This window comes from Miniopterus natalensis, chromosome 17 (genome assembly GCF_054644295.1).
Source record: "Miniopterus natalensis isolate mMinNat1 chromosome 17, mMinNat1.hap1, whole genome shotgun sequence".
Classification (NCBI taxonomy): domain Eukaryota; kingdom Metazoa; phylum Chordata; class Mammalia; order Chiroptera; family Miniopteridae; genus Miniopterus; species Miniopterus natalensis.
Window position 1 is genome coordinate 41,909,855 of NC_142097.1, and position 66,934 is coordinate 41,976,788.

The 66,934-nt window shown below is 56.3% G+C and overlaps 5 protein-coding genes across 5 annotated transcripts; 2 read left to right on the forward strand and 3 right to left on the reverse strand.

The window, feature by feature from the left end:
• Positions 1–828: 828 nt before the first annotated feature.
• On the forward strand, positions 829–14,210 carry GPRC5C (G protein-coupled receptor class C group 5 member C). Its single transcript, XM_016216675.2, has 5 exons — positions 829–887; positions 6,159–7,241; positions 9,765–9,859; positions 12,131–12,280; positions 13,917–14,210. The coding sequence occupies exons 2-5, from the start codon at positions 6,191–6,193 to the stop codon at positions 13,947–13,949; spliced, it is 1,329 nt and encodes a 442-aa protein (XP_016072161.2). The 5' UTR covers positions 829–887; positions 6,159–6,190; the 3' UTR covers positions 13,950–14,210.
• Positions 14,211–24,721: 10,511 nt separating this feature from the next.
• On the forward strand, positions 24,722–33,994 carry CD300A (CD300a molecule). Its single transcript, XM_087825753.1, has 7 exons — positions 24,722–24,782; positions 27,212–27,553; positions 28,238–28,334; positions 30,463–30,602; positions 32,424–32,470; positions 32,899–32,997; positions 33,863–33,994. The coding sequence occupies exons 1-7, from the start codon at positions 24,722–24,724 to the stop codon at positions 33,992–33,994; spliced, it is 918 nt and encodes a 305-aa protein (XP_087681879.1).
• A 3,664-nt stretch (positions 33,995–37,658) lies between these two features.
• On the reverse strand, positions 37,659–44,369 carry CD300LB (CD300 molecule like family member b). The gene is made up of 5 exons (XM_087825755.1): positions 44,330–44,369; positions 40,442–40,771; positions 39,338–39,401; positions 38,501–38,718; positions 37,659–37,822 (listed from the first exon to the last, which is right to left on the reverse strand). Exons 1-5 carry the CDS (start codon positions 44,367–44,369, stop codon positions 37,659–37,661), a joined length of 816 nt encoding a protein of 271 aa, XP_087681881.1.
• A 2,740-nt stretch (positions 44,370–47,109) lies between these two features.
• On the reverse strand, positions 47,110–51,987 carry LOC107540001 (CMRF35-like molecule 6). The gene is made up of 4 exons (XM_016216662.2): positions 51,868–51,987; positions 51,262–51,603; positions 48,343–48,454; positions 47,110–47,254 (listed from the first exon to the last, which is right to left on the reverse strand). The coding sequence occupies exons 1-4, from the start codon at positions 51,926–51,928 to the stop codon at positions 47,110–47,112; spliced, it is 660 nt and encodes a 219-aa protein (XP_016072148.2). The 5' UTR covers positions 51,929–51,987.
• A 5,175-nt stretch (positions 51,988–57,162) lies between these two features.
• On the reverse strand, positions 57,163–63,680 carry LOC148091303 (protein CD300H-like). The gene is made up of 4 exons (XM_087825756.1): positions 63,641–63,680; positions 60,717–61,073; positions 58,885–58,939; positions 57,163–57,295 (listed from the first exon to the last, which is right to left on the reverse strand). Exons 1-4 carry the CDS (start codon positions 63,678–63,680, stop codon positions 57,163–57,165), a joined length of 585 nt encoding a protein of 194 aa, XP_087681882.1.
• Between the last annotated feature and the right edge of the window lie 3,254 nt (positions 63,681–66,934).

The window sequence follows — 66,934 nt, forward strand, 5'->3', positions numbered from 1 at the left end:
GGCAACGCGCTGATCCGCCTGGGAGCAGGGAGTGGAGGTGGGGCGTGGAGAGGGCCGAGCGCACCCGAACTCGTGGAAAAGTCCCCGGGCGATGGGAAGGACAGGACTCGGAGTTAGGGCCGAAGCGCCCGCAGCTCAGCCCCCCGGGCCGGGATAAACACTGTACCTCGGGGAACAGCAGCACGGTGGCTAATTAGGACAAGTCGGAACAGGGAACCGGGGCGCGGGGAGAGGAGCGAGCGCTCAGAGTTGGCCCGAGTCTGGGCTGCTCCCTGGAAACCCAGGCGCGGGTTAGTCGGGTTCGGGGCGAAGTTGGCTCCCGAGGTCCCGAGTGGTTCTGAGCTCGGCCCATCGTATTAGGGGCGCGCACAGTGGTTTCCCACGCACGCTTGGTGGCCCGGTGTTGGGGAAGAGCCGGGCATGCAAGAGGCGGACACGGTGTGTGGTGTGTCCACGTGTGCAAGCGAGGGGAGGGGGCGCAGAAGGCGTGACAAAGGCGGACTTTGTGTCTGAGGGTGTTCTCGCTCCAGCCCTGAGCAGCGAGCTGTGTCCGGAGAGTGTCTCACGGGAGACCCAGGACGAAGGTGACCAAGGCTAGGTTTCCACCACGGACAGACGCACCACTGTGGCCCCCGCGCGCGCGTGTGTGTGAGCGCGCGCGGATACCTGCGGGGAGGGAGAGCCCGCCCGCGAGGTGCGCTGGGCTGCACCCCAAACCGCTTTCTGCAGAGAAAGCCGAGTCCAGAAAGTGAGCGCGCGTGAGAGTGAGTGCGCGCGCGCCCGCGTGCGGGGGCGTGGCAGTAAACAGCAACAACCCACTGGCAAGCTCTGCCAGAAACTCCCAACTCCCTCCCGGGCCGGAAAGTGCGCCTCGCCGGAGCCTGGAGGTGAGTCGCAGGGGGAGGGCTGGGCGGGCTTTGTTACAGTGTAAACCGATTGCGCATACCTGGAGCTGCGGTCGCCCGATAAGCGCCTGAATGGAGGTGATGTCACGGTGATGCAGGCGCCGGCCCACCGTCGCCGAGAGAAAGGAGCCGAGCCCGGGGAGAGGCCAGCGTGAGAGCGACGACCGAGCTCGGCCGGCTCAGCCGCAGTCCAGGAGAGGCAGGCCCCCGCGCCCCAGCCCAGCCCAGCCCGCGCGCAGCCACCCTAGGCCAGGGCCGGGCCTGGCCCCGCGCCCTGCGCCGAGTCCCTCCCACCCCGCCCGCGCCGCGCCTGGGCTGGAGTTGGCCCCAAACCCCGCGCCGGAGCCGGGCGGGCGGCGCGTCCCAGGTAAGGGCAGCCGCCTCCCTCCCTGCCCGCCCCTCGGCTCGGCTCGGCTCGGCTCGGGCAGGCGGGGAGTGGAGCTGGGCAGGGGACCGGGCGCGGGCCACGCCGCTCCGACTCCGCCGGGTCGCGGAAACTTTCCAAACCAGACCCTGCTGGGGACGGGGGGCGGGGAACCCCGGCGCGGAGGCTCCGAGTGGGGGGGCGGGGGAGAACTCCACAACTGGGGTCTCCAAGGCGTGCCCCCTCCAACTCCGCCGCCTCTGTGCGAGTCCACCGTCCATAGCGACTTGTGGGCGGCTGTCCTTTCCGCTGCCCGCTACGGTGCGCGGGGAGGCAGGTTTCTGTGGCCAGAGGAAATGGGGGGAGAGGCTGGCCGCCCCGCTCCTTCTGTTCCGAGGTCCGGAGGAGCGTCGGTGTAGACCCCCGGGGGAGGCGGGGAGGGGAGTGAAGAGGGGAGCACTCAGTCTTCCTGCGTGGAGTTTGGAATCCGTCAAAGAGCCTCTACTTCTGGCCGTGTGGCTTCTAGAGCCCTTCCCTCCCCCCTCAATGGCTTGTCCAGGGCCCTTTGCAGCCTCAGGAGTTGAGTAGCCCCCTCTGTCCCCACAGGCCGGCAGTTTTACACCCAGGAAAACCCAGTCACTTAGGAATTCTGGAATTCCACAGTCTCGAGCCTTAAGCACAGGGACCAGAATATGTGGAAATTGGGTGTTTACTCCTGGAGTCGTCCACCCCCCTCCCTCTTGAGCCTTAATATGTGGCTGGGGGGGAGGGAGTGCTGTTGGGGGTGGGGCACATTCCAGAGTGACATTTCCAGAGCAGATCTTTGGATTGGGGACTTCCAAGTTTCAGAGTGCTCAGGGAATCTGGGCCCAAATGCGCACCCGTGTGGAGCTCTAAGCTGGGGACCCAGGAAGCCTGCTTCCCACCCCCCACGGCACACACCTGGGCACTGAGGTAGCTCCTCACTGGCACAGGCTTCTCCCGCTGGGAGCCGAGGGAGATGAGATGGATGGGAGAAGGGGAGGAGGTGGGAGGCCTGTCAGTGGGTCCATCCATCTCCTGACCGGCTGGACAGGCTGTGGAGTGGTGGCGGACAGGGGGAGGAAGGATGCGCCCTGGCATTCCTGGGTGAGCCTAGGTGCCTCTGGGAGGGAGCTCTCAAGGGTCACTGAACCCTTGAAGGTAACCTGGCCGGGGTCTGTATCTCTCTGTACTCCTGAGCCTGGGAGACAGATCCGGGCAGCCGCGTGAAGCCCAGGGTCTCGCTCAGGAGAGCTCTCAGGCTTCTGTGTGGATTGGGGGCGAGGGGGAGGAAGTCGGTTGCTCTGAAAAAGGGAGCTGGCCTCGTTCTTGCTGGGTGAAGCCAGTCTGGGCAGGCTGGGCCTTGAACCCACTGGCACTCCCGGGGCCTGTCTGCTTCCCCAAGAGGGAAAAAGGGCAGAATGGGATTCTGGAACTGGATTGGGCTGAGCAGCTGAGCCTGGGGAGAGGCTGGTTTCAGAGGTGATGAAAAATATTTATGTGGCTGATTGCAGGGGGGTGAAGCAAAAGAGCCCTTTTGCCCAGAAAATAATCTGAGGCTGAGGCTCGGTTGCAGCCATGGTGTGGGGGAAACTCGTGAGGCAGAAAGGAGGGTCCCCTCCTTGGTCCCACTGAGAACCTTAAAGGAGATGTGACTCCAAATGAAGGGGGCAGCTGCGGTGGGAGAAGTGGGCCCTGAGTCCGTCCAGTGAATGATTTTCAGATGCCTACTGTGTTCAAGGCAAGGGGATGTATCTTGTTCGCTGCCCTCAGACCTTAGAGCCTGGGAGGGGAGACGTGTGCACACATGATTCTAACATTTGGCTCTCAGAAGACTCAGCCTAGAAGTGCAGGGTCTCCAGGCAGAGCTGGGTTCATGTCATTGAAGTCCTTTCGCCATCTTAAAAGGTGACATCAGCTGACTGGCTGAATCTGGACTCCTAGAGGTCAAACTCTTCGGAGTTACCTTCACTAAGTCTCCTGCTGGCTCCCAGGGTGGCTGTCCTAGGCAGTGGGCAAGAGCCAGGTCCATCTGGCCCAGTTTTCCCACCTGAGTGCGTGTATTCTTGTCTCTCCCCTCGCCCTCCCATTTACCAGGGAATCGGAGAAATGAGGCCTATCAGGGTGGGAATGGTTTGTCTTACCCGGGGCCGGTAAGGTTCAGAGCAGCATGTTGCCTGGCTGGGGAAGGAGGGGACACATCCCTGTTTCCTTCCTTGGAAGTACCCGTGTTGGTGAGGCCGACCATGGTGAGACTTGAAGGGGATGGTTCTGGTCCAAGTGCCTGGGCGTTGCTGGGCCCCAGCGGGGTACAGGCAGGTGTGGATCTCAGCAAGGTGGGTCAAGGAGGAGTGACATGTAAGGGTCGCAGGGCTAAATGAGACCCGCTTGGTGTTTTATGACAACGTGGCTGTTACCAGACTTGAGCTTGCAGCTTAAGCTTAGCGTCCTTCCCCCCCACATCCAACCAGTCCTTCGATACTTTGAAAAGGATTTTTTAATTTTTACAAGAGTTTATTTGAGCCAATCTGACAGTCGCAAGATCTCAAATGATCCGTCTCCTATTAGGTTTTTAAATACTATCAAGTCAGGGGACTGTTTGTTCCTCTTTGCATTTTCCAAAGCTCTGAGGACTGGGCCTTGGCCCCCTAGGCACACAGCCCGTATTTGCAGATTGGAATAATGGCCTGTTCTAAACCGGGGCGGGAAGAGGCAGGTGGGATGAGAAGCACATGAAAATGTGCAGATGCCGGGAGGCCATTCTCAGGGTTCAGTTCCACGTCTCCCAACTGTACCCTAAGTTCTGGCTGCTTTGCTGTGAGCCCAAGAAGCCCAAGATGGTGCCAAGTGCTTAGGATCCTATAGCATGACATCGTAAATTACCTCCTGGAGTGGTTTAGTGTTTCTGCTCACCCATTAGCCCTTCCGGACTCTCTTTTTGTTCCAACAGTGTAAATACAGTGTGTGCTTTATTGATCTACGGTTACACAAAGTCCCCTGCAAAAGCTGATTTAATTCACAATGCGGGAGAAACATGCTTTTCCATTGGAAGCCAGGAGAAACTAGCCATGTTACAGTGCCAGTTATTTAGGAAAACAATAGTAAAATTCACATAGAATGTTAATTTATTAAGAGTTGACGGGTGATCACTTCCTAAGGTGTATAAATGTCGAACCACTATGTTGTACAGCTGAAATTAACAATGTTGTATGTCAACTGTAATTGAAAAAAATGATTTACTAAAAAAAAAGTTAATGGGAAAAGCAAGCTTAATTGAAACATGAGGAGGTGGCTGAGAAGGCAGAGATACCTACAATATTTTTAAGGGGCATGTAGGATATCTTAAAGGATGTTGAAGGCTGATGGTCTTCATTGTCAGTTTCACTTAGTTTATGAGTTTTCTTTTTCCTCACTTAGTGTCTTTCCATTTAATTATGGAGAGACAGTTTATATCAACTGAGATTTAGGATTTTTGTTTGCCTGTCAGAAATTAAGTAACCAGGAATGGTAAAGACATAAGGGGGTAAACTGTGTAAACTCTCTCTCTTCCCCCGCCCCCAAAAGGGAAGAGAGGTGGTGGGGAGGATCCAGTTGGATCATGCCATTCCCCTGCCAGCCACTAGTGATCACTATCGGCCCAGGAAAGCTTGGTTGGTGTCTTTCTGGAGAGTTCCTGGGCCCAAGAGATGAGAGGAAGAGGCAGGGTTATCACTAGTTATTTGAACATATGGAATGATTTAAATGTGGAGTGCCTGCATGTCGTAGAATTTTGGAATTTATAACTTACATTTTAGAGCATTTAAATTTTCTGTTCTCCAAGCCTTTGATTGGAAAACTCACTGACTTGGTGTTTAATTTCTCTTAACCTCCACATTCTTTATCTCCACTTCATACAGTAAAAATCCAGTTGCAGTTGAGAGCAGGAGTTTGGCTTCCTTTGGTAAAGCTGCTGGTCCGGGACTGGTCGAATGAGTAGCTAGAGTAATAAGTTAGCTTGCTGGTGTGAATAAAAGACATTTTTCTTGCTTTTAGCTACCATGCTTTAAAATTCTCCATTATAGATTCATTTCTTTGGGTTTTGCATAGCCCTTGCCTGGTTCCTGCTTTTAAAATGTTAATGCATCATCAGAGAATTTTGCATTAAGTCGTTAACTCCCTAGCTGGGAAATGATTTTGTCCTGATTCTGCTGCAATTGAACTAGACAAAGAAACTTTGGATTCTGAAGAGAGAAGCCTTGGCACTAACAGTGGGAAAGTGAAGGGCTGGAGAGAGGGGAGTGGTGGGGGAAGTCAGGGGGAAGAGCTGATAAATACAACTTTTCAGTTCTTCGTTTTTTTTATGGCTGCAAGTTATGCCTGTCACGGGCTTGTTGAATACTTGTTGGATGAATGAAGGATGGAACGAATGAACTTAGGGCTGATTCACCACGGACTTAGGCATCGCATGGACAGAGTTTACGGGCATGGTGTCTCCTATTGAACTCTGGGAGGTCCCAGAACAAGAAAGGAAGTGCTAAATGGGTGGCATGCTTGCTTTTGACTTTCTCATAAACCGCCCCCCACCCACCCCCGGCTGCAAGAGCTCAGGGAATATTTGGACCCAGGTTATGATTGAGAGGGGAAGTGGGACCTGAAAATTCAATGACAGTTTCTCCCACTTCTCTGAACAGGAACAGACGGCAAATGGGCTTCATGTCATTTGCCTCTCTGATCAGCTGATTTGCTTCCCAGGAGTTCTGTGTTCAGAAGGATTCTGAAGCCCAGGGGGACAATCTCAAGATCAACTTGCCCTGTCTGCCCCGGTGCAGCATCAGTGTCAGAGCCTGACCTCAGAGGACTGATTTTGCCTTTTCTCCCTCTGTCTTCAGGGACCCAGCGGGAGCCCGGCCTGGGAGCCAGGATGGCCACCCACGGAGCCTCGCTGACCTGCCTGGGGCTGCTGCTCTTGCTGTTCCCGGGGGCGCCGGCCCAGAACCGTGCGCCCCCTGGCTGCAGCCCCGACCTCAACCCCCTCTACTATAACCTGTGTGACCGATCTGGGGCCTGGGGCATCATCTTGGAGGCAGTGGCTGGGGCCGGTGTGGTCACCACTTTTGTCCTCACCATCATCCTCGTGGCCAGCCTCCCCTTTGTGCAGGACACCAAGAAGCGGAGCCTTTTGGGGACCCAGGTGTTCTTCCTGCTGGGGACCCTGGGCCTCTTCTGCCTCGTGTTTGCCTGCGTGGTGAAGCCGGACTTCGCCACCTGCGCCTCTCGGCGGTTCCTCTTTGGGGTCCTGTTCGCCGTGTGCTTCTCCTGCCTGGTGGCCCACGTCTTCGCCCTCAACGCCCTGGCCCGGAAGAACCGCGCGCCCCCGGGCTGGGCCGTGTTCGCCGCCGCCCTGCTGCTCACGCTGGTGGAGGTGATCATCAACACCGAGTGGCTCATCCTCACGCTGCTGCGGGGCGCGGGCGAGGACGGGCCCCCGGCCAACGGCAGCGCCCCGGGCCCGGCGCCCTCCCCGTGCCACATCGCCAACGCCGACTTCGTCATGGCCCTCATCTACGTCATGCTGCTGCTGCTGGGCGCCTTCGCGGGCGCCTGGCCCGCCCTGTGCGGCCGCTTCCGGCGCTGGCGGAAGCACGGCGTGTTCGTGCTGCTCACCACGGCCACGTCCATCGCCGTCTGGGTGGTGTGGATTGTCATGTACACCTACGGCAACCGGCAGCGCAGCAGGCCCGCCTGGGACGACCCCACACTGGCCATCGCCCTCGCCGCCAACGCCTGGGCCTTTGTGCTCTTTTATGTCATCCCTGAGGTGTCCCAGGTGACCAAGGCCAGCCCGGAGCAGAGCTACCAGGGGGACCTGTACCCCACCCGGGGCGTGGGCTATGAGACCATCCTGAAAGAGCAGAAGGGCCAGAGCATGTTTGTGGAAAACAAGGCGTTTTCCATGGACGAGCCGGCCGCAGGTAGGCCATGGGGCGCCCCCCATCTTCCCGGTCCTTTAGGGTGGGACAGGGGGCTGGTCTCCAGCAGCGACCCATAGTGTTTTCGTTAACATCCCTAAATTCCATTTTTGGACATTTTTTTTTATTATAGTCATGTAATTCATGAACATCTTTTCACCATAAAATCCCTAGCATTACAGAAATTTCTCCCACAGTTACCCCAGTTCTACCCTGGTCCTTGCTGTCCCATCCCCACAGCTGACTGTGGACTGGTATTTGATCTCCACGTGCCTCAGTTTCCTCCTTTGTAAAATGGGGATGAAAATGGATCCTGCCTCAGGATCCTGGTGAGGATGAGCTAAGGCAAGTGCCTGGTGCTCGGAAGGTGCTCTCGGAATATTAGCTGTTAGCTATGCACGTTACTATTACTTTATTATTATAATCATCCTTTCAAAACTTGATTTTCTATTATGTGCACATCCCTGGTCATCTTAGTTTCCTTTAAAAGTCTTTGCAGTTAACTTTTTCTTTTCTTTTTTGGTTAATTCTCACCTGAGGGTATTTTTTCCATTGATTTCTTGAGAGAGAGTGGAAGGGAGGGAGAGACAGAGAGAAAGAGAGAGAAACATCAGTGTCAGAGAGACACATCAATTGGTTGCCTCCCGCAAGTACCCCAACCGGGGCTAGGGATCGAGCATGCAGCCAACATACGTGCCCTTCACTGGGAATCGAACCCTTGACCCTTCACTCCACAGGCTGATGCTCTAACCACTGAGCAAGATCTGCTAGGGCTAATTTTTTCTTTTTAATAAAAGCACTCATGCCACATTCCAATCTAAAGCACCCCCACTATCCAGCCCGCTTGGCCCCGAGCTGCTGCCCAGGCTCTTTGTTAAATGGACAGGCTTTCCTGGCCGAGCCCAGCTCTCCGTGGTGGGGCTGGGGGTGGAAGGGGCAGGAAGGGGAGTGAAGCCTTTTAAACCTGTGCCAAGATCCCCTCTGACAACCCCCCCATCCCCAGGGAGCAGCTTGGGAAGCAGGAGTGGGTAGCCCGTTCTCTGGGAGACTTGTCCAGATGAGCTTCCAGCTCCCGAAGGAAGGAGTCTTTCTCTAGCGTTTGTAAACTGTGAGGACCACTAGCATTTATTGAGCGCTTGCTGTGTGCCAGGAGCTGAACCTCTCAGGATATGTCCTTGTGCGTGCATATTGCATGCTTTCTTCACTGGCTGGCTACAGCCCCTTCATCTGACATGGCCAGGAACCCGGAGGTTCGTCTGAGCCCTACCTGCACCCCCAGACTGTGCTGATCAAGATGTTTGGGGGCTTATTAAGCCTTTACCTGCCTGATTGTCAGTGCCAACTCTGGGGTCCCTGCCAGAGGTCAGTGTCAGAGCCGGGGAGTTCCAGAATCAGAGAACAAATTCCCTGCCTCTTCTCTACCAACCGAGATCCCCATAAGCTCCACTTTGGGGAAAGGAGCGACCTTTGTCCTGCCCCCCAGGTGGCTCCTGGCTCGAACAGAGGGGCCAGCAGAGTTACCTGGGCTGGGGGTGCGGAAATTGATGAGACAGGCGGGAGAGAGGGGCTTATGGATAAGTGTTGGGGGAGCTTCAGCCGCCCTGCTCCCCTCCTCCCCGGTGGCGTGTGTGTTTGTCGGGGCAAATGTTCCCTGCTGTTGTCCTCTCGGGGCAAACGGTTCTGGAGCTGTGAGGGTTTCTTTTCCTTTACTTTTCCCCCCTAATAAAAAATCCATCGCGTGAGCCCGGCACTTAGAAGCACTGTACAGTTGTGGCCCCTCGGAGCTGCAGGGCCATCAGCCTGCGGCAGACAGAGACAGACAGACAGACATCCGCTGTGCCTGCCCGCCCACGCCTGGCCGCAGTTGGTCAGCAGCCTTCCTTAGACACCCTGGGAGTGCCCAGGGGTGGAGCGGGTCGGGAAAGCGGCTCACGGGAGGCGAGCTGTGGGGAAGTATCCCGGAGCTGGAAATAGTCCTGGAGGCCGGCCCAGGGGCCTCGGGACAGGATGTGCCTCCAGCCCCCCTGGGGGGCTCCGGGTCGTGGGGAGTCGCACCCAGCTCTGCCCTGGAGCCTGGGCCGTGGGCCGCTGCTGTATTTACCCCAGCGCCTGGCAGCTGGCCCGCGCGGGGGCGGCCGCAGCCGGAGGCCCTCTTGGAAGGCAGCCGGAGGCCCAGGTGCCCCTCGTGGCCTCTGGCCCTGGAGGGCGGGTGGGGATGTGAAGGTTGCTGACAGGAGTGTTTTTCTCAACTGACGGATGAAGGGGGGTCCCCACACTGCAGGAAAGTCCAAGGGGGAAGGCAAGCAGCGCCATGCTCCCCATGCATCCAAGCAAAGGGGTGTGGGTTCCAGAGGGTCCCCCCCACCTACAGCCTCGCCCCGAGCTGGCCACCCCTCGCCAGGCTCCCTCCTGGGTTAGATGTTACCCCTGGAAGCCTAGCCCCCTCTCCCTGCCTCCGGGGAGCCCTGCTCTCAGTTGGGAAAGGGAGCTGAGAACCCAGCCTTTAAACCTCTCGTTTCCTTGCAGCCAAGAGACCAGTGTCACCATACAGTGGGTACAACGGGCAGCTGCTGACCAGTGTGTACCAGCCCACCGAGATGGCCCTGATGCACAAAGGCCCGGTGAGTGGTGTCCTCAAGTCCCCATGACCCTGCTGAAAGGCACGGAGCCCAGCCTCAGTGGGCAGGCAGAGGACCCGTGCGGCTGGTGCGGGGTGAGGTGCAGGTGGTGGGAGAAGGCAGGTGTCTCCATTCGGTGCGTTAGCCTCGGGAAACCCAGAGCCCCGGCTCCTGGTGCCCTTTTCCTAGAGTTGATGTATCCACTGCCTTCAGTTATGTTTCGGGGGGACCTGCCCGCCCCATGTCATTGGGTGTCACACAGTAAACTGGGGCTGCGTGCTGTGGAGAATGCTGAACGGGCTCCTTTTTTTTTTTTTAAAGACATTTTATTGATTTTTAGAGAGAGAGAAGGGAGAGGGAGAGAGAAAGAATCATCAATATGAGAGCGAAACATCAGTCAGCTGCCTCCTGCACCGTCCCTACCTGAGCTGGAGGCCGCAACCCGAGCATGTGCCCTGACCGGGAATCGAACTAGCAACCTTTCGGTGGCTCCCAGCCAACTGAGCCAACCCAGCCAGGGCTGAATGGGCTCTTTGAGCTGGTGGGAGCTACCAGTCTCACCCTCAGAAGCTTAGGGAGGGACAGAGGAGGACCTCAGCCCCCTGGGTGTCCTCCTTGGTGGCTCCAAAGGGACGGGACCAAGTAGCAGGTCTGGGTATTTACACTTCAGCCACAGCTGTCTCAGGAGAGGCTCCCCTCCCCCGCCAGCAGGCAGCGGCTCTCAACCTCACACCTCCCCTGGGTTCTGGGAACCAGATGCTCCATTAGCCCGGGGAGGGGGTGGGAACAGGAAGACAGTGGGTTAGATTCACTTGCTCCGTATATGTTCCTCCTCCTGGCTGGCAGACGCTGTGGGGAGAGGTCAGTGACCCGCCTTGGCAGGATGCTGGGAACAGGAAGGAGGGAGGTCAGCAGGGTGGTGTTCTCACCCCCTCCTGCTGGGAGCCCTGAGGCAGGGTGAAGCTAAGATCCCTGAAACTTCCAACCCTAGCCCTTCTCCCTAAGCCTGAACCTGCGGCCATCAGGAGCCAAGATGGGCAAAGGAGTCTCCCAAACATGAGCTGAGCCTGCTGGGCCCCAGCCACCCAAGGTGCTCCATGCTTGCCACCCCTCACTCCCAGGGGGTGGTGGGATCTGGACAAAAACAGTGATTCTCAAAATGCGGTCCCCAGACCTCCAGCATTACCATCACCTGGGATCTTGCTAAAAATGCAGGTTGGGTGGGGCCAATGCTGTGATGAATCCAGTGGTTAGCATCTCTCCAGTGACATCACCTTGGTAACTTAGAATCTGCCATGATGGGAGTAACTACCTATAGAAACCTGCAAACACTGTTGATCAGGGCTTCCTCCCTCCCCACCTACCCATCACTAGGTGTAGGTGTGGCTTAAATAGCCCAGGTGAACCTGATGCCCTCCCAGGTTTGAGAACACCCATGGACACCCATGGAAGTGTTCCAGGAGCTGCCAGGGGAGGGGCAGCCAGAGACCACCAGGTGGGCGGCGTGGGCCCTGGAGCTGCAGGGGTGTGGCGGCAGCTCTTTCCCTTGGGATAAGGCAGGTTGGGCCAGGAGTTTACCCTCTCTCCGGGCTGGGAGCTGGAGCCCTCAGGATCCTCTGCATCCCTCAGCTGTGTCTCGCCACTCAAGAGCAGGACCGCTGCAGCTCGAACCATGTTCTAGGCAGCAGATTTGGGTTTGAAGTCTCCAAAACTTACAATTTTCAAACCCAAAAGCATTGGGAGTTTAAGTCTCCAATCAGACAGGCCAGCCCAGGCTTTTAGCTGAGAAATATATGGGCACATCTAGGGCTTGACGCAAGCATGTCCTTGGCCAGGCATGCCAGCAGCTAGGGTGCTGTTGGGCGTTGTAGGGCCAATGGGGGTCTCAGGTAAAAGTCTTGGAGGAAGGGAGGCTGGGAGCTCTGGACAGGTGACAGCCGCTCTGAGTGGTTCACTGTCCATTGAGCTCGAGGTTTGAGGAACAGGAGGGGCTTGAGAAGAGGCTCCTTCTGAAAAGGCCAATGGAGCGAAGTCCGGGAGCATCCTTGGGGCCTTATTCGCAGGCCCAGAGGCCTGGCCCTCTGCCTGGTGAAATAAAGGGCTAGAGGTCAGAGATTGGCCCCTCCATTTCCAGAGGTGGAGTCATTGTCCCAGCCTCACTCTGGGACCTGGCGGGGGCGATGGAGCTGGCAGGCTCCGCCCTGCAGGAAGCCATGTGTTTGTGCGCCTGGGCTGGGGGAACCTGGCTGTGAGACTGCCTGCTCTTTCTTCCAGCCCGAGGGACCTTATGATGTCATCCTGCCACGGGCCACTGCCAACAGCCATGTGATGGGCAGTGCCAACTCAACCCTGCGGGCTGAAGACATGTACGCGGTACAGAGCCACCAGGCAGCCACACAGCCAAAAGATGACAAGAACTCTCAGGTCTTTAGAAACCCCTACGTGTGGGACTGAGTTGGCGCCAGGAGGTGGCAGGCAGATGTGGGGAGCACGCTGGGGACCTGGCCTGGGCCAGGGACTGCCCACTAGCCCCGGGCTCTCTTGCTCCCCACTCCGCCTCCATGGCTCAGGGCAGCTCATGCCTCAGCTTTGAGGCCCTCCCTGATGGCCAGGGTTTAGGTGGGTGTCCTAGGTGCCCCTACCCACTCCCCAGTGTTTGTGGAGTCGAGGAGCCAGCTCCAGCTTCATACTGGGGTTACCTCCAGTGGTCACGCTCCAGCCAAATAGTGTTCTTCATGGGGGAGGGTGGTCTCTGAGCACCCACATTCTCCAGAATCTTTGGAGAAACTCCTGCAACCTCGAGAGATTTCACAGGCGCTCCCTGTCCTGGGTCTTGCTCCTCTGTGAGGAACAGGTGCCTAATAAATATTTCTGCTTTGTTAACCCTTCCTCTGGAATGTCGTTTCTGCCCCAGCTCTTGGTGTCCCATGAACTGCACCTCCCCAGCCTGCGGATGGTTCCTTCCCCCTTCTCCCTCCAAACCCAGCTCGAGGGAAAGCTGCTGCGGGTTCTCCTTCCGTGCAGGGAGGTAGCTGACACCCCTCGCCCAGGGAAGGGTCCTTCAGCACAGCCTGTGTGTCCCTGTCCTGTGGGATCACAGTGAACTTCTAGGCCAGCTTCTGTCTAGGGGCTAGTCCAACATCCGAGCTTGTTTGGAATCAGGCAGCTTTCTTCTGGGACCCCCTCCACTGGCCACATGTGGGGACCAAGCATGGAAGCAGCCCAGCCAGCAGGCATTTCTGCAGAGGGTGTATGTGAGGGAAGGTGGGACACCTTCAGCCTCTCGGTGGGAATGGTGGTTCAGATCCTTCAAGGAACGAGGTGGAGGCTCACTCTGTGCTGTGCTCTCAGGTCGATTTACAAAGCAGGAAAGGGTCGAGCCCCCTGGTTGGTTTCACTCCTGGGCAGGAATTATTAAAATGCCAGTTTGCTCAGTCCTCCAAGGCAAAGTCTCTCTCCACACCAGCTCATTGCCATCCTCGTGGCTGCCCCAAAAGGTGGGCAGGACAGTATTCTTTCCAGAGTCCAGATCCCAGAACTGGACCATTTTAGGGCTAGATGGGGCCTTGGGGGAAGGTTAGGGGTGTAGCTCCCCTGTCCCCTATGACAGGTCAGCAAACTGACCCAGAGAGTCTACATAGCCCGTAGACACGGCCCCACCAAGACCAGCCAGGTTTTCTTGGGACCCTGGCTTCCAGATGCCCTGGGACAGCCAGCGGGCCCCAGTGGCCTGGGTGCAAACAAGCCGTGGTGTCCTGACCCTTGGACACTGGCTCAAGGCCTAGTGAGGGGGCTGCCAAGCCCGCCCCTCCCAGGCTTGGGAATGTTCCTCCCCAACTAGCCAGCAGCTATTTTCTGACACTGGTTGTAGGAAAAAAAGTCATGTTGGGAGGGAGAGAACGGTGGCCAGAAGAGGAAAGTGAAACTTCACTAAGCCTTTCCTTCTGTGTCGGATTGCACCAGCCCCTGGGGACACCCTCGCTTTTTTTTAGTATAAACCAGCCCTTGGGCCCCCAGCAGTGGAGTCCCCTTTGACTGTTGTTCTTTCTGGTTAATTTAGGCTCAGTCCCTGCAAAATAAAACGCGATGGTAGACGCCCTGCTCCCCGGACTGCACGTCGCCCTGATGTCATTCCTCTGTGTCTTGGCTGGGGCAGGGCCCAGCACTTTCCCACCTTTGTCATTGGAGCTGGGAGGGCCTGGAGGCCATCAATGTGGAGCAATGGATCAAGTGGGGGGGCCCTGTGAAACCCCGAGGCTCATGGCTGGGGCTCTAGTCTACCCCCTACCTGCCCTGCCCAGCCTCTCCTTGTACCCAAGTGACTGAGGCCACAGGAGCTGTCTGCAGACCAGTCTGCCTCCATCCCCCTCGCAACACCCTCCCCCCACGTCACAGCCCCTGTGTCCTCTTACCGTGGCTCTCCAAGCGGCCACCCTCAGATGCCCCTGTCTTCACTCTGTGGGCCTCCCTGACCATCCTTTGGGTGTCCAGCTCAGCTTGCCTCACCCTGCGCCCAGGTGAATCAAGGTGAAGCTCTGTGAGTCTTTGGAGTCATGCCATGGCAGAGGTTGGCCCTTGCCCTTCTCATCTGGACATTTGCCACCACCTGAATGGACCATGGAAGGCCACAAGCTGGGGCAGGGCTCATTCAAGGCCTGGACCAACACTGCGCCTCTTCATGGCCTGAGGGCCCTGGCCCTGAGCCTCTGTGGTGCCACACTCTGTGCCCCTCTGCACGTGACCCCACCTTTGATGAACTGGGCCCCACTGAGCACAAGATGGGGATTGGGGCTGCATTCTCAGGGACCAGACGACCGTCCTGGACCACGTGGACTGGGGTCCAGGCCTCTTCTGGGACAGACCTGTGGGACCTGGGGAGGCCCCTTAGATAAATGCATTTGGGACTGAACATTGTACCATTTTCTGACGGGCAGGAAAAAGGTTTCTACCTCACCTTGGCCACCTCGATGACACCACCTGTGGAAGTGGGGGACATCCACGGGAACTGCATGATGCTGGCACCAAAGATGGAGATGTGCACAGCTTCTCGGTAGCACTGTCTCCCTGGCTTTGTCCTGCCCTCTGGTCCCAGACAGAGCTGGCTCTTCCCAGGGCTGTCCCCCCAAGTGTGCCCCCGAAGCTCAGTTCTTACCCCAGCATCACCTCTGGGTGCCATGATCATGGCAAGGACAGGAGCATCGGAGGGGGGTTGGGTTGTGCCCAACATCACCCTGTAGTCAGTCCCACCGCTCAGGGCTACCCTTCTGCTTCCAGCAGCCTGTGCCTTCGCCCCTGGAGTATTTCTCCAGAGCTGCACTGGGTGAACAGGCCCTGGAGATGAGAGTGGGACTGTACACCCAGCATGACCTGCGCCCCCCCCCCCCCCATCTGCTGTACTGGGTTGCTCAGGTCCAGGAATGGCGTATAACTTCCCTCTGACGGGAGGGAAGGGGAGAGCTCTGTGCACCTCAGATGTCTCTTGATCTAGGTTAGTGGCCTGAAGATCCCTTACGGTGAACAAAGGGACTACCCTGCTTTTCGAGGTGATAGTATCACGTGAGTCCTTTGCAGCGCCAAGTGGCCACAGGTAGCGGCCTGCAGTGAATGTGGGTTTGTTCATAGTCCGAGTCCCTGGAGGCCTGCACGGAGGCTTGGCGAGGGACGGGCTCCTAAAAGGAGCAGGTCTGCCCGGATCCAGGTCTCCCCTGATACCCTGGCCCTTGGCCAAGTGGGGAAGGTAGAGAAGTGGTCCAGCTGCATCACAAACAAGACTTGACGGGAAGAAAACCAGAAGAGACCAGAGCCTGCTGCAGGTGAGCGCAGGCCAGCACCTGGGTGAGTCTCACACCCACTCCGTCAAACTCCGGCTCCAAGTTTGGACTTCATGCTGCTCGGAATTAAGTGACCTTACTCTCCGTTTGCGAGGAATTACTACCACTGGATACCTGTGTGTTCATTAAGAATTTTTCTGGGCTTTATTAATAATATATATTTTTTTAACTCTCCTTGCGGTCTAGACCAAGAAAGGATGTTTGATTCCATGTAACTTTTTTCTTGATTGGGAATTTATTCTAAGAGAGGAAACCAGGCCTCCCAAACCAGCCCAGCCCCAGAGCAGTGCTCCCTCACCCACGCAACACACGAGGCCTGGGAATGTAGGGATGGGGCAGGAGAGGGGGACCTTTGTTGTAGTCCTGCTGCTGCCTGGCATGCTGGGGGCAGGGGGGTGGGCATTGCTGGGTGAAATGCTGGGCTCCCAGGAAGCTGTACTGGGGCCAGGGGATGCTCAACACCTCCCCTGGGTCTGGAGGACCTGCCAAGTGCCACCCCCAGTATTTGGATTACACATGTGGTTCCCACACTTGTTCAGGGACCCTCACAGCTCACATAAGAGCAAGAAACAGTTTAAGTGACTTGCCTGTGGCCATGCAGCTAGTAAGTGTCTGTCAGCCCTCAAACCCATTCTCACCGAGACTAGTCACTTAATCCAGCCCCAGGGGGGTGCTGGGTCAGGCCCAGGTGCTGGTGACCAGACTGCTTCCTGTCTGCTGTCTGCACTCGGAGCCCCGCAGGAAGCTGCAGGCCTTGCTCACAACAGTCCATGAATTATTTAGCATCTGCACCAGCCCGGTAATGGGCTGACCTCATCCTCCTGGGCTCAGGGGCGCCTCTGACCTCTGTTTCCTGGAGAGGATGCTGATGGGCGGTTAGCCTGAAGGTCTCACTGTGGGGTGTGTGATTAAGGGAGGGACACCAGTACCCTCGGGAAAGGAGGTGGGGCCAGAGACCAATTGACTTTGTCACGTGAGGCAGCTCTGCGGAGGAGAGAACAAGACCTAGAAATCCGACGGCTACAGCGCAGACTTCAGCTCTTGCGCTCTAGCTTTGTGACCTTGGGCAGTTCTCTTGACACCTCAGTTTTCTCATCTGCAAAATGGAAGTACTAACACCCTGAGTTCATAATATTTAGTGTTCTATCTAGCTCGTCAAGGTCACTCCTAAAAGTCACGGCCAAGACAGAGCATTCAGGAGCTGGCTGCCCTGTGTTTCCTGCCCAACTGTGCTCCTCTCCAGGGCAGATCTCACCATTGTCTGCCTTCTGGAGGTTCCCTGCCTTCCCTTCCTCTGCTGTCCCTGGCGCCAGGTCCCTCGCCAGTGGGAGGGCGGAATCCGAGGGGATGCATCGGGCAGCCTCGGGTGGCTCCTGGTTCTTGCTAGCCCTGTCCGTGGGCAGCTCCCTCACCCTGCCTCAGTGTCCTCACCTGTGAAATGGACCTGAGCTTCCAGCTCTGCCTAAGCCCTGGTGTTGGGGTCCCCAGCAGTTGGGAGGAACCCCAAACGACAGGGCTGTGCTGAGGCTGCGCCCCAGCAGCCTGACTCGGGTCTGGGGCAGAGCTGGGTGGTGCCAGGCCACTGCCTGGCTGTGCGGGGGGCAAGGCGCTGGGTCCCGCCCGGCTCTCCCCTCGCCCCGCCGGTATCTCCGAGCCGGGGGCGAGGGGGGCGCCCTCTGCTGGCTCGACAGCCCAGAGCGGGTGCACCAGGGGGGCAGCGGCCCCTCCGCTGTGCGGGGGCACGAGGGCAGTGGGGGGCGCGGCCTACGAGGTCTCATGGTCCAGCAGCGGGGTTGTCCTGAGCGGGTGGCCGGAGGGCGCGGGCTCCCGAATCCCTTCGGCCGCACCCGCAGACACCACACCGTAGCCCACGCACCTGGGGTGGCGGCAGGTGGGGGTGGGGGTGGGGGTGGGGGTGGGGCCCGGGCTGCGGACGCTCGGACGTCACCCTCCAGCGAGGGCCCGCCCCCGCCCCCGGCCAACCCCGGGCCGCCGCCCGCTCCGCACCCCAAGCCCCGCCCGCCGCCCTTGCAACCTGATCCCCGCAGCTGTCGCCCGGCCGCAGGCTGGGGGCCGCCCGCCCAGCTCTCCCCTCCCCCCCCCCCCCCCCCCCGGGAGCCGGCCGGTCGCGGTGTCCCCTCCCTACCCCAAGACCCGGTCCTCCACTGAGCCCCCCGGGATTGCCTTTTTCCTGACCCCCCCCAGGCCGCCAGCCCCAGACCGGCTGATACTGCAGAGGTCACGGGGTGTCTCTGGGCCCAGCGCACAGCAGGTCCCAGTTCCCCAGAGAGGAATCTCCTGGGAAGTCCTTTGGGCTCATTAAGTTTCACGAGTGGGTGTAATGGGGCTGGTGGCCAGGAAGCCCCACCACTGCCTTGGGTCAGGCTCTAGGGCCAGGTTCTGGGCTCCAGTGCAGGGTTCTAGGCTCCAGGGGGGGGTTCTTAGCCAGGCCCCGATGACATTTGGGGGCTGGTCATTCGTGGAGGGGCCTGCCCTGTGCATTGTAAGATGCTGAGCAGCCTCCTAGATGCCAATAGCACCACCACCCTCCTAATGGTGACAACCAAGAATGTCTCCAGACATTGCCAATGTCGCCTGGGGGCAAACTCTCCTGGTTGAGAACCACTCCTCTGGGGTATTAAGTGGGCATTGAGGTCCCCGCCAGCCCAAGAGTCAGTATTCCAGGGCCCCCCCTCCTCCAGGCTGGTTTGCAGATGTCTCAGGACAGCTTGGGGACTGTGACCCTTACCTGACAACAGCTGGCAGCATGTGACCAGCCGAAGCTCCTCTTACTGGGCCACATCTTTTCAGCTCCTGCCCTGATGAGGGTGCCAAGCAGGCCCTGGGACAGGGGTGCAGGAGACTCGATGGCTTTTTGTCACTAGCAGGTAAAGTGGTTGGGACACCAGAAGGAGACTCACAGGGTGTGTCTATCAGGCAGCCTCTGGGTTCATGGAGAGGAAGTGGGGGAGGGGAGGCCGTGGCTGAGGCCACCAACTGAGGCTGTCAGGACTGAGTGAGGGTCAGGGGAATATCCTGGTCAGCAGGGGCTCAACTATGGACTCAGTCCTTGGAGCTGGCCAGACAGGGCGTGGACACACACACACAAGCACATACACACTCAGGGGAGGAGTAGGGTTTTGGAGAAAGACAGAAAAATGAATGGATCCCAATCCCTTAACCCGGCTCATGCCCAGGGCTCATCATAGCCAGGTGGTGGGCACAGAGAGGGCGGGGGTGGGCTACTGTTGGCACCAACCCCTATCCCTACCCCCACCCCACATGCAAAGTAGGATTTTCAAAAGGTTTCACCCCCATACTTAAGAGAAAGGTTTTAGTAGTCCCCTGGCTCCCACAGTCATATTTACCTGCATTTGCGTAGTCAAAGACCATAACAAAGGTTAAAGTGGGGGGTGGTCACTGGGACCTGCAGATGCGGGAAGAAGTTTTACTGTTTCTCCCTCTCTCCCTTCCTTTCTCTCATTCTTTCCTTTTCCATGAAAAACAGCCCTCCCCTCCCCCCACCAGCCTCCGCCGTCCCCGCCGCACCCTCAAGACCAGCCTCACAGCCTTCCTGTGTCCCACTGCTCACCTCTCGCTCTGCCTAGTTTTTCCAGTGCCTTCTCCCCTTGGGAAGGTTTTTGGGGAGGCAGAGGATGGGGGACCTGGGGAAGGCAGAGTGTGTTCATTGCACGTAGGTACCTGGGACCCCCTCGCTCCCCCACCCCAGCCTTGCTTCCTAGCCGCCCTTCTGCGAAGACCGAATTAGGTCGGCGTTCGAGGAGCAGATCGGCCAGCTGCCGCCGTGTGCTGCTTCTCTGCAGCTCATTATAAAACACGCTGTGTCCCGCGGGGCAGACAGTGCAGGCTCGCGAGTGACAGTTGGCTCATTCATTCATTCATTCATTCATTCACCAGTTCTTCACCAATATTTATTAAAGGCTCTCTCTCCCCTGCCACCATTCTAAGTGACATCAGCTCTCACACGGCTCTCTCTCCTGGCACCCAAGTCTGTCTGGCACACAATTCTACCTCTTCAAATGCCTGAACCCCGCCTCCCGTCATCAATTCAGCGGTGTCAGACACCCCTGTCCCTGGGAGGAAACACTACAACTGCTTTACCATGTCATTAAGGTGTGGGCTGCAGGACAGGGCCGCCCTATGTGCGAGTGTGTCCGTGGAGCTGTGTTGGGGGGAGGGCTTACTTGAGAGAGGTTGTCAGGTTGGAACGTGGAGCCGAAGGGGACAGCCTTCTCACCTTTGTTGGGACTGCGGTGGGGGCTGGGTGTGTGGGGTAGAAGAAGGAAGAGACAAACCACCTCAGGCTGGTCCCCCAACACCTCCCGCGGTTCCGTTTGGGGTCTGGCCAGACATCCTTGTGGAATTTTCAAGGGCTCCCAGAATTCCTCAAGGGATGAAGTGGGATTGAGATGGAGGAAGGGCACAGGGCTGGGGTCCAGGACCTTGGAGTCACTTGTCGGTGCCATTTCCCGTGTCTGACAAAGGGATGGGCCCTCTCTCGCTCACCCAGGCCACTGGGATGTTTGCCTTGACCCAAGTAGTTTAAGGTAATCCTTTGTTTTCCCATCTCCATTTTTACATGTTTCCCTCTAAACCACAAACTCCTGGAGAGGAGAATTGTTTTATGTTTAACCTTCATGTCTTCATCTCTGGGCCCAGTGCTTGGCACAAAGTAGGTAGCCATTAAATATTTCTCAAATAAACAAATAAATGGTGCCTGGGCATAGGTGCCCTCTGGTGGAGTCAGAGAGTATGTGTCCTAGGTCTTGGCTGCAAGTCAACTGGGAGGGAGGTGTCCTGGCCCCCTGGTTCTGGGCAGCTTGTCCAAGTGTGAGGTCACGTGGGAGCCGGGGTAAGCACAGTGTGTCTACCCCACAACCCAGTCCCTGGACAAAGTCTTATGGGAAGGACAGGCTGGACTTTTGAAAGATGTGGCTATCGTAGGATATTGAGGGGCAGGTGGGAGAGGGGCACCCAAGGCGCAGAAGGAACAGGAGGGAAGAGCTGCAAGAAGTCTGCGCTGACATGCAGAAGGTGGCGGCCTGCAGGAGGCAGCCGTCAACGACTCCCTCATCACTGATGTTTCTCTCTCTCTCTTCCTCTCCCTTCCTCTCTCTGAAATCAATAAAAACATATATATATATTTTAAATGATGTTTACAGGGGAGGGTGGGGAAGGAAGCTTCTGACCTTGCGAGGCCTTGGGAGTTGGGGTCATCCCCAGAATGTCAGAAACTCACATGTTCAAGCTCAAGGGTAGATGTGGCTCCTGAAGCCAAATGCGAGGTTTTTGAACTGCCTGCCTGCTGGTTCACCCGAGCCTCGGCCAGCACAGCGGCAAGAGCTGACGGACTGTCCCCCGAACGGAAGGAGAAGGAAGCAGAGGGGCAGGGAGGCGGGAGGCAGGGGAGCAGGGGGTCCCTGGGAAGTTTCACATTTTGGATTCCCAGTGGCCCAACTTCCACTTCCTTCTCTGCTCTCGGTTGGCAGCTTGGGCACCTCCCATGGCCTCTCAAAGCCGCTCTCCCCTGCCCTGCGAGGTCCCTGCAGAGCCCCGGAACGGGGTCCGAAGTTTGGGGGCTACCAGGGACACGCGTATTAAACATCACGGGTGGGTAAGGTGTCTCATATCTCCTGAGCTGTGAGGAGTAGAAATTGAGGCAGGCACATGGCACAGTTCAGTAAACCACAGCTTAGTGACCTGACGAAGTCACATCTCTGCCTGCCTGCAGAGCTTCCTGTGAAGTGGGCTGCATCCGGAGAAGTGTTTGCATTTCACAGGGGGGCGAACCAACTGGACAGGGGCGCACCAGCAGCTAGGGTGCAGCTCGGGGCCAGGACGCAGGGCCGGACCTCCCAGCTCTGCCCCTGTTGTCACCGTGAGAGGTCCTCCCAGGCCTCCCCTCACCCACCTCCTGTCCCCTGTCCTGCTCCCTGGAGGGATCCCAGGGTGTTACCCCTGACTCAGGAGGAGGCAGCTCCCCTAGACTCCACTATCTCTGGGTGCCCCTGGCGAGCTGGGAGACAGGGGCGATACCACTCCTGCTTTTCATTCCAGGTGTGCCCACCTCTGGTCTCTGCTGGAACCTGGTTGTCACTGAGGAACTTAGGTGGAGGGCAGGAATCCTATGTGCTCAGTTGGACTTGAACATGCTCTCACCACTCTAAGTTTACCCCTTTCTTCTCCCTCAGGGTGGAGTTCGGCGAGAGGAGACAGAGGCGGGGATGCCCTGGCCTTCCCTGTATCTATCTGCCATTCTGGCTCCCTCTCCCCTGAAAGTGCAGTGGGCACATGAGCCTGGGGCTGTGGGGGCCCCGTGTGGCCCCCGCTTTTGTGGAGTCTTAAAGTCTTACCAAGAGAAGGGAGGCAGTGTAAGTGATTAAATACAGAAATAAACGTTGCAGGGGACAAGGGCGCAGGGGTAGGGGAGAGGGCTCAGGGAGGCCTGGAGAAAGCAAGGGCGTCTTCTGAGGAGATGGCCTGAAGGGCCTGCCCCAGTGCCTGGGATATTGAAGAGCCCCAAGACCGTTTCTCCAGGTAGAGTCAGGAACGGGCCCATGACTGGTGGGGTGCTCCCCTCCGGAGCTGCCCCCATGGGTGCAGCTCCCCAGGCCCCCATCAGAGCAGGTCTCAATCTGGTTCCCCTGTCCGGGGTGGATGGTGGGGGCCCTTGGGGCTCTGGCTGGGACTGCTATCCATCTGCTCACCCACAGTTTCCTCTTCCTCTCCATCTGCACCACAGCCTACCCAGGACCCGGAGGGAGAACATGTTACAGGCCATCATGACCAGCTGGCTGTGGCCTGAGTGCTGCACCAGAGCAAGGGGTTTTCAAGTTGTCTTAAACGTCCAGCCATGCTGGGGTAGCTTCCCCAGACACAGGCAAGAGGGCGGGGTGTGGGCAGTCCCCAGCGTCTAGAGAGAGGCAGACAGGCCAGATGGGAGCAGGGCCAGGCCATCGACGCTGGTCTCCCCAGGCTCCTGGGGAGGGAAACCAGGTCTCAGCACTCTGTCCCTCTTCCCTGCCGCCCCTCCCCCAACTACTTCTCATTCACTGGGTTCATTTGCCTTATGGATCATGCAGTTATTAATGCCCAAGTCCTGTCCATTCAACCAGAACCAAAGCACCTGGCTGGTGGTAGGTGTTCTCAGCAACAGCTCCAGCAACTGTTAAGCTCTTTTCACTGCAGCCTCATGTGGCTATTCCCACTCCACTGCTGGGGCTGGAATGCAGCTTCGTGACCTTTAGGCCACACTTGAGCCCCTCAGAGAGGAAGAGGCAGAGTGAGCTGTGGGGAGCCACCGATTGCCATGGAGAGAGAGCAGCTCTAACTTGCGCTACCCTGCAGAGGGAAGTTCTGCCCAGAAGCCCACAACTCAGTCATGCCAAATCCTTTCTGGGGCCCCTACAGTTTGCTGGATTCAAAGCTGCTGTAAATCTGCCTGGAGAGCCCCCACCTGGCACCAGCAACACCCACCCCACTGGACACCGAGTGGGGAAGAGGCTCCTAACCCAGGGAGAGGCCTTGCAGGAGTCTGCTTGAGAAAAGGGGCTCAGGCCTGCACCCTGGGTGGGCCTTCCCATGTCTGCCAATGGTTAGCAGGGAGCAGCAGGAAGAGGGCCACTTCCTTAATTTGCTGACATCATGTGGCAATTTGATGTCATTTTGTTTGTTCCTTGGGGTTTGTGGACAGGCTGTGGTGAGCGGGATGGGTGTGGCCCTTTTCTCTCCACCATAGTCCAGGTGTGTCTATGTTCCCAAGGAGAACCGGGTCCCATAGGTTACATTTAAAGCTTATTTCTCACCATTGAATTCCATTTTCCTGTTGCTTTTCATTAAAGATGTACTCCGTGGGGCAGGGCGGGGCGGGGGTGGGGTGGCCGAAGGACATTATTACCTCCCATTTGAGTAGTATACTATTTATTTCCATAGATTAGCTATCATTATCAACAGTTTACAGGAGCCTCAGGTTTGTTCATGGTCATGCCAGAGGGAAGCGGATGAACCACAGGCCCCCTGCTTCTCAGTCTGGTGCGACTTCTCTTAACCTTGACATTCACACCCATAGCCATGCCATTTGGGGCTTGAGTTGCAAGATACACGTTTCTGGGGAAACTTGACAAGTAGTTGGCGAGTAAACCACCAGATATGGTGCCTCTTTCCTGTTTTCCTGTCCAGTTCAAGGTTTGGTCTTCACAGTGTTAGTTAACCTATGACTGCACTGTTACAGAAATCCTCCCGATCCCTACCAAACTATCTGCAGAACCTTCCAGAAGGAGAACCAGCACGTCTCCTTGGTTCCCTTGCACTCTTCTGGGGAAGATGCTCCTGTGGCCAGAAGGGCTTGCTGAGTCCCTGATCCATGTCCTGCCCTGAGCTGGGTCCAGTGGAGGCCTGAGCAGGAAGAAAGGCCTAAGGACCTTCAAGGCATGGTGAGGACACGTTTCCAAGACTAGAACAATTCAGGGACTCTGAGGTTATTGTGCCAACTTGGGGGTCTGGGCCTTGAGCTGGAGGCTCATGGAAAGGGAGCTCCCCAGGGGGGCCTTACTATGAGTGCTGCCCAGGGCTCCTCCCCCTGAGTCTCGCCCTGACCATCTACCCACAAGATACGGGGTGCGGGCAGTTACTGGGTCCCACTGGAAGGAAGTCTGGCCCTGTGGCCTTGGGGGATGTGAGAAGGGAGCCGCAGGCCTGAGAGCTGTGGAAGAACCAGGGTGGGGGGGTGGTCTCCTCACTGGAAATATGTACAGAACCCGCCACTCAGCTGGGAGCTAGTGGGGGTGGGCTCGGTTCGGGAGTGTCTCAGCCGGTCCCCCAGGCTTTGCTCCCTCGAAGCCCTCCATTTCCTGACCAGCTCTAGAAACAAAACCAAAAAGAAGCTGAACAAGGAAGCACTGGCACAAAGAAAAACAGAAGTGGGAGCTTGGGGACTTGGCCCGCCCCAGTGGAGAGGCCCAAAGGCTTGGCTCCAGCCGGCCTCGGGTGCTGCTGCCTGTGACCCGCTGCAGAGATGACCCCGCGGGCCCTGGCGCCTTGGCTGCCGGCGGCCCTGCTGCTCCTCTGTGTCCCAGGTGAGGGGCTGCCAGGGGAGGGTCGGCGGGAGGAGGGCTGTGGGAGGTGTTCCCTGAGCAACCCCAGCCTGGTGTCCCCGCTGAGCTCAGGATGGGGCGCACTCAGTCCACCAGGTGCGATGGACAGACAGAAGGACCACACTCCTAGAAGCAGGAGGAGCGAGGGGTGGGTGCGGAGGGGGGGCTTTCCTGGAGGCTGAGAGGCGGGGCACAGCAGGGGGTGCGAGAGTGGCCCCCCTGAGCACCGGAGGGGCTGTTTTGATGGGAAGCGCCCTCCTGGTTCACGGGTTCCAGGGTGTGGAGGAAGCGTGGGGGCTGGGCAGGAGCAGGCCATGGTCTCAGGGACACGGAGGTGTGCAGGCAGGGCCTCTTGAGAGGACGGGGCCCAAGGGCCAGCAGGGAGAGGGGGCAGAGAGGGAAGGCTGTGGGGAGGAAGCAGGGGAGGAGACTCTCTCCAAAGGGAAGGACCCCCTCCATTTATCTTCTGTGCCTCCTCCAACGGGTCCTGCAGTCGGGTTAGGTTTATTCCTGGAATATTTGCCATCTTTTTGGCTGCTTTGTTCATAAATGGCATGTTTTCTTCCATTCTATTTGCTAACTAGTTGTCTGTTGGAAAGCTATGACTTTCTGTGAATTAACTTGGAAACAAACAGCCTCCCACCACTGTTTGTCTACTGAGCCTCCCGGGTGTCCTCATGTTTTCAGGGAATGGATCCGTGGCCCGGAGAGCTCTCGGGTCCTCCCGAGACCTGCTCCTCTAGTTACTTTCTCTCACTGATTGCGAGCTGGCTAAGGACGCCCTGCGTCAAGGTGGCACGGTCATCCTGCCTTGTCCCTGACCAGGGCAGGTGTCCAGTGTGTCCCACTGAGTCTGAAGAATGCATCCACTTGTGTCTATTTGCGAAGCATTTAAAGATCAGCAGCAGCAGATGCCGGATGCTTTTTCAACACCTGTGCAGATTATTGTACTTTCTCCTTTGAACTATTAAGGTGGTGAATTATATTAAGAGATTTGGCCAGATTTTAGTCTCAATATATCACGCTGACTTCACGAAAAGAACCGGGGGATTTTCCTGTTCCTGTGCTCTCTGCAAATGCTTAAATGTAGTTGCAACGCTTTGTTGCTTGAAAGTTTGAGGGAACTAACTTGGGAAACGGGGTTTTGCTTCTGCTGCTTCTTTTTTTGAACATTTAAAAAAATTTATTTTAGGGAGGGAGGAAGGGAGAGAGAGGGGTAGGGGAGAGAGGACACATCAGAACAGGCCCAAAGAGGGGAAGTCAGACCCTGGAGACAGACAGGCAGGGCTGGGTGTTGTAGGTGGGGGTCCTGGGGTGACCCAGATGGGGGGGGGGAGCCGGGACCCGGGCAGAGAAAGATGACAAGGCGGGACAGCTGAGGAGAGGCAGGGAAGAGAGCGAGGACGCGGGGCCGGAGCGTCGTCCTGGATGATGGAGGAGGGCCGGAGCGGACCTGCATTTATGAAGCGCTTGGTCTTCAGCTTCAGTGATTTGTGTTTTTCTAGCAGATCACACGTTCGCCCAGTTTGCATGTTTATCTGTAGAGACTTTCTGGCAGTCCCCTCTTCATGCTCTGCATTTTCTCTGTATCTGTGGTTATTTTCTCTTTTCATTCCTTCATTTGGCTAGACAGAGGATTATCTATTTTTGTTAGATTGAATCACATGAATTTCCACTTTTTTGGTCAAAAACAGTTGGATATCAGCAGTTTCATATAGTTCAAGCTAATGTTATCTACCAGGCATTTTACACCCATTATCTCACTCAGTGCCCCAACTGCAAGGTGAGGCCTGCCAGTTCTCACCACTTACAGAGGAAGCGCCTGAAGCTCAGAGAGGTTACGTAGCCTGCCCCAGAACACACAGCTGATATGTCATAGAGCTGAGACACAAACCCAGATTCCTTTGATGCCCTTTTCACTTCACCGTTGCAATCATTAGTGAGCATCTCAGTAAGTGTCACACCTGTGACAGGGCCTTCTCTGCGGGCCATCTGCTCACCCAGGCCAGGGCAGAAGGTCCTGATGGGCGGCCTGTAGAGGGACTGACAGGAGCTGGTAGTTAGGGCACTATGGACATAGAGGTGCAATGGGGTGGAGGGGGGGCGCACCCTGAAATATTACTTGAGGGTCCCTGGGGAGATCAGGGTGCTGGGGGCGAGTTCTTATGGTCCTGGCGAGTTTGGGGGTGGGAGGCCCCTTGTCGATGAGGGGTGGGCAGGAAAGCAAGAAAAGAGGTTAGGGTCTGGAGGAAAAGGCTGCTGTGATAAAAATATTGGGGTGATGGAGAGGAAGGGGGGGACTCTCAAGATGTGATCTGGCTGATGTGAAATGGGGAGACCTATGGGGTGACCTGGGGCTCCCCGACCCTGGCCCATGTGGTGAGGAGCCAGGACTCGACTGTGTCTTCCAGGCTGTCTGTCGCTGAGCGGCCCCAGCCACGTGACGGGCACCGTCGGGGGATCCCTGAGCGTGCAGTGTCAGTACGAGGCGGAGTTCACCGAACATAAGAAATACTGGTGCAAAGGCCGATGTCCGTCACTGCTGAAGAAGATTGTGGAGACCACAGAGTCAGAGAGAGAAGCGAGGAGCGGCCGTGTGTCCATCAGGGACGATCCAGCAAACCTCACCTTCACTGTGACCTTGGAGAACCTCGAAAAGGGTGATGAAGGCACATACTGGTGTGGGATCGATAGAACATGGCGAGAAATAGGTTGGGACGTCACCTTCAAGGTTCTGGTGTCTGTGATCCCAGGTGAGCCGCACGCACCCCCCCCTTGTCCCAGCTCCAGGCTGCCTGAAGAGTCTCGGTGGGAATAGCTGAGGCGGGGGTCAGATCAGAGACTCGGAGCAAACTGTGTGCGCGAGCGTGTGCGTGTGAGTGGGGCGGGGGGAGATTGATTGCCTGGGAGGCTTCCTGGAGGAGCTGGCACCTGTGCTCAGTCTTGAGGGATGGGAAGGTGTTTGTCAGGTGAAGGGGAGGCCGCGAGAGCAGAGTGTGCAAAGGAGAGAGAGGAGAGGAGACGCCGTGGGTCAGCAGGTTGGGAGCTGGCGGTGCTGAGCGCAGTGGGAGCTCTAACAAGTCAGATCTGCAGCTAAGCCGACGCCTCTGGCAGGCAGCTTGTGGCGGTGGCGGGCGGGGAACGAGACAGGGTGCGGAGGTGACCTAGGCAGGATGGAATCAGGACGCTTGGGGGCGGTGGCCCAGCCTATTAGGAAATGCTCACTTGCCAGGACGGACCTGGGGAGACTTTGGCTTCCTGGGTGAACACCTCGTGTGAAGTCAAACCGGAAAGGTGTTGGCCGGTGGTGGAGTCGGAAGAGAGACCCCTGGGTCTGACTTGTGTTTCTGCACCAGCACCAATATCAGCATCACCTACAATGTCAACTACAGACAAGACCTCAAAAATCACGGCCAAAATTCCAACTGTGTCCACAGCTTGGGCCACAGCGAATGTCACCCACATCACCGACATCACCCATATCACCCACAGCGCCAACATCCAGGATGACTTCCAGGCGAGCCCAGGCTCCGGGTAAGGCGCCCTAGTCCCAAGGTCCTAGAAATGGGCCCTCTCCTCAGGAGGAGCTCTGGGCGGCCACCTCCTTCCAGGGCCACCTTCTTCCCCGCTGTGGGGCTGTGTGTGTGGTGGGGAGTCAAGCCCCTGCTGGCTGGAGCCTTGGGCTCTCTCTGCGCCAGGCCCAGGCAGAAGCTGAGGTCTGCATCTCCCAGTGTGGGCTGTTGAGTCCACACTGGACCTGCCTTGGGGTCTGAGAGAAGCTTCTAGGGGAGAAAAGCTGGGGGGGATGCAAGGAAAGTAACGTTTAATGAGAGCTGGTGTCATCCCCCCAGGCTCGGGCTTAAACCTCCCAGGAGTGTTCTCATCTGCTCACTATGTCCCTCGCAATTAATACTCCCACTTTACAGATGAGTAGACTGAGGCTTGGAGAGGTTAAGTGAGCATCAAATTTAACCTCTCCCCAGGGTGAGCATCAAACTCATGTCCTCACGTCCTTCGCCAGGTGATGTACCTACAAGAGGCAGGCTGGGCTTCTACAGCAGGGTTCTGTGATTCTGAAGCCTTAGGTTCTTCCTTCTAAACTAGAGATTCTTCACCTTTTGGGGGTCACAAACTTCATAAGAATCCGACAACATTTATAGACTTTCCAGAAAAACGCATGCTGTCCTAAGCCATTTCTGGGGTTCACAGACACTCCCTGGTGCCCTGTGACTCAGTTCCGGCGCTGGCTCCTGGCGTTAGCACAGACCCTGCAGGTGGGGGGCTCGGTCCCCAAGGACTGCCTGACCTCAGATGTCTGGGTACCATGGGGAACCCCAGCCCTCGCACTTCTGACCCACTGGCTCCAAATCTGGGGGCTCTCATAGCCCCCTTGCCTTTGATCACTGGTGGTCGCTGATAGGAGGCACGAAAGCGCTGTGCTTACGGTCACAGTTCGACCACGAGGGATAAAGGTGGGCATTGGCCCGAAGAAGAGCATGTAGGGTGAGGTCAGGGAGGGCTCCGAGTGCAGAGCTCCCTGCCCTCTCCCAGGCGGTGGGGACCTCACCCCCCTGGAATTCGATGTGTTTAACAACCAGGAAGCTCCTCCAGGCTCTGGTGTCCAGTTTTTATTTGATTTCATTACAAAGACCAATTGGTTGAGTCACTGACCACATGATTGAACTCAATTCCCAGCCTCCCTGAAGGTCAGGCGGGCTCAGAGTCCCAAACCGCTAACCACGGGGTTGCTCCTTCTGGTGTCCAGCCCCCATCCTGTGCCACCTCGTCTCTTAGCCTAACCTCGGGGGTGATGCAAGGGGCCTGCATGTAACGAAGAATCCCGAAGGGTGAGCACCCCCCTCCCAGAAGCCAGGGGCAAAGGCCAGTCAGGTGACAGCCCTCCCACAAGCTTCCTGCCCACGTCAGTGACAATCTTAACACCAGAGCAGGTGACCCCAGCAAGGTGAAATTCAGGTCCCAGACACGCCACATCCAGATACTGACTGCACGCACACGGAGGGCAGGGCTAGGTTTCATGGGGCTCGGAGCCTAGGTAATTTGGGGAGGTGGGTCTTCAAGAAATAGACTAGACGTTTATGAATGCCAACGAAGGATGGGAAAAGGGGCCGAAGCTAGTGAGGGGCCCGAACCCCAACTCGTGGCAGTAAGTCTGCTGCTGCCCATCCACGTGTGCAGTGGCAGAGCCACAAGGTGATTTTTTGCAGCAATATTTGTAATTGGAAACGCCCGTTAAAAGGGACGAGTTAATTAAATGATGGTCCGTCCAGGCCGTGGAATACTATGCAGCTGTGAGAAAGAGCGAGGGACTTCTATGTGTACTGACATGGAAAGAGCTGCAAGATGTATTGTTAAGTAAAAAACTAGGGTTCATATTTTCTTGTATCTGAATAAAGTGCCGCTGGAATTTTTTTTTTTTTTAATCTTTATTGATTTCAGAGAGAAGAAGGGAGAGGGAGAGAGAGAGAGAAACATCAATGATGGGAGAGTCATTGATCGGCTGCCTCCTGCACGCCCCCGACTGGGGATCGAGCCCGCAACCCGGGCCTGTGCCCTGACCGTAGGTCGATGCCCAACCGCTGAGCCACACGGGCTGGGCTGGAAGCCTCTTGAGCACGCTGTGGGGGGTCGGGGGAATTGGGAGGGAAGGTGCCTGGCCCGCCCTCCACCGTCCTCGTCTCCCCTCCAGGCTCCACTTGCTGCTTACCTTGCTAGTCCTTCTGCTGCTTCTCTTGGGGGGGACCTCCCTGCTGGCCTGGAGGATGGTCCGGAGGCGGAACAAAGGTGAGTTAGCTCCCTGCCCCCTCTGCCCCCCACCCCAGGGTGAGCATCAAACTCATGCCCTCAGACTGCACATCCTGGGTGACTCTAGAGGGTCACCCAGAGCAGGTGACCCCGGTATGGTGGATACAGGCTGTGGGAGGCGGGTCCCTGGGAAGCCTTCCCCACGGGGGTGCTTGCCAGTGCAGCAGCGCTCCTTTTCTGTTTAAAACCCTGCCGTGACCCCCGCCCCCACCCTCAAACATCTGGGCCCTCCACAATCTGGCCCTGCCCACCCCTCCCACCCGTCCTGGCACCCTGAAAGGCAGCCGCGCCGAACTTCTTGCCAGCTGCAAGGCCATGACCAGTCTCGCCTGCTGTGCTCGCTCTGGGCACCTGCCCTCTGTCCCGCAGCCCGGGAGGCCTCCTGGGTATACTCTGCACCTCCCCCATCATAGCCGTTTATGCACCGAATCGTCACCACCTGCTTCCTCGCCCGCCTCCCCCGGCCGGTGCAACCCCCTAAGACCAGGGCCCATGACTGGAGAAGGCACACAGACAGTGTTCGCTGAATTAATGCATTAATTATTCAATATCTGTGGCCGCGATGAGTGCCCAGGAAGCTCCAGGCATCCTGTGGTCCGGTTGCTCTCCTCTGAGCTCAGATTAAAAGAGAGAACATGGCCCTGGCCGATGTGCTCAGTGGTTAGAGCGCCGGCCCACGCACCAAAGGGTCGAAGGTTTGATGCCCGGTCAAGGACACAAACCTGGGTTGAGGGCTCAGTTCCTAGCCCAGGTTGGGGCACCTGAGGGAGGCAATCAATCGATGTTTCTCTCTCTCTATCCCACCCCCTTTCCTCCCTTCCACTCTTTCTAAAAAAAAAAAAAAAAATCAATGGAAAAAATATCCTCCAGCGAGGATTAACAACAACAGAAAAAGAGAGAACGTGGCGCACTCAGTACCCAGTCTGGGGCTCAGTAAGTGGGTGGCGAGTGAATTAAATAAGAACAGATGATGTGGCCTCGTTGCTGCCTGGCGGCCACAGTCACCTGCAGGGTGCAGGCTTCTGCCTGAGATAAAGTGTGAGCCTTCTCCCCTCTGTGCAAAGGGCTCTTGGTTTCAGGAGCAGAGGGCTCTCCAGGATCTTTGTCCAGCCTTGTGAGGCTGCAGTGAGCGTGGGGTGAGCGGGGAGGGTGCAATTCCACGGGAGCTGGTGCCTGCTGAGGCCCTGTTGGGAGGACCACAGCCGCCCTCCTGGGGCCCAGCCTCTGGGGCAGCAGGCTCGGGCCTTTAGGAGCCCAGGGGGCCCCAGCCACTGCCTCTTCCCCACCCTCTGTTCCCACATGGCTTCCCCACACCTCCTTAAGCTCCAGCTCCCACGTGGGCTCTGCCTACCTACAGGGGGTTTTCCCAGCCTGGAGTGTCTCAGATCTGTGGGTCTCAGCGATCCCCAGCAGTGCCCTTTCACCTAGAAAAGTTCCCCTTTTAAAAAAGGGGTACATGATTGTAGAAAATTCAAAAGTGAGTGAAAGCACACAGGAGGAAATGTGGTTCCCATAATAAGTAAGGAGGAAAACGCCCACCCCCAGAGCAAACCAGCTACGTTCGTTCGTGGGATGGCCGTCCAGTCTTTTTTCCAAGCCTATTTATGCACATATTTCTTGAAATACCATTTTTTCTCTTTTAAACCTGTTTTGTTTGTTTTTTTGCATTTAACACATTATATTATTTTCCCTGCTATTAATGTTCTAAAAGTCCCTGACGGCAGAGTTCCCGGGCGTGTGGGTGGGTTACACACCCTGGCCTGTTCTGGCACAGACCTCCCTGTCCCCTTGTCTCTTTAGCTGGTGGGTATTCGGAGCCACCCCAGAACCCCAGCGAGGTAAGAAAGGCTCCCAGGAGGAGTGTCAGGTGGCTGGGGGGCTCAGGGGGTTGGCAGCTGGACTGTCCCATTGGCTGGATCAGTGAGGGTAGGAGTGGGGCGCTTGCCCAGAGCAGGAAGAACCGTGCCTGGGAGATCAGGCCTCTGGGTCTTGTCTTGAGCTCTCCAGTCTGTCCCCTCTCCTACCCTCCCAGGGAAAGTGGAATGAGGGGGGTTCTTCCAGCCTGGTGCGGACCTGGGGAGCATTCGGACATTGCTCAGAGAGGAGTAGAGTGGGGGTGGGAGGCAGGGCAGGAAGGCTGGGGCGCCCGGAGTATAGAGGGAAGGGGCGATGTCTTCAGAGAGGCAGGGACAGAGGCCTCTCTGGGGTGGGCCATGGAGGGGCTCTGTGGACAGTCACCAAGCCCCACTCCTCCTGCCCACCCCGGGCCACCCAGCAGAGTGAGCCCTGCTATGCCAACCTGGAGCTGCAGACGTGGCCCGCTCAGGGAGAGACGGTGCAACCGTGGCAGGCGGAGGTGGAATACAGCATGGTGGTGAGTGCCAGGCCCCGGCCCCCAGCTCCTGGGGGGACCCTGGGCTCTGCCAGAGGCATCACCTTGGGGGCGGCAGCAGGCAGAGAGGGAAGTGAGGGGCCGGCTTGGTGCTCTTGTGTCTCCTTAGGACAGAGCCACCCAGAAAGTAAGGCAGTTGTAGATTTTGCCAGGGCTTGGTGTCACTGTGGCTGGGCATAGGGGTGGGGGCTGGGAGATGAGGGGCTATTCAGGTGGCTGGTGACTATGACCCTGACAGCTAATAAAGTACAGCTCTTATTAAGCATCTACTATGTACCCTAGACCCAGTGTTAAAGCCTGTGATTTCTCACTGTTTTGGTCCCATCGTCTCTGGTACCAGCTCTGCTTTTCGGGTTCTTATCAATGACCTGCTGCATGTCAATCCTGAGGCAGTCACTGTGAATTGAAATAGTGGAAGAAGCCCCCCAGGTCCCCCCAACTACACCCCCCTCCTTAGTGGAAGAAGTCAGAGCCAAGGAGCCCTTGGTGGAGAAGGTGGGGGAGAGGTTGAAGCATCAGGCCTGTGGCCCTGGGACTGCAACGCCCTTGCTTTCCTAACCTGGGGACTGATGATCTCAAAGAGGATCTCAGGGACCCAGGCTCTGATGCCAGGGGCTTCCTGCTGTGGTTTGACCAGGGGGGTGGAGCCGGGGGGTGGACAGGGTCTGGGAGCCCAGTCGTTTTAGGAGAAAGAGGGCAGGACAGTGGGGAAGACCAGAGCCCCCCCCCCCCACCCGTCCCGTGCGGTGGAGCCTCCCCACGGCCCTCTCCAGTGTCCTGGATCCCCATCCTAAGCTGGGGGTCCCAGGTTCCCCCGCCTGCCCCTGAACCTTGGCTCTCTCTGCAGCAGGCGCCTAGGGAAGACCTGCACTACACCACGGTGGCCTTCAATGCCCAGAATCAGCATGCTGAGGACAAGAGCCCCTCCCGGAGGCCCCCGCAGCAGGAGCCAGAGTACAGCGTGATCAAGAGGACATAAGCCTGGGCCTCCAGCCCCCCACCTAGCCCGCTCTGCTAGGAGCCCAGGCCACCAGGAGCCCAGGGCGGGCCCTCCCCCTCCCCCTCCCCCGAGCCCCAGCCTGCTCCCCTCCACAGCGTCCAGCAGGGCCGCGGGCTCCTGCGGGCCGTGCCTCTTGCGCTGGAGACCTGCGGGATACCCTCCACCCTGCGGCTGCGGGCCCATCTTCCGTCTTCTCCTCTGCCTCACTCCAGCCGCGGGTGAGATGGGAGCTCAGTCCCGTGGGAGGCCGGGAGATGTGGCTGGCACGGAATGGCACCTCCGGGTGGCTTTGTCAAACCCCGGGGAAGTGTCGGGCTTGCTGGGGGGTGAGCGGGAGACCAGCAGGGAGCCAGGGGAACGCCAAGGCCCCGAGATCGGGACCCCTCAGCTCCCGGTAAGGAGACAGGCTGGAGGCGAGGCTTGCCCGTGGCCCCCGACCCAGCATGGGCGGTGTCCTCAGTTCCCCTGGACTCTTAGACAGATTTAGTTTTAATATAATTTAGTTTTAATATATCAATAAAGTTGAAAATATCTTAAGAGAGAAGAAACGTTATTTAAACGACGCCTGCCACCACCTCTGATCCTGTGCTGAAGAAGGCTCCTGCCTTTGATCCCAGGGGAGCACAGAGAAGCTGGGGGGTCCAAGGCAAACCCCTTGATATGGCTCAGCCTTGGAGCAAGAGGTAGCGATTAGACAGCCGTGTGACTCCACCCTGTGGCCACATCTGGGACCACATATCCTGAACCCCGAGCTGGTCTTATTTGCTCCAGCCAAACAAAACAACGCAGAAGGAATTGTTTCTTCCAGGTCAGTGTGACTGATAAGGGAAGGCCTGGAATAGGGGAAAGGACTCGAAAGCTGCTCCTCAGCTACCCATCCACCCCTTGGATGTCATTATGAAAATAAACCCCACGCACCTCAATTTCCCCCAACCTTGAGTTCCCTTATTTCATACCCAACTCTCTCTTCCTAATTTGTGGGTTTCCCCACCCTGACTTCAGAATGTCAAAGGAAAGCACAGCCCCCCCACCTGTGGTTGGCGCGACAGATTTGGGGGCAGATGAGACAGGTCCTAAATCTCACCTCTGCCCTCACCTGCTCCAGGGCCTGCGTTGTCACTGGAGGCCATCTGAGCCTCAGTTTCCTGACCCATGACCAACAGGGGCCCAGGGGCCCTTCGGTGCCTTCTCCCTTGCCAGGCTCCGAAGCAAACTCTTATTTTCTGAGAAGTGTTTTTAAATGTTTTATTAACACGTATCAACCCATTACTAGAGGAAAACCCCAAATGGAAAACCTCGAAGAGATCAGTCCCATTGAAAGTAAGCTCTTTGCAAAGGCTCTCGCCACCCCCACCCGCCTCCGGTGCAGTTTTGCTGCCTCTGAGCCTTTCCAGGCACCTCATCCGGATTTTCACCGGCAGGAAGCTCTTTGCTGTCGACTCTGATTTATCACTCTTCCCAGGTCCTTTGAATCTGACGCTTTGGCCTCTCCCCTTGACCTATGTACTGCAAAATCTGGGCCACCTGTGGCAAAGGAACCCAGAACACACTTCTAACACCAGGTGAGGGCAAACCTTGAGGGAGCGTGACCAGTCACTCTCTTCTAGCAAGCCCAGCAGCACGTGGTGGTTGATGGCCGAGTGAGGAGGTGACTGAGGTGACCTCAGCCGCCTTATACAAGCTGTAACAGTGAGCGTCTCACAGCCACGTCCGGACACTAACTGCTTATTAACTAGAGCATGGCACTCGCATCCATCAGGTACTGTGTGCAGGTGGGTGAATCAGGGAGGCGAGAGAACAGAAGGGGTGATGGTTACCGAGAAGGGGCAGGGAGCTTTGATTGACAAGGGTACACGGCCACCTAGCACTCCAGGAATGAATTCAAGATCAAAGTCGCCTGCAGAACATCAGCTGCCCGAAGGGCTCTTCGGTTCCGCAGAAGCAGACCATCCTCACCTTCCCGCGTCTCTGGCTTTGGGGACAGCACCTGCACCCACGCTGGTCGTTGGCAGCATCTTTCTTCCTGGGGACAGAGCTTCAGGAGGTTGATGTCAGAAGAAACCACTGTCTATCTACCTACAGACATCTGGGGCAGCAAGTCCTCCAAGCTCAAATCCTCAGTTAGAAGCAGCACAGGCTGGTCCTGGATTAGAGGCCTGGACCAGCTGGACCAGGAGTCAGGGAGCAGGCATCCTGTCCGCACTCAGTCAGGGAAAGTCAGGGCCGGAAGGGACTGAGGAGCTCATGCATCACCCATTTCACAGGTGGGAAAACTGAGGCCCGGGGAGGCGAGGGGATGCACCCAAGTGCACCCTACTTGCACAGAGCTGGGATCTGGACCAGGCTCTGAATAGACATGTCACCTTCCTCGAGCTGCGTTTCTTCACCTCGGAGTGGAGCTGCGCCTGCCTGTCTTCCTCCCGGAGCCACCCATAAGGACGGCGGGATGGCCGTCCTGAAAGTGGGGCGTGTACCGCTACACGGTGTTACAGTCAGACGCGGTGCAAGTGTGCCCCCCGCCCCCCACTGGCCCCGAGGCGGACTCTTCCTGCCCTCCCTCCCACGCACTTTTCTCCTTTCCAGGGCATTTTGGGTCCAGCACAGTGATTCGATGAGGTCACCCGGGTGACCCCAAGGAGAGACCGTGCGTGAGCAGCATGAGGGTTCAGGATGGGCCTGTCCCCTTGGGCGGGCCACGGGACCCTGGTTTCCTCGGCCGGACCAACCCCCTCACGGGCCGCCTTCATGTTCCGTCACCGAACAGTCTGTGGTTGGCATCACGCTCTTTGTTCAGGACAGTTTCTCACCCTTGGCACTACTACACTTTTTAAAAGTGATTTTTAAAAAGACGGAATTGACATATTATAAAATTTGCCCTCTTAAAGTATACAACTCAGTGGTTCTAGGGACATTCACGAAGTTGTGCAACCGCCACCAGGAACAGCACCCTCAGTCCTAACTCCCCAAAAAGCCACCCCTGGAGCTCTCCACCGGACAGCTCTTCACCTGTTGGGTTCTAATGCTGACTTCCACGCTCAGGACCCCTCCAGTCCTGGCCATGCTGAGCTGGCCCCAGTCATGGAGCTGTGCTGACACAGCGTGATTCATGAGCCTGGCTGGGGGGTGGCAGGAGGTAGGCAGAGGCCTGGCCACAGGTGTCAGGTTCCTAAGCTAGAAAAGGTTTGAGGAAAGGGGACCAGCAGATGAGGAGCAGGGATGGGGATGGCGCAGGGCCACAGAAAGGGGATGGGAGAGTGGTGCTCAGAAGGAGCCCCAGGCCCCTTCCCTGTTAACCTTCCCAGCCTGAGTTTAGGGGGAGCCCAGGAGAGCTGCCAGGGCTGCATTTGGACCCTAATTCTAGGTGGAGACTTGATTCTCTGACTTACAGTAGGGACAAAGCAGACCCAGCCACAAGGCTCAAGGCCGAGCAGATATGCGAGCCAGGGAGAGAGAGGCCTCAGAGAACAGGTGAGGCAAGAGCTGGAAACTGATTTCCTTCAGTCTCATTTATTTAGAAAACACCATTCAGCACATATCCAACCTCAAGAAGAAAGAAGCCCACGTCCCCGGTCCTGGGAAGGGGCCCTCTCATCGCGCCCGCACCAACCAGCCTCTCCCTGCCCTGGGTGAGCTTCCTCTGTGGTCACAGAGCTGCACCGAAGTGAGGGCCGGCGAGGAGGAGCCGCCGGGAAGCGTAAGTCAGCTTTTCTCGGAAACGGGCGATGCGCTCCTGCTCGCCCAGGTCACCTCCGCCGACGGAACTCCGCCACGGGGACCGTCCTAGTCTACAGCCTCTGAGCCAGGCTCCTGGACGGAGACACGCGTGCTGGAAAGCACTATTCCGGCTCCAGTTTATTTAATGTCTGTCTTTCTCCCTACCCCGGACAGTGTGTGTATTAGCCAAGCTCTGCTTGACAGTTCTCATTGGAACCCAAGGGGCAGATCCCGCCCGGAGTGTGTGTGTGTGTGTGTGTGTGTGTGTGTGTGTGTGTGTGTGTGTGTATCAGTCTGTGTGCTCATGGAAAGAGCCATCAAAACTCAACTTGATGAGCTAAAGAAAAAACATTTTAAAAACTTATACATATTTCAGAAGCTCAGGCCTAGAGGTTGTCGAGCTGGTCTCAGGACCCACAGGAACCAGGGACTGGCCCGGGCCCTGTCTCTGTCTTTCCTTCTCGCACATTCCTGCTGTCTCTCTTTCTGTGATTCGGTCCCCAGCTCTGCGCTTTGGTCTCCAGCTCTGCATTGCAGTCCTCAGCTCCGTGTCAAGTCCTCCAGCAGGGAGGACACAACAGTCTGAACTTGGGCTCCATCCCGTAACTCCTGAGCCCTGAGCCCTGGTTGGATGGGGTGCGCTGTTTTCTATCTGAGGTGGGGACAGGTGCTGTCCCTCCAGGCAAAGACGATGCTCCAGGAGGGGTCTGCGCTGTGTCCGGGAGCTGTGCAGAGCCGGGAACCCAGAGGTTTTGGAAGTGTCTCTCCTGCGGTCCGTGTCTCCCCTGGAAATGTGGTCCAGGTCAGAAAGTGTCTCGTCTGTCTGCCTAAGAGCTGTGTCATTGGCCGGGTCAGAGGACAAGTTCATATAGACAGGCTGTTCCCATGGCTCCTCGGGGACCCTCAGGTGCCCCTTCAGCCAGAGGACAGCGCCGACCACGATGAGTAAGATGGGCACCTTCACAAACACCAGGAGCACGTAGTGGTTCCTGTCATGGGACAGAGCGGTCAGTGCCCCGGGCCCTCCAGGCCCTGTCACTCCCAGTGCCCTGACCCTGGGGCATCAGCCAGCCCAGCCAAGCCTGTGACCCTGGGCCCAGCGGCTCCACCCTGAAGACCCCCATGAACCGCCTCAATGGCTCAGCCATGAGGCTCCTCAGAGGTAACCTCAGCTTTTTGGTTTTGCTTGGTACCGGGCCCAGCTTCCCTCCAGGGCCCCCCTTTGCCTGGCATGCCCCTCGGCCCAGTGGAAGTGCCTGCTGTCCCCCAGCACAGGCTGGTGGCCTGTGTCCTCACTGTGTCCTCGCTGTTGGCCTGGTGCCTGTGTCATGGAGATTCGTGTCTTATCTCCCCTCGGCCCCCACCAGGACACGGATGCTTTTTCTGTTGAGGGGGTGGAAAAGCTCATAGAGGAGCGTGGTGCAGAGCGGTTTTCTGGTGAGGGCTGGGATGGGGCCATGGTGAGTGAGGGGTGAGACGGGACGGGAGCTTGGGGCCCTGACGCTGGCTATGATGTGTGACAACACAGGGGCAGAGGGGTTCCCAGGCTCGGACGCCCCATGGGAGAGGCCCCAGGTAGGGGCAGGAGAAAGGACCAACACCACTCACCGGATGAGGGAGTCGGAGGACACCCCCATGTAGTTGTTCGAAATCTTCCCAGAGGACAGGTTTCCTAGACACAGACAAAGTCGGCCAACGGTCATTGGCGCAGACGGGGGTTGGTGCATGACTCACACCACCACCCCCGCCACGAGACCCCCCTTCCCCTGGGTCAGGAAGCTTCGCCTCTTTGGAGAAGTCCCCTGGGCTTCTCCCCCCTCTGTCGATCGTTTCCATCATTTCCAGGCGTGGTAAGAAGAAATAAAAGTTAAACAGGCGAGCTCAGTCTTCCCATAGCCTCTCTGCCTCCTCCTGAGTGGGACCGCTGGTGCGGGGGAACCCCTGGCCTGAGCAGGCTCGGGGACCGGCGGCTCTGGAAATGGGGCTTCTAGTTCTTGGGGTGGTGAGGGCAAGGAGCACCCTGGAAGGCAGGTGGATAAGGGGGCACTTTCCGGTTCAACAGTGAACAGTGCCCATTAGGAGTGAAACAACCTCATGAGAGACTCAGACAACTCATGGCGAGCAGCTTGGCCTTGGATCCCCGAGACTAGCCTGGGACAGAGAGTTCACGGTGCGTCGTGTATCTGAGTCCTAGCTCTGTTCTGCGGGTCCCCACCTTTGGTCACGCCGGGTAGCTCCTGGCTGAGCTCCGGGTCACTGCAGTCCAAAGGGCTCCTCTGGAGGCCACAGTCACCTTCCAGGCTGGTACCCAAGACCCCTCAACGCCTTTCTCCCTAAAGCTCCGCATGGGGCGCACTTCCTACTGTCCTGGTCCCCGCTCGCATGTCTTAATCATCTCTTTTGTGTCCCCGGAGATCTTGGCTTCCCCTACTGGGCAGCCCTGGGCAGGTTTTGCTTGGTTGGTCCTCTCTGGACTCCACCCAGTAGCAGCCCCTGACTTTCTCGGGTTGCAGACCTAACAGTCCGTGGGCCACTCTGCCTTAGTGTCTCTCACTTCCCTCCCCATCTGTCTGTCTGTCTCTCACTCTCGCCCACATGCTGGTTCTCGGACTCAGCCCTTTTCCTTCTGCCTGTGGAAGGAGGGGAGCAGGAGCCCTCGCTCTCTCAGTTCAGAGCACCAGGGCCTCACGGCAGAGACGGGGAAGCCCTTACCTGGCTCAACGATCACGCTGATGGGCACCCCGCGGTCGGTCCCAATCCTGTTAATCCCACACCAGTAGGTGTCTTCGTCATCTCGCCTGAGGTCCTTCATGGTCACTATGATCACGCCGTCTCTCTGGTTGTCCCTGATGGATAGCCGGTCCCCCTGCACTTTTTGCTGCGATGATGTGGTTTGAATGAGGATCTGGCAACTATCCCAGTCTGCTCCTCGACACCACCACTTCCTGTGGGTCTGCCATCTGTGCTCATAGCGACACTCCACGGTCAGCGAGCCCAGCTCCCGGCCTCTCACGAACTTTGGGGCTTGGATCGAGAAATAGCCTGAAAAACAGAATCCCAGGATGCAGATCCTACCCCTGAGCCAGGCCTGACCTGGGGGGACCCTGGGCTCAGATGGCTCCAGGCTGATGCCCAGGCACTGGACCAGCGTCCCCAGCCTTTCTGGCCACCCCTTAGCTGGCCCCTCATATCTACCTCCTCCATCCAGCTTCCCCCCTCGCCCCCCGAGGGACAACCCTCCAGCCTCTTTGGTCTTCATCTCCCTGGATATATTCACAGCGCGTGACACTGATTTTCTGGCACTTTTCTCACTGTTCTCTCAGTGCTGCTCTCACCCGATCTCTGACTACACCCCTCTCTCCTTACATCCTAGCGTCACCAGTGGTGTGTGGGTAAATATTTAACAGCCAGCCCCCTGGGGGGAAACCTCTGGTTTGTAGCACTTCCAGTTTCCGTGGTGGCTGATTTCAGGTGACCAGTGTGCTGTCGCTGGACACAGAGCTGGGAAGGGCTCGGAACCGGTCCTTGTGCACCGGTGTGAGCAGCTCCAGCGCACCCCAGGGTGGGGCACCCAGGTGCTCATCTGGTCATGAATGGAGGTAGCAGCACCTGGAGAGGTTCTCCCACTCCTCCCCTCCTCCCATCTCCTCTGCGTGTGGCTGCCAGAGCTACATCCTGACGTCGTCCCTACCTGGCCTCGTCTGTAGTTGCCATGAGCGCTTAAAAATCTTTCAGGAAGCAACCTAAGTGTCCATCAATAGACAAATGAATAAAAAAGGGGTGGTACACACATGCAGCGGATGTAAAGTACAGCACGGGGAACATAGTACCTAATATTGTAATAACTGTGTGTGGTGTCAGGTGGGTACTAGACTTATTGGGGTGATCACTTCATAAGTTACGTAAATGTCTAATACATATGTTGCACACCTGAAACTAACATAATATTGTATGTCAACTATAACTGAAAAGTAAAATTATTTTTAACATTTTTTTTAATTAAAATTTAAAAAGTTTATTTAATCTTTCAGGACCGCTCCTGCAGCCACACCCCACGATCTCAGAAAGACTGAAAATGCTTGCATTTGTCATTCCTCTTTCTGCAGCCTGGACCCCAGTTCCCCGCCCAGCGCCGCTCCCTGCCGCCTCTTGCCTCCCCCTCTACCCTATGACCCGCACCCGCTTTTCACTTTCCCTGATTCCGCTGGGACCTCCCAGGCGGCTGTGTCATTGCTCATGTCCTTCTTGCCCCTGGAAACCTCCTCTCTAACCCCTCCCATGTCCTGGTCACCCTCGGCCACCCCTTCAAGGCCCAGCCTCCTCTGCAAAGCCTCGCTCCCCTTCCCAACCAGATCCGCCTCCTCCCATTGCTCCCGAGGCCCTTTAGAGGAACCCCAGCGCCTCGTGGCACTTATTGCCCTCAGCAGTCCCTGTCTGTCCCCCCTGCTGGGAGGCTCTGTCCCAAAGAACAGGCCCCCCCCCCCCCGTTTGGTTTGCTCTGTCTCCCCACCCCAGGCCCCCGAGTCTTGCACTGTGACTGGATCCTGGTAGGTAAGTTTATGATTGTTTTTTAAAAGGTCTTGGACAGAATCTTTTTGAATCTAAGAAGAACTATAACCTTCAAACCCTTGGACAACACATAGAAAGGAAAGGACAAATCACAGATAATACTGGGAAAGATGTGCCAGATATTTTATTACCGGGTCAAAAAAGCTTGCTTAACAGAGGGTGTACGATTCCATTTCTGTGGGTTTTTTCCCATAGCCCATGAGTAGGAAAAACACCTGAAGATATATGTTCTAAACTTTAACAGTGGTTAGTGCTGAGGTGGTTGTTTGTTTGTTTTTGTGGAGGGAAATTTTACTTTCTAAATCACACATTTCTATCATGTTAAAATGTTTGCAATATCATGGACTAATAAAACCATAAAGATAATTTTGAAAAAAATAAAAAAGGAATCAATTAGGAGACAACAATTGATGTACATTAAAACCAAATGCAAGCCCTGGACAGGTGGCTCAGTTGGTTAGAGCATCATCTCGATGCGTCAAGGTTGCGGGTTCGATCCCCGGGCAGGGCACGTATAAGAACCAACCAGTGATGCGTCAGTAAGTGGAGCAACACATTGACGTTTCCCTCTCTCTCTCAAATCAATTAACCAATCAATAAATTTTCGTTTTAAAAAAATGCAAGAGTCAGCAGATAGGGTCATTTGCTTTCTTCAAAGAAAAATAGAGTAGAAAGCAGAGGCTTAATCCAAATAGCAGAAAAAGAGATGTTGCTGCTTCGAAACAGGGGCTTCATCTATGCCAGCCCGGGACTCGGCTCATTTTCAAAAACATGTGGGGAGTTTTTATGAACGCAGATTATAACGGAGGAAACAATTAATTGGGCCTATGTGAATTCTCGAGTTTGTTCGGAGGAGCAGGGGCGGAAAGCACAGGACAGCGGTGGCGAGGAGCCGAACTCTGGGGAATGGGGCTGACGCGTTTTAAAAGCATCAGGCTGCTCGAATGGCAGCTTTTCATTTTTGTGAATCTGAGATGTAAACTTCCTCCCGTGTCAATCCTTCGGGAGAGTTTGCTCCATGTGCAAAATCCTTGCGTGAATACTCTTGTCCCCAAATTGAGAAATGGTTGAGCTCCGTGTCTGGGCTGAGAGCAGGTGACAAGTGACACCTAAAACGAGGCAAAAGCAGCCACAGGGAGAGCTCAGAGCAGAGGCGCCCAGGGAGCGCGGGGTGGGCCGAGGAGTCCCAGCTGCCGCTGTGCGGCCACCCGCCCGGGCGCTGAAGCCTCTGGGGCTCAGGTCCCGCCCTGGCCGCCCGCATCACTTCCCTCACTGGCACGAGCGCCCACCCCGTGCCAGCGCCCCCCTTCCTCTCCGGGCTGCCGCGGGGTCCAGCCGGTGAGACACCGTCCTGGCGGCAGCCGGGCCGCGCTGACTCCACCCCTCCACTTTCCCCCCTTTATCGCAGAGGTAACCCCACAGCGGCTGACGGCGGCCTATAGGAGAAACCTTGGTGGGCGGCTTTTCTCTCATCCTTGACCGACGTCACCCCCTTTCCAAGTTCACTGGCAGAGTTGGAGGGAGGAAGAGGGACTCCCTGTGTTGTCCCTACGGCACTGTCCCCTCCCCAAGCCACTGATGGACCGTGGTGGGCCTCGGCCTTCGTCTGGGGAGAAGCCCTGGTGTGGGGGGAGAGGTATGAAGGAGACTGTGTGTGACTATGTGTGTGGCTGTGCGAGCGTCTGTGTCACTTGGTGTCCCTGGCAGTGCAAGCTCCGTCCCCTGAGCACACCTCCACCCGTGTCTTCTTGTGCCCTGTCACCGGTGCTGTCCATGTGTATGTCTCACCCGCTGAGCCCTCCGGGGCGCTCTTTTTAACGACCAGCCCTATCTCTCTTTTTCCTGCAGGTCCGCAGGGCCTGGTGCACGCCTGGCATGAAGTCGACCTCCCTTGCGCTTTTGCTAAATGAATTAACAAAGCCACCTCTCGTTTTCCCAGACGCGACACCCCCGCGCCTTGCACCCCGGGCAGCGGCTCTCTGCCCTGCCCAGCCCCTGCAGCTCCGAGCCCCCAGGCCCCGCCGCACTCACCTGGGAGGCTGAGAAGGAGCAGAGCTGACGGCAGCCTCATGGTCCTGCTCCGCAGCGCCTCGCCCTCGGACCCGCGCCCTGGAGCGCGCCCAGATGCCAGCTGCCCAGCCCCACCTGCGCCCGGCTTGTACCTTCTGCTCGTCCAGACCGCCTTTGACTTTCTCCAACTCCTACACTTCCTTTTATAGAGCGAGTGTTTCCTGCTTTTAGTTATTCAGCGAAAATATCGTTTCTTAGTAAGTCTGTGTCAGAGGGCACTCGGGTCCCCACTAGGTACGAAAGAGGAAGCGAGGACCCGGGAGGTATGTCTGCAGAAGGTTCAAGGAGGGGGCACCTGGCCTATCGGGCCTTGGGTGCAAGGAGTACAAGAGTCTGCATGCCAGCTCCAGAAGCGGCTGCCCAGCAGCAGGGGCCACCCCGAGGGGGGGGGGGGGGCGGGATGCTGGCACACCTGGAGATGCGCTTGCCCGGGTGGAGCAGCCAAGCGCAGGAGTGCAGGCTGTGGAGTCATCAGACCTGCGCCCTAACCCCCCAAGCACCGCCTGCAAGCCATGTGACTGCGGACAACTTCAACTTTCTGAGCCTCAGTTTCTGTATCTGTAAGTTGGGTTCATAAAAGCTGCTATGATCGGAGCTTGCCTCCACGTACCCATAGGGAGCAATGGGGCCGCACTTTAAAATGATCACTTGAAATCCAGTGTGCCGTGAGGACACAGCAAACTGCGTCTGTTACCTTCTATTCCGGCGTGACCACACAGCGAGGCTGTGCCCACATTCAGCCCAGGCCTGCAAATAGCGCCGGCACATCTGAGGCCGCGCCCTGCAGGAGGTGGCAGCAGCAGGGCCTGTCGGGGGCCTGGGGCCGGGAGGAGGAGGGCAAGAGAGGCTCGTGGAGGTGCTGGTATCGGGCAGCCGTGGCTTTACCCAAACCAGTCACGGAAGCTGCAGCTCCTGCTGGCTGCGGTCGCCCAGGACCCAGGACGCACCTGGTGGAAGCCACCGAGCGGCCAGCAGAACCAGTCCTGTGCGCCCGGGGCTCATCCCCTGAACTTGCCCAGAAGTGTGCGAGCCGACCAGTGATCTCATAGAGAGGGGGGTTCTCCGCTAGCACATGGGGGCCAGAGGGGGGTTCTCCGCTAGCACATGGGGGCGAGAGAAAGCTGTCGTGAGAACTAAAAGAGAAAACACTTGGCAGTCCTGAGAACAGAACCCTGGGGCAGTGGTTGGCACCCTATGTTATTCTTCGTGCCCTGGGCAAAACTTCAGACACTATATGAGGAGCAGACAAAACCGGCTGGGCGTGGTTCAACAGTTGAGCATCGACCTAGAATCCAGGAGACAGGGGTTCGATTCCGGGTCAGGGCACAGGCCCGGGTTGCGGGCTCGGCAGCCGATCAATGACTCTCTCATCATTGATATTTCTATCTCTCTCCCTCTCCCCCTCCTTTCCTCTCTCTGAAATCAATAAAGATATGTTAAAAAAAAAAAAAAAATGGGCAGAGGAACCAAACATTTTTCCAAAGAAGACATACAGATAGCCAGCAGGTCCCTGGAAAGGTGCTCAGCATCACTGATCAGCAGGGAAATGCGAACCAAAACCACAAGGAGACGCCACCTCACACTCGTTAGAATGGCTGTCACCAAAACAAACACACACAAAAACCCAACAACAAAAACCCCCAACAAGATACAACAAGCGTTGGCGAGAATGTGGAGAAAAGGGAACCCTTGTGCATTGTTGGTGGGGAGCAAAGTGGTGCAATCATGATGAAAAACAAACAGTAGAGAGGTTCCCCAAAAACGCAAAAAAGAGAAGTGTCATCCGATCCAGCCGTCCCGCTCCTAGGAGCAGCCGAGGTCCAGAAAGACACTGAGCGCCCAGCAACAGACGGGGCGACAGAGAAGACGGGGCGCGTACCCGGAGCGGAATGTGACTGGGCCCTAAGCAGGGAGGGGGCCTCGCCGGCAGTGCACCGCCGAGGAGTCTTGAGGGCGCTGAGTGAGAGAAGTCAGGCTGAGAAAGGAAAGCAGCGTATGACGCCACTTCTCTGTGGAATCTAAAAAAGATGAACTCAAACGGGGTGGAGCTGCGGTTACGGTGGCGGGTAGGAGAAATGGAGAGATGCTGGTCAAAGGGCGCAACTTTCCACTTATAAATTCTGGGGACCTAATGGATAGCCTGTGAGTATAGCTGCTAATACTATATTATATACTAGAAAGTTGCAAGAGAATAGATCTTAAATGTTTTCACCACACACGCAAAAAATGGCATTTTTGTGACGTGATGGAGATACTAGCTATCGCTACAGTGCTGATCATTTTGCACTTAAAATAAATAAGCGTATCGAATAGAAACATTGTGCCCTTAAAAATTACACAGTGCTGTATGCCAATTATATCTAAATAAAGCTGGAAAAAATAAAAATAAAATAAAGTAACAACTTTACTGTTAAAAATATATGCATGTACTCTGGAAATACGTATGAACATATATGGCAAAGGCCACGAAGAAAACGAGATGGTGCGTGTGCAATTCAGAGCCGGTTCCCTCCGAGGGGAAGCTTCGGGCCGCAGACGTGCTAATGACGCTTATTACTTTAAGCTGCTAGGTGGGTACCCCCAGCTTAATGAATAGGCATTTATTAGGTATATCTGTGTGTGTGTGTCTGATACATTGCAAGAAAAGCCTTCTAATGAGTTCACAGACTATTCTGATGGACTCATGGCCAGTGACACAGGGTTTATTAGTCAGGGGTCATTCCCACGCCCCCGAGGGCGGGTCATCGGCGGGAGCAGGTGTTACGGGTTCCCTGGGGGGCGGAGCTCTGAGGCCTGTTCACCCACAGGACAGCACCGAGCATGCTCAGGAGCAGGGGCACCTTCAGGAAGACCAGGACCAGGAAGTGGACACTGCCGAGCAGGGACCTGCGGGGGACACAGTGACACACGTAAGCCACATCTTCAGGGGAAGGCCCTGGGCCCTCCACTTTCCCCTTGTCACTCAGCCCGGGTCCTGAGGTCACAACCGTGGGTGGGGCGGCCCCCCTTGAAGGACCACTGCCCCTGCCCCTCTGGGTAACAACTGCCCTTAAGAATTGGAACGGGGGACACAGAGAAGGGCTGCCACTAGGATACGGTGAGGCACAGGGACTGAGGTGGGCCCCAGGCCAGGAGAAGGGTTCGTCCTAAGCCCGCCACAGTTGCAGGTCACCCCAGCAGAGATACTGGAATCAATAATGTGGCTATTGGTTGGGTATCTGCTCTCCTGCCGCCTGCACAAACCAGAAGGGTACAGGCTGTTCTAGTTTCTTCACAGCGGGTAACTGGTGCCTGGCCAGGGTCTCCAACATGTTAGTACTTACAGTTAGTTAGTGGCCACTGATGGCGGGAAGGAATGGCCCCACCCAGCTCCCACCTCCCTCAGAGGCCTGGGCTCTTCAACAGGATGACGCTGTGGCCAGGGCTTGGGGGAGGCCACCAACCCCAGGGCTTCTGCTTCTTGCCCCGGCCTAGGCTGGGTCCTGAGGGCTCCTTTGCAGACTTTGCCCCCCCTCTTCCCTCTGCCTGGAGCCCTATTTCTGCAGGTACTGAGTGCCTGGCTCCCCAAACCCTGCATGTCTCCATCACATGGCCTCTAACCAGGGAGGCCTCCCTGATAATCGTGCGTTAAATAGCAAACCTACTCCCTCCCTCCACAAAGCCCTCCCCAGCACCTGTTCCCTCCCAGAATTTGCCATGAACTGGCATATTTACTGGCATATTCGTTCATTGTTGAATCCACCCCTTAGAACACAACTTCTCTGAGAGCAGGATGCTGTCTGGGTGGTTTATGCAGCACCCCAAAGCTGAGAATGGTGCCTGGCACCTAGTAGGAGCCTCATAATTAGGTGTGAGCTCGATGAATAAAAGAGGGGCCAGGAGAGGAACTATAACCCCCCTCCCCTAAACCCCCCCTGCCCCGCCGTCTAGGGGAGATCCACCAGGCATCAAATCCTGGGATGCGGGCCCCTTACCGAGGGTGTTGGCTGGGATCAGGGGTCTCCCTCCTGGTCATATTGGGCCTGGTGGTCACTGGCAGGACAGAGGGAGAGCTCTGGGTGCTTGTGAAGACCTTCAGGGTGGGGCCTAAGGAAGAAGCACAAGTCAGGCCCTGTGTCCCCTCCCTGGGTCTCCCACTCTGTCAGCTGTGTGGCTCTGTCTCAAAGTCAAGGCCACTCAGGCCACCTGGACAGATGTGCTGTGGCCACAGCCAGGCTAGACCCGCCCCTGGGCCCCTCCCCGGGCCCCTCTGCAGGAACTCTGTGGCCTGGTGGGCACGTTCGGATGCTCAGCAGAGGGTCAGAGGGTCTGTGGGCAGAGCGCTGGGCGCCAGGTCACAGCCCGGCCACAGCCACACTGTCTTGTTCGTCCGCCCTGCAGGGACTGGGTGACCTTTACTCTGTAGCGATTAACTAGTGACGGGTAGCCAGGGGCTGACAGGTCGAGCGGGACTCACAGGAAACAGACATGCAGCAGAGTCTGCCTTGAATGACGGGACCCCACAGTCCCTTAGGGCGTGCCATGGTCTGAAGGTTTGTGTCCCCAAAATTCTTTTGTTGGAAGCCTGATGTCCAGTGGGACGGTATTAGGAGGTGATCAGGTCGTGAGGGTGGAGCCCTGGTCAATGGGATTAGTGCCCTGAGAGGCCACTCCAGCACGGGAGGATGCCACAGAGGCCTGCAGCCCCGAGGTGGCCCTCAGCCACGTGCTGGCCTCCTGACCTCGGGCTTCCAGCCTCAGGAGCCGTGAGCAAGAGCTTCTGCTGCTCAGAAGCTACCAGCCAGCCTGTGGTGCTTTGTTATAGCGGTGAATGTGCACTCAGTCCCCAAACTGTCAGCCAGGCCCATGGCCCTGGGCAGCCACTGGACAGTCCTGTCTGGGGAAGGAAATGAGCAGAAAGATCTAGAAAGACACACACCAGGGGGACCCCTCAGGATGTGGCCTGTCCTCAAGGCACGTGGACAACCCCTTCCCCTCACAGCCAGAGGTTTCCGTGGATTTTCAGTTCCTCACTCTTTTGCTTTTTAACCCTCACTTGGGAAATTTTTTCCATTGCTTTTCAGAGGGAGTGAATGGGAGAGAGAGAGAGACATCGATGTGAGAGAGACACAGGGGTTGGTTGCGTCCCACTCGAGTGCCGCCTGGGGCAGGGACCGAGCCTGCAACCGAGGTCTGTGCCCTTGGCTGGAATCAAACCTGGGACCCTTCAGTCCCCGGGCCGATGCTCTCACCACTGAGCCAAACTGGCCAGGGCTCCGTTCCTCTCTCAAATAGGAGCACACAAAGGGCATGTGAGGAAACCTCTCATGTGAGGGTGAGAAACTAGGCCTATAAGGAGGAAGTAAGGGGAGCCAGAGGCAACCTCAGAGCAAGAGCACAGGGGGAAACCTATGAGCTTAGACAGGTGCTCTGCTAGAGAAGAATTGTTTGGAGGACATGGAAGAAAGTTTGGGGCCCTAACACCTGAGAGCCCACTTGGTCACCTTGCCCCTCCTTTGTCCGAGGGAGGTATTTTCAGGGGTTTCTCAGGGTTCCCTCCTGTGGGTACAAGGCATCTGAGAAAGAGGGGGAGGGAGAGGGTCAGCCTGAAGGGACAGGGTGGCTCCCAAAACATCACAGGAGCCCCACACAGGGACCTGGGGCTCCTACTGGGCCCCTCTCATGGCTGCTGAATGCTGCAGACCCCCAGGACCATGGCTGTGAGGCTGGTTCCTCAGGAACCATCCAGGCTTGAGACAGTGACAGAGGGTCTGGAACAGACTGTGCCTTTGCTTGTGTGTGTGTGAGTGTGTGTGTGAGTGTGTGTGTGTGAGTGTGTGTGTGCGTGTGTGTGAGTGTGTGTGAGTGAGTGTGTGTGTGAGTGAGTGTGTGTGCGTGTGTGTGTGCGTGTGAGTGAGTATGTGTGTGTGCGTGTGTGTGAGTGTGTGTGTGAGTGAGTATGTGTGTGTGCGTGTGTGTGAGTGTGTGTGAGTGTGTGTGAGTGTGTGTGTGAGTGTGTGTGAGTGAGTGTGTGTGAGTGTGTGCGTGTGTGTGTGAGTGAGTGTGTGTGAGTGTGTGTGAGTGTGTGTGTGAGTGAGTATGTGTGTGTGCGTGTGTGTGAGTGTGTGTGAGTGTGTGTGTGTGTGAGTGTGTGTGTGAGTGTGTGTGTGAGTGAGTGTGTGTGAGTGTGTGTGCGTGTGTGTGTGAGTGAGTGTGTGTGAGTGTGTGTGAGTGTGTGTGCGTGTGTGTGTGCGTGTGTGTGAGTGTGTGAGTGTGTGTGAGTGTGTGAGTGTGTGAGTGTGTGTGAGTGTGTGTGAGTGTGTGTGCGCGTGTGCGAGTGTGTGAGTGTGTGTGTGCGTGTGTGTGTGTGAGTGTGTGTGTGAGTGTGAGTGTGTGTGAGTGTGTGAGTGTGTGTGCGTGTGTGTGAGTGTGTGTGCGTGTGTGTGTGAGTGAGTGTGTGTGTGCGTGTGTGTGTGAGTGTGTGTGTGTGTGCGTGTGTGTGCGCGTGTGCGAGTGTGTGAGTGTGTGTGTGCGTGTGTGTGTGTATGTGTGTGTGAGTGTGAGTGTGTGTGAGTGTGTGAGTGTGTGTGCGTGTGTGTGAGTGTGTGTGCGTGTGTGTGTGAGTGAGTGTGTGTGTGCGTGTGTGTGTGAGTGAGTGTGTGTGTGCGTGTGTGTGTGAGTGTGTGTGCGCGTGTGCGAGTGTGTGAGTGTGTGTGTGCGTGTGTGTGTGAGTGTGTGTGTGAGTATGTGTGTGCATGCCCAGACAACACAACACCCACACACTGTGTCCTAATCACTGAGCCCCCACCTCACGCAGCTCTTCATTCCACGTCTGTCCTGACCGACCAGTGGGGTGACCAGGTACAGATCAGGCAGCCTGGAGCTGGGACAAGGGGAGGGTGCGTGCGGCTCACCTGGGATCACAGACACCAGAACCTTGAAGGTGGGGTCCCAACTTATTTCTCGCCATGTTCTATCGATCCCACACCAGTATGTGCCTTCATCACCCTTTTCGAGGTTCTCCAAGGTCACGGTGAAGGTGAGGTTTGCTGGATCGTCCCTGATGGACACACGGCCGCTCCTCGCTTCTCTCTCTGACTCTGTGGTCTCCACAATCTTCTTCAGCAGTGACGGACATCGGCCTTTGCACCAGTATTTCTTTTGTTCGGTGAACTCCGCCTCGTACTGACACTGCACGCTCAGGGATCCCCCGACGGTGCCCGTCACGCGGCTGGGGCCGCTCAGCGACAGACAGCCTGGAAGACCACATCCCTGATTCTGATGGTTAATCACAGGCCCGCCCTCACCGGTGTTGCCCTGGCTGGCACTGCGGACGAGACCCGCCTGCTCTGTGCACGGGTCCCGTGGCTGCAGCTGAGGCGGCGCTGGCTGCTCCCGAAGCTTCTCTGCCTCCCTCCCTGCGCGTCCTTCCTCCTCTGGGCTGCACCTCACCCACCACCGCCCCGCTCCTTCCTTTCCCCACTCAGGGCCCAGCTCCCCGCCCAGCCTGCGCCACTCACCTGGGACCTGGAGAAAGAGCAGAGCTGACGGCAGCCACGGGGCCCCTCCCCTTGGAGCCATCTCTCCGGCGGAGACCCCACCGGCAGCGGCACCAGGCTCTGTGTGTAGACAACGTCAAGCGTCCTCACGGAGGGTTGGGCCTCCACAGCTCTGCTTTGCCGGGCCTCTCTGCTTCCTTGCCCAGCCCAGTTTTGAGTCCAATGCTGGAGCTGGTCAGGGTGCAGGAAGTTCAGGGTTAGAAGCTGCTCAGGCTACTGCAGGCCCCTGGATCCCGGTGCCCTTGGCTTCTCTCAATGCCAGCGACTGGACAGGATGCTGCCCCTTCTCAGAGCTCCTCTCACGGCCACACCCATCTCCGCACAGCACAGCTAAACTGGGACATTTCCTCTGAGATATGTCACCTCTTTGTTGTCAAGAGAGACAGTCCTGCCCTGGTCTGTGTGGTTCAGTGGTTAGAGCGTTGACCTGAGCACAGAAGGGTCGCAGGTTCAATTCCCAGTCAAGGGCACGTACCTGGGTTTCGGGGTTGCTCCCTGCCCCTGGTCAGGGGCATGCGGGAGGCAACCAGTCGCTGTGTCTCTCTCACATCCATGTTTCTCTCTCTCCTCCCCTCCCACCCTTTAACTCTCGCTGAAAAGCAATGAGAAAAAATATATATCCTCAGGTGAGAATTAACAACAACAAAGGTTGATAGGTCTGGGATGAAAACCAGGCCTCTTCACCTTCTCTGGCCTTGGTGGTGACCTCAGAGGCGCTATGACCACAGACCTGTAGCTCCAGGCACCCATGGGCCGCTCTGATCCCGTGGGGCCCCCAGCTCTTCCTCCCACACAGGTTGGCACTGCGACCTCAGATGCCTTCAACACTCCCTTCCTGGTCCTGGGGTCACATCCAAGGCTGCGCCCCCCTTTGCGTTTCCCTGTTCCGCGACACTGGTGTGGAGCAGCCGTCACCAGCCCTCTGAGCGTTCACCCTACGCTTTCTTCCGAAAGCCAACCCCTGCGAGATTCAGGACGGAGGCCTGAGAATGGTCAAGGAGAGCGAGGAGGAGTGAAGAGGCCGGATGGAAAGCTGGGGACCCCGTGAAGCTGACACTGAGCCCTTCCTCTCCATCCAGTGGCACAGAGAGGGCTGTCTGCCCAAAGGCTCTGGCTGCTGGTGTCCCTTAGGGGTTCACAGCGATAACCAGGGGCCTCTTCAGGGTACAGAGATGGGCATGGTCCTTCCCAGGAGGTGGCGGCGCAGGTCTGTCCTGACTCAGACAGGCTTGTTCTCATGACATGGTGGCGTGAGGGCCAATTTACCCTGGAAACCGTAGGGAGGCGGGGCCCATTTTAACATTTATGTTGGTTTCCCAGCCTTGTCATGCACAACCCAGGCCTATCCACTTGCCCTGAACACTCCCTCCTCAGATCTGTACCTCTCCTATACTCTCACAATCAAAGGCAATAACCCCAGAGTTATTGCAACCCAAATCCTGCCACATGGGATTCTCACTCCCCATCAGTCCTTACTCTCCTGCCTGGCTCTATCCCCTCCCCTGGACTCAGCCTTCAGGGCCTCAATCTACTCCAGTCTGAATTGCCCACTGGGCTGCAGACCCCTGCTTGTACCTTGAGCTCTGGCCCCTGGCCTCCTGAATGTCTGAGTCCACAGCTGTTTGGTTCCAGAGGGGACAAGGTGGTCCCCACTCAGACAGCCCTGGCTGACGGGCAGAATGGGGCTGGGGGAGTGGACTCAGCCAACGGGAGACAATGGGTTTAGTTCTAGTGCTTGCGGGGCCGGGGTCAGGATACTGGAATCGGCGGGGAGGGACCCAGCAGCTGAGACGTAATCCTGTTGGGGAAGAAATTTCTAAATCCATGACGACAACCACAGTCAAGCTCTGCAAATGGCTACAGCGCCTTCTGTTGGTGACTTTAAGAACTGTCCCAAGCATGCCGGGTTGTTACCTTCGTTCTTGCCCATGAGGCTAATAGAAATGCTTCTGTCTTTGAGTGTTAGGCTAAGTCACTGACCCCTCCAGCTCCCTCCAGACAGTGGCTAGACCTCAAGAAGAGGCCCCAGCACTTTGGAAAAAAGATCTTTGGTCTCGAGCGAGATAGATTTGAGCTCAGGTTTGGACTTCTTTGCAAAAGTAAAAATCACAGAAACAGAAATAAGGCACTCCTCTAAAGCTGTATCACCCAAGGAGGGGGCCTAGGAACGCTCGATGCAGAGACCCGGGGGCACTGGGGCATGCAAGAGGGGAGACCCACGCTTTCCACGGCCTGGCTGAGTGGAAAGCTTTGAGTGCTACCGTCTAGCTAGGACTCCTCGGGCTTTGCTTCCTGATCCTGCAGCGGGGGCAATGCTGAACATGGGTACAGAACTGAGAAGGCACAGACAGGACTGTGGGCCCCCCCTTCTGCCTGCCCCCCTGCTCCGGCTCTCCGCGGTAAGGGTCTGGGCCAGAGCTCCCTCCCCAGCAGGCCTTCTGACTGACATGGGGCTTGGGCACGGGAGAAGGGTCCCAACAAGGTGAACTGCACATCTAATAAGTCCATCTCTGCGGACTTACCCTGTGGCCACATCCCAGATCTGTGAGTGCATAATCCTGAGAGATGTTCCTAAGGGCTGACAGAACCCTCCCGTTGGCCCAAAAGCCTATGAAGAGGAAGCTACAATGGCAGAAAAGTCCTGAAACTGTGCTGCTCCCATCGAGACAGTGAGCTGTAAGCAAAGCCGTGTTTTGAGTGAATGGACGGGATCAGTGGCCCCACTCTGGGATCTAAGGGTGCAGGAGTGCTGAGCTCCCTCATATCCCTGCTAATTAGTGTCTCTTCATTATTACTACAAATTACTACTAATTATTACTGCACTATTTGTCTCCATTAGTCACGTGGGGTTTTTTAATTTTATATTTTATGATGCTTTAGCTTCTTGGGGCACGGTGAGCCCAGGGAGGGACTGCCCCTCCCAAGTTAACTGATTCCCCAAGGCAGTAAAAGACTTGCCTGCAAGCCTGCCTTTGATATCCCAAACCCTGCTCCCACTTGACTATTCTTATCTGGCTCCTGCAGCCTCGGACCTCATCCCCCTGCCCGAAATCACCCCAGGGCACCGCATCTAATAACTAGGGACAACTCCTATGGCCCAGAGCCCGCCAAAATTATGCACACTATTCAGGCGGAAACCTGCTCGGTTTGTTTACCTTGTTTCACTCTTTCCTTCCCCAAAAAAACACAAGAAAGGCTCCGCCCTCCGTTCCTCTCCCTCCCTCTGCCTCCTGCCTCCTGCCTCCTGCCTCCTGCCTCCTGCCTCCTGCCTCCTGCCTCCTGCCTCCTGGGGCTTCTGGGGCTTCCTCGTGTGGCCCCGTGTGGAGGGACTGATGAGTGTCAGCTTCTTTCATGACAGCCATTCCCATGTTTGAAAACACCTACTTAATTCACTGATCCGATTCCTCACCAACTCACGGTGTCCTGTCCTGTCACAGCGGACCACCTTAAACGTGACCGATTGCCAGCCCAATCGCAACTGTTGTTCCTGAGGTGCTGCCTTTATGAGAACAGCCTCCGGTGCTGGGTGCGCTGCTCTAGGTGGCAAATGCATTCTTTTCGAAAGGTTAACGTGATGGCTTCTTGGGCAGCTAAATAGCCATCTCAGATGGTGGGTAAAGAAAAATTGAATTTATTTAAGGAAAGGGGATGGGGGATGGGATATCCAAAGGGAAGGCTACACAGCACCGAGCCAAGAGGATATTGGGTCGATGATGGCAGCCCCCAGGAGCCGGGGTCTCATCCTTATATGTAATCACTGGCAGGAAGCTCTGGTCAGTGGGTCTTGGGGCTGGGTGGGTCGGTGGGCTAGGGATGCAGGTGCAATGCGGATGGCACATGGAGGTGTGATCAGATGTTTTAGGACAGTTTTAATTCCTTATATGGCCTGATCCTGGGTGCCCATCAAGTCTTCCTGGTCTTTGCTCTCTTGTGGCTGGAAGCTCACAAATGGCAGTTAAGGATTATATTGCCCTGCAGTCCTAACACTTTTCGATCCCCATAGAGAAAGAAGGTCAGAAGTAGTTCAGTTGACTCAGGAAGAGAACAGGACACATTCAGAGTCAGCCCCGGATTATGGGGATTCTTCTTTCTGTCCCCGCAGTGGGAGGGGCACTGGCTCACTCTACTGATGGCTGCAGGGGCCGGAGGAGCAAGTTCTCCAGATGCGCCGATAAGACACATCTGCACAAGAGGTAAATAGAAACCCTGCAGAATTTCAGGCGTCTCCCTCAGGCTCAGCGTTTAGGAGTCCAGGGTCTGGAATGAGTTCTTTTGTCTTGAGTCTCAAACCTCTAAGAAAAAGCCCTCGGCTCAGTGGGCCTCTGTGAATTTGGGGGCCGGCATGTCCCATGCTCGAGTGCTGCTCAGACTCACTGGGCGACCCAAAAAGCTGCCAGGTTCACGTGGGGTCCAGAGCATGAGAGGCCTCTCCAGCAGATCCAGGCTGGGGTAGAAATGGCCTTGTCATGTGGGCCATGTGTCCTGGTTGTTTCTGGGGAAGACAAGGATGCTGTGCGGCATCTCTGGCAGCCCCAGTAGGAGGAACGTACTTCCGAGCCCTAGGGCCCCAGAGCAGGAACATAGCATGTGCCACAGAGAACTACCCGCCCTTTAACATGCCTCCCAACTCTCTGCCATGCTGAAGTCCAGCCGAAAGTCCCCACCACCTTACACTGTGGTGAATGTGACGTTACCCAGCCATGATGGTGGCTCCAGCCACACAGTCACGGCCTGTCCGGTGCTGCGTCCTCAGCTGTCACACTTATGGCCTTGGGGGGAGCGCCCTTTAATCCGCTGATGGGGGGGAAAGTCCAGTTTTTCATGAACGAGCGAGCTTGAAGCAGTAGGATGTTTGTGTGCAAGATTCAGAAACAGCAGTGCCCTGATCAGAGCTCTGAAGAAAAGCAAAGAAATGATTGGCCCCCAAAAAGTGAAGGGAGCAGTTGACCCCGGGAGCAGGAGGAGGGACCTGAGATCAGGGAGGAGTATGTGGGGGCTTTAAACGTCTCAGCGATGTCTGACTTCTTAGGCTGAATGGTGGGTGCACAGATGTTTATTTTTAGTCCTTCCACACTGTCCATTACGTTCTATGCACACTTTTGTGTAGGTGATGGTTTTCATTAAAAGATTTTTTAAAGCCTCTGGCAATAAGTTGGAAAGGGATGTAAGGTTCGGGGTCGAGGTTCTGTCTTCTCTAGTCTGAGTGGCTGTGTCTCTGGACGGGACATCGATGGGCAAGGACAGCGGCGGGTTGTCTTAGCCAGACCGTGTTTCCTCACAAATCGCCCGCGGAGGCCTGTGCACCCAGAGGACAGCACTGAGCATGCTCAGAAAGAGTGGCACCTTCAGGAATATGAGGATCAGGAAGTGGGCACTGCCAAGTAGGGACCTGTGAGAGGGACACAGTGACCCGAAATGAGTTTGTCCTCAACAAGAGGCTCAGGTCTCACCTCTCCCCGACCTTCCTCTGAGCTCAGGTCCATGTGGCCTCAAAACTCAATGTCAGCGTTGAACCCGGGTGGTGCCAGGTCCAGGCAGCCCCATGCTGAGGACCACAGACTCCTGTCCTTCATTTAGCTCAAGGATGGACTTCGAGCGTCAGGACACAGCAGATGTGTGAGGACGTGGGGTGAGAAACGAAGCGGAGATGGTTTCAGGATCCCAGCAGGCCCTGGCTCCCAGGAACGCCCTCAGCCATCAACACCCTCAGGAGCCCACTCTTGCTGGGACCGACTTTAAGGATGAATGTTCCCTTATAACCATCCACACTCCAATGGAAGTCTTGGCTGTTCCTTAAACACAGTCATGGGAGCAGACATCCTGCTTAAACCACCCAACAACCTCTACCCCAAGGAGTGACCTCTCCAAGCGCAGCTCTTGGTGCCACCCCCCCCCCCCCGGTTCCAATACACTGCCCATTCCAGCTCCTCACAAACGTAGCAAACCCTGTTGGTACCCTGCCCCGTATCCTCTCTCTGCCCACTTGGGCTTCAGGTAGCTGTGGACAGTCTTGGACCCGCCCATGGTTTCTCACCTCAAGGCCCTGCCCCTCTCTGCCTGAGGATTCTCTCTAGCTGTCGGAGTGCCCACAGCTTGCTGGGCAGAGCAGGCCAGAGTGCCAGAGAATCCAGGCCCCAGGAGTGACCTTCTGCCTGGAACAGTCCTTCTCCAGATCCTTGCTTGGTTGACTCTCCCACTTCCTTTAGGTCTCTGCTTAAATGTCACTAGTTGAGAGGCCTTCACTCATCACTCTACAAAAATAGCAAACCTGCCATCTTCCGCCACCACGAGGACAGGTGTGTGTGGACCACCACCCTCGCTTTCTCACAGCTTGGTGGGACAGTGCTGAGGAATGTCCTATACAGCCTCTCCAGGGTGCTCAGGCAGTTGAACCCAGTCGCTACAGTGGGCACTCTTTCACCAATGGACACTTCATGGGCCTTCCCTGCCTCCCACTCCCTCACTGCACTTCCTGGGGTCACCTCTTTGTGAACTAACTACACCAAAATGTTGTCTCAGGATCTGATTGTGAGGAAACCCAAATGAAGACAGTTTCTTTACTTGTTTCGTTGAGCATCTCAATAGCCTTCATCATGCTCCATCACCTTCCCTCCAACACACGCCCTATCACCCTGCCCTTTAATACCGACCTGCTTAATTTTCCTCCATAGTAATTATCATCAATGACATTTTCTCTATCATCTATCTGTCTGTCTGTCTGTCTGCCTGCCTGCCTACCTACCTACCTATCTACTTATCCATTGTCTAAATCTACCCATTTGAAAGAAACTTCCTCGAGAGCACAGCCTTGCCTGTTCACTGTCATAGCCCCAGCATTTGCATCAGTTCCTGGCACATAAGAAGTAAATTAAATATTTGTTGAGTGAGTGACTCACTGAGGAAACCTGTGGCTAGGGGCCCTGCCGCAGAGAAGAAGCCGTGCAGATGGTAGAAGACACTGGGACACATGCACCTTACCCTGGGTCTTGGTTGGGAGGTCCAGGTGTCCTTGCAGAGCTCTCACTGCTGGAGGCTGCGGTGGAGGTTAAGGGTGAGGAACAGGGCCCAGGGCCCTGCCCGTGGCCCTCCCACCTAGGTACCTCTCACCTGAATGGTCCTAACTCCACAAAGCAGAGGGGACTCAGGGGAAGGGCTGACAGATCTGAGACTATCATCTCCCCATAGTCAGGCCTAGGCCTGACCATGGTAGAGGAGTATCCCCACCCAACCCCATCCCAGTATACTCTAGGTGGACACTATAAACCAGGACAAGAGATACATCGCCTCCTGCCTTTAAGGTGTTCCTTATCTCACTGAAAACAGGAGTGCTTGAAGGTCAGAGCAGGAATTAGACTTCAGGTTCCACCTCCTAGCCAGTGCACCCACATATCACCCCCCAACACACACACTCCTGGCAGAAGACTATAGAGGTTGATTCAGGGAAGTGTGAAAGCAGGGACACCTCACATAGCTGATGGCTGGAAAATGCTACCAGCCTCGAAGAGGTGGAATCTGTACTCTGGAAAGTGGGACCTTCAGCCTCCTCAGCCCACCCAGCTCCTCTGACATTGGAGGCCTCCTCTGTGCTCCCTCAGGCAGAGGACCCGAGAATCCCCACAGGGTCAGCGGCCAGCTCAGGGGAAGAACGTCAGGATTCAGACACTCTGGGACCCAGAGGAAAAGAGCTGAATCTCTGTGTAGCCACCTAAAGGTGAGGCTCCTTCTGCAGCCCCCACAAGCCCCTCCTTCACCACTGAGCTCACAGCCAGTTTCTCAGGGCTGCACCCTTAAGTGCACATAGACACAGCCTTCGGAGGAAAGCTTCCAACGCAAAAGAGAGGAACCAACACAAAGGGGGAGAAACCTCTGAGGAAGCTGAGACAATACAGGTGGCAGAAAAAACACACGACCTTAGACGGATAAGGGAAGAGCCAAGCTTATGAGAGAGAGAGAGAGAGAGAGAGAGAGGGGGAGAGAGAGAGAGAGAGGGAGGGAGGGAGGGAGGGAGGGAGGGAGGGAGGGAGGGAGGGAGAGGGAGAGGGAGAGGGAGAGGGAGAGGGAAAGGCTTATTAAAAGATCAAGAAACAATTTGAACAGAAAAATGTATTAGAGGTGCCCCATCTTATCTCTTCCGCCTTGTCAGGCCCAGGGTTTTACTGGGTCCTCTCCTGCCTGGTCAGCAGTGTCAGGGGAAAGGAGCAGAAGCAGGGGGAGGCTGGGGAGTCAGAGAAGATGCCAGCCAGCCAGAGGCCAGACAAAGGGTTGAGAGCTCCCTCTTGGGCCTTCCCCATGCCCACAAACAAACCCTGTTGACCCAGAGCCCCGTGGCCAGGGCCTCCAGAAAATGGGTTTTCCCCGGGGCCAACACATGGATCAGAGGCTAAGGAAAGGCCCAAAAGGTGGGTGCTAGGGAGGCCAAGGGAAGAGCTGGGGCTGGTCCTGGCTTTCTGGAGCAGGGCTCACCAGTCAGAGGGATGGGGTTGGCAGTCTGGGCCATCCCTGATCTTAGACCATCTCAAGGTTCCTCTCCTGACCCTGGGTGACCCCTGGGCCCTGGGCTTGTTGAGAGGTCTCAATCCCGAGAGCTCAAGCCAAGGGAAAGTGCGAAGGGGGTCCCTTTGGAGTAGATCCCCACCCCATACATACACATGCAACCCTGTGAAGGCCTGAAGGTAGCATGGATCTGATGGCACAGGGCCCTCCCACAACGCACTTGGTCCTGAGTCTCCTGAGTTGAAATTTCCAGGGCTGCTCTGCAGAGATTAGCTCAGATTCCTTCCTCTCTGGTACCAAAGGAAGGAGGGTCTTACCTGGGGAGACAAGCACTTGAACCTGGAAAAAGGGTTCAGGCAAGAAGCCAGAAAGCCCGTCTTCCTGCAGTAGCGTGGAAATCCCACACCTGTATTTCCCTGCATCGTTTGCAGTGACGTTCTCCAGCGTCACTGTGAAGGTGAGGTTTCCAGGATGGCCCATGATGAACACTCGGCCTCTCCTCACCTCTCCCATGGAGGCGCTGGGCTCCACAGTCTTGAAGAAAAGCGGCAGGCATGGTTGTAGGCACCAATATTTGTTATATGTCTTATAAACCTCCTTGTACTGACACTGCAGGCTCAGGGATCCGCCCGCCGTGCCCGTCACTGTACTGGGGCCGCTCAGAGACAAGGAGCCTGGAAGACACACGCAGTCCTGAAGGGCCTGGGCCAGAGGAGCCTTAGGTGTCAGGTCTTCTGGAAGTCACCCTCAGGCCAGAGGGAGGGGTCAGGAACCGGCGAGGGACAGGCTTGCTGACGCGAGGGGATCTAGGGGGACACCTGTTGTGGGCGTCTGAGACTCCAGAGGCCATGCCAGCCTGGGTGTATTCAGCCAACTCTCAATGTGAGGGGGGGAGGAAGACTTCGGAGGCCCCAGGCAAGCTGGGTTCCCAGAAGGGTCAGTCCTGAGAGAAGACACCTGTCCCCATCCGTTACTAAGAGTTGAATAAAGCCACTAAGCATGATATGAATAAAGGGATGAATGGACTAGAAAACAGAAAACGAGAGCGGGAAGCAGGAAAAGTTAGCTAAAGGCCAGTGCCAGGAACTAAGAGGAAGGCTTCAGCTTCTGGCTCTGCGGCTGTCCGCAGGCCTCACCTGCGGACCGCAGGCCGTAACCCCTGCTTGCACAGGAGGGGAGAGCTCCAGGTATAAAGAGGCCGTTTAAGAAGAGGCTCTTGTTTACCATGATTCGAGGACGTTCATACTTCGATTTGCCCCCTGGGACGGAACCCTGCAGCGACACTTGCCGCCGCTTAATATCTTTCGGGACTCCTCGCTCCACACTGACGACCCACCAGCCGCTCCTTCCCTCCCCTACTCCTCTGCAGCCCCCACCAGCCTTGTCACGCCCTGGGCCTCATCTTCAGGTCCTCTGCCACCTGTAAGACGTTGGCATTGCCCTTTCTTCTCCAGGCTCCCTGGAGGCTCCTGTTCCAAATGATTAGGACCCAGTCCCCCTAAATCTCTGCTTCCTGCCTGGAGAGTCACACTAGCCCTAGACACCTGAGGAGTCCTCTTACTCCAAGGAACAGCTGTTGTAGGCTCTTCTCTGGACAGGAAGGGGGTAAATCCAGGGCAAAAGGCTATTGGGAGCGGCTTTGGCAAAATACCAAACTTCCGAAAAAGAATTGTGCATATAATGTATCTGCCTATCGCCCATCTGTCTGTCTGCCTGTCCGTTTGGTCACCAGCCACACATCCATCCATACTTCCCTCCTTTCTCTCTCCCCCCTCCTTCCCTTCCTCCCTCCCTCCAGGTATCCAGGCAATATACTGTCACCCACAGATTGTGAGACTTTTGCTACATTTCATTCTAAAATGAAATGAAAATCCAAAATGTTTGCTCCTTTATTTTAATTATCTTGCATTTTCTCGCTTTATTTCCCAGCAAGCAAGCTCAAGTGGCCCACTGACCTATATATTCTGCCTCAAAACGCTGCCGACCCTCCCACCAATATTCCCTGAAGCAGTGGTTCTCAACCAGGGGCGATCTTCCCCATGTTTAAAGACATTCTTGGCTGTCACAATGTGTGTGGGGGCGGGTGCTACTGGCATCTAGTGGGTAGAGGCCAGGGACTCTGCTAAATAAACATCCTACAGTGCACAGGACAGCGCCCCCACACAGAATAATCCAGTCTCGGTGCCAGCAGTGCTGAGGTCGAGGAACCTTGCTCACGAAAACAGAATGCCCCAACCCGAGGACTTCCAAGCCCAGGTTTCGGGCTTGCGGGGCACCAGCTGCAGGGGCTCGGAGCCCTCAGTGCATTTGCTGCTGTTCTGAGCTCTGCCTCGGGGGCGCTGTTCTCCGCGTTTCTGAAGCGGATGTGGTGGCTTTCGGGGTGCACTCTGACTTAGTCTACCCTTCCATTTGTTTAAGTCTCACCCTTGAGGCTGTTTCTTCGGGTCTGGATGGAGAAACACTGTGAGGGGCACTCTGAGTCACACCCAGAGCCACCTCCTCTGATATTCCTCCAGGCTGACCCAGAGCCAGGCTTCTAGCCCCCCCCCCACCACCACCAGAATAAGCTCCCTGCTCACCAGGGCCTCAAACCATCACCATCACATCACCTATGGGAACTCTCAAACCAGGACTGGCCACCCTGGGGAGCCCAGCGTGCAGAACCCCGCGGAACAGCCCGGACCCCCGAGGATGGGCCAATGCCTCAGACGCATAAACGGCTCTTCACGAGGAGGCTTAGTGGTCATTGACTAATTGACATCGTATTATAAAAAGCTCAATGACCTTGGAAGTAAAAGCATTTCCGTTTGGATCTTGGCGGTCTTTCATGAACTGGTCTAGAGTAAGTTATCCGCACCTCTCTGAGGCTCAGTCTCTTGTCTTAATAAGGATTGCGGTAGGATTAGACCAAGGGGGGACCAGGGAACACAGCGATTAGCCCGGTAGTGCTAGTCCCCTGGCCCCCTCCCCCCCGCTCTCTGGAGCATCCCTGATCTCAGTAACGACGGTATTGTGATAAGATGGCTGGATTTACGCCGGCCTTCGTATGTGCTCGCGGCGTGGGACGCATTTCCATTTAAGCCTCTCCCTACCCCAGTGAGGGACAGGGTGCGCCAGGGTTTTACGCACATGCCCCATCGCCTTTCTCTTAGGCTTTGCTTCTTCCCCTTCCCGCCGCCACCCTTTTCTCACCCGGACCTGCCAGAGCAGATTTCCTGCGTCTGGGCTCAGCCCCGCTCACCTGGGACACAGAGAAGCAGCAGAGCCGATGGCAGCCACATGGCCCCGTCTCCCCGGGCGACCTCTCCGGCTGCAGCTGGCCTGGGGCTGGAGGCTCCTCACCGAGGGCCTGCTTACCTCTTCCCCTCCCCTGCTTTTCTCAGCCTGCCTCTGCTTCTTGCTCCAGCTTCTGCTTTTTTCTGTTCTCAGAGCTGATCAGAAAATGTGGGAAGCTGAGGGTCTGCGGCATCACGTGGTCAGCGAAACACAGCACTGAGAATCTGAATCTGCAGTTCCTGTTTCTCTCCCCTCACAAGGGTGCCCCTTCCGTTCCTCAGCCACAGCCAGCAGGACCACTGCCCTTCTCTAAATCATAGCCGAGCCCAGCTGTCTGGGTCCATCTCCACCCACATTTTCCAAGCAAGCTCTGCCCTTTATGAAGAGCTAATGTCCTGTGGCCGACGTGAGCACGTGGCCGACATGAGCATCCCCTACTGTACGGGCATGACTGGGCCTCGTCTAGACGAGACCAGCTGCTTACAGGCCCAGTGCAAATGGGAATGCCCTTGTTCCAGAATATTACAAATTTCAATTGGCGACAAGGAGCATTACACCAAGCACGAAGTCCTTCTGCAGGGCCCAGTATGCACGGGGCTGTGTCCCCAGGACGCCAACCCTGTCTCTGGGCCCACATGGGGGGGCTTTGCTTTTCTGAACCTCAGATTTTGTCTGCCCTCATCAGACCCCAGAACCTTAAGTGGTTTTGTCTTGGTCACGTGCTCCTGACCAGTCTCATTGCTCTGGCATCGAGGAGAACTTGACAAACCACCCTCAAGCTGCACCTTTAGCCCGTGTGGTTGAATGAGAAGCGAAGAGTCTCAGGGGTAGAAATATTTCAGTCTATTGAGAAGTAACTCAGAGACCTGGTTAGAAATGTCCGCATCCCATGTAGCAGCCATGGAGGACTCAGAGGCGGGCCCCGATGTGAAGTGCCTTACCCAAGAGCCCAGGTTCACGAACGCAGGAGGCGCTGCAATTCGGGGATCCTGCCGCCTAACAGCTTCTGTTAGTTGGGTGCCTCAGTAAGTAAATTTCTCACTTGTTCATTTTTTGCTGCATGAGGAGGCTTCCTATTTGCTGTGGTTCTGTGCGTGTGCGCGTGCGTGTGTGCACGTGTGCACGCGTGCATGTGCACACTTGCCCCTCCCATTAGGGGCCATTTCCTGTGCAATGTACTGAGCGATGCCACGTTGCGGGCAGAGCTGGGGAGAAGGGCCTTTGCTAGAAGCAGAGGATTTTTCAGTCCACTAGCTGCTATTTACTTATGCTGGACATTCCCCTCATTTAAACCTTAGGGTTTCAGAACACAAAAAGCTGCCAAAATTTATATCCATATTCTATGGGGCTTTTTACTGATTTTGAGAGAGAAAGGAAGGGGGGCAGAGAGAAACATTGACATGAGAGTGAAACATCGCTTGGCTACCTCTTGCATATGCCCCAACCACGGATCAAACCCACAACCCAGGCATGTGCCCTGACCAGGAATTGAACCGGCCTTTTGGTGCACGGGACAACACCTGCCAGGGCCAAACAGTGAAGTTTAAATTCACACAATATAAAAATATCTGGCCCGGCCGGGCGTGGCTCAGCTGCTGAGCATTGACCTAGGATCCTGGAGATCGCGGTTCGATTCTGGGCCAGGGCACATGCCCGGGTTGAGGGCTCCATCCCGTTGGGGGCGTGCAGGGGGCAGCGGGTCAATGACTCTCTCATCATTGGTGTTTCTCTTTCTCTCTCCCTCTCCCTTCCTCTCTCTGAATCAATAAAGATGTTATATATATATATATATGGAGAGGCAGACATAGGACAGGACACAGACAAAGGACACTCCACAAATGTGCTGGCTGTTCCCTAAGAAGATAATACTAAACCAAAAGTAAAAATGATTGAATTGAACTTAAAATGGTCCTGAAATAAAGAAATCCATCAGTCTGTAGTTGAAAGCCACACAGTGTCCTGGTGGGAAGCAAGTGGGGGTTCGAGGTATGGCCGCAATAACCCAGAGCTGGAATATTCTGAAGTTACAGAACTTCCAGGGTAAAGAGAGAATCCACTGGGCTCACATCAGAAAAGATACCAAGTGGCATCTATGAAGGGAAGAGGCTGGTCTCAGGCGTCACCACAGCACTGCATCCCAGGAGACATGGAGGAAAATCTACATGTTCCCAGAAAAGACAGGCTATTCAGGGAATTTTCTACCCAGGATTGTTGTTTTTGGCAACGGACACTCTTGTGCACGCAAGAACTTACGACGTACAGCACCCACGAGCCCTTGGAAAATAGAGAAACAACATCAGGATGACATTTTGCCAACAAAGAAATAAATCAAGTAATAAAAAAAGAAGAAGCTATGGTGAACAGGGAACATATTTTAAAATAGCAAAAAGACTAAACTACCATGGGAAATATTTACAGACAGGAATATAAACATCACCCGTGCAGAAGGGACTCTACTAACAACGTAGCACTGGGAAGAGCGGGGGCAAAGGGTAAGGTGGCCAAGTCCTCATGGTGCAAGGCACAGAGTCAATCGGTGGCTTAAATGTGCTGTTGAAAAGTAAGATGTTCATCAGGAGGCTCAGGGCCCAAGCAAAGTGCAGGGGGCGCCCGAGTGAGGGCAGCCTGGCATGAGCGTCAGGGCCCCAGCGGGGTGAGCAGGGTCCCGTGTGGACGAGGCCTCCCCCACCATGTCCTACACCGTCCCTCCTGGCCCGGGCTCATGCTGTTTCTCCTCCCCTGGTTGGCTGTCCCTTTGCTCCAGTGGCCTTCCTTTTTGGTCTGGAAGCTGCCAGAAATTCAAGTCCAGGGAGGGACTGAGGGGGAAGAATCGTTTTGTCTTTCTGAAGCAGCTCCCTGGTGCCCTCCTCCCTCCTCCACAATTAACAAGCAGGAAAGGCTTCCATCCTGAGGGGAGCGATCCCAGTCCCGGCTCTTACAAGGCTAAGGAGCCACCTCCAGGCTCATCCCTCCCCAGCCTGCCCTGGTTCACAGCTGCTAGGTCCAGCTCCAGCGTTCCAGCTCCAGAGTCTGACTGATGGATCACGCCCCAGGCCCCCCGATACCTGTTTATCTCCCTGCGACGCCAAAACCAGAGTGGCAGCCACACTGAACACTCTCAAAAGAAGTAAGAACATTTATGTATATTAACAGGAAGGGTTATGGAGACAATGAGAGGATGTGACGCCAATTTCAATATCAGATGTGCATGTCTAAGAGGCGAGGGATGGAGCTGGCACAAGAGCTTCCTTCTGAACAA

Excerpts from the sequence above, each read along its gene's own strand:
- CD300LB (XM_087825755.1), bottom strand. The coding sequence starts at position 44,369 with ATGAGGCTGCCGTCAGCTCTGCTCCTTCTCAGCCTCCCAG. Across the intron at positions 40,772-44,329 it reads GCTCCTTCTCAGCCTCCCAG|GCTATTTCTCGATCCAAGCC; the intron begins GTGAGTGCGGCG and ends TCTGTTTTTCAG. Across the intron at positions 38,719-39,337 it reads TCCTCCGACTCCCTCATCCG|GAACCACTACGTGCTCCTGG; the intron begins GTGAGTGGTGTT and ends GTCCCATGACAG.
- CD300A (XM_087825753.1), top strand. The coding sequence starts at position 24,722 with ATGACCCCGCGGGCCCTGGCGCCTTGGCTGCCGGCGGCCCTGCTGCTC. Across the intron at positions 24,783-27,211 it reads GCTGCTCCTCTGTGTCCCAG|GCTGTCTGTCGCTGAGCGGC; the intron begins GTGAGGGGCTGC and ends TGTGTCTTCCAG. Across the intron at positions 30,603-32,423 it reads GGTCCGGAGGCGGAACAAAG|CTGGTGGGTATTCGGAGCCA; the intron begins GTGAGTTAGCTC and ends TTGTCTCTTTAG.
- LOC107540001 (XM_016216662.2), bottom strand. The coding sequence starts at position 51,928 with ATGGCTCCAAGGGGAGGGGCCCCGTGGCTGCCGTCAGCTCTGCTCTTT. Across the intron at positions 51,604-51,867 it reads GCTCTTTCTCCAGGTCCCAG|GCTGTCTGTCGCTGAGCGGC; the intron begins GTGAGTGGCGCA and ends GTGGTCTTCCAG. Across the intron at positions 48,455-51,261 it reads TCTGGTGTCTGTGATCCCAG|GCCCCACCCTGAAGGTCTTC; the intron begins GTGAGCCGCACG and ends CTTCTTCCTTAG.
- LOC148091303 (XM_087825756.1), bottom strand. The coding sequence starts at position 63,680 with ATGTGGCTGCCATCGGCTCTGCTGCTTCTCTGTGTCCCAG. Across the intron at positions 61,074-63,640 it reads GCTGCTTCTCTGTGTCCCAG|GCTCCTTGTCTCTGAGCGGC; the intron begins GTGAGCGGGGCT and ends TGTGTCTTCCAG. Across the intron at positions 58,940-60,716 it reads TCAAGTGCTTGTCTCCCCAG|CCTCCAGCAGTGAGAGCTCT; the intron begins GTAAGACCCTCC and ends CCTCCACCGCAG.
- GPRC5C (XM_016216675.2), top strand. The coding sequence starts at position 6,191 with ATGGCCACCCACGGAGCCTCGCTGACCTGCCTGGGGCTGCTGCTCTTG. Across the intron at positions 9,860-12,130 it reads CCCTGATGCACAAAGGCCCG|CCCGAGGGACCTTATGATGT; the intron begins GTGAGTGGTGTC and ends TCTTTCTTCCAG. Across the intron at positions 12,281-13,916 it reads AAGATGACAAGAACTCTCAG|GCTCAGTCCCTGCAAAATAA; the intron begins GTCTTTAGAAAC and ends TGGTTAATTTAG.